We start from the raw sequence: 72,089 nt of genomic DNA, 5'->3' as shown, positions 1-72,089 counted from the left end.
TTGCAAAGTGCCATGAAAATTAAAAAAAAATAAGAAGAAACCATTTATGGAATGCATGTATTGCCTTTTGTATCGAGGGCTATAATTAACTTTTTTTTTTTTTTGTCTTACTTGATTTTTAACTGAGACTCTCCTAATCACAATGACTCAAGATAATATTAGTCTTATCAAGTTCTCCCTAGAAAGATTCTTCTCACCATGAAGGGTTAAACCTCTTCAAGTTCATACAGGTTAGAGCTTACAGAAACCCACAGAGTGTTATACTGGACTTTCCCTATAGAAAAGCTACAGGGGCCATGGCAGGAACCACACCCAGCCTTGCTCTTAGGTGTGCCAATGCAGAACCTAGGGGTGTTTGTTTGTTTGTTTGTTTATCATTCTATTTTCCTTCATTTTGGATCACTATTTCCTCCATCTGTGACTTGGTAAAAGTAATAATTCTCTGGTCTAATCTGTAGTGACTACTAAATGCAATTACTAAATGCAATAAATGATTGCATATTTTAATGCTTTAATTATTTGATTTTTGTCAGCTGCATTTTTATGTGACATAGGAGAATAACTGAGAATGTCTTTCCTGGTGCTACATCTTGCAAATTATCTCATTTTATTTCCCTTTGCAAATCTGCAAACGCAGATATCTCTTTTGATCAATATGAATGATGATACTAGTAGCTGGCATGGGGAAGGTAGAAAAATTAAAGTTTAGATTTACAAACTAAATATATTTAAAAATAAAAGTACCCATTAGGGTTTTCCTTTGATGTTCTTAAGTTTGGGACAGGGATAATAATAATGTTTTTAAAACATGGTTTAAACTTGGTTTTGGAAATAGAGCTATGTACAGTTTATAAGGATATCATATTCATAGGACATCATCAGAGTACAGAGTGACATTGGAGATTTTGCTCCAGTATCTAACTCAGTCCCCATATCTGTATTTCCCACCCCATAAATGCTAACCAAAGGGTTAACCTTCTCTTGAGTGATTTATCCCAGATGACCTACCTCATTTCAGTCTGCTTATAGTCAGAATAAGTTCTGAGGAATACACCCTTTGATAGTTTTGTCATTTTGTACATCACATAATATTTAGTAGCTGATGACTACCAGGTACATGATGAGCAAAACAACATGAGATTAAAGATTAAATCAAGCACAACAGAAAATGATGCAGCAAAGAGACTCAATAGACAGGACATCTGTGATGCTGCTAGAAGCCATGACATATTGTTGTATAGCAAACTCCTTCAAAAATAATTAGAATAAATTCTAAAGTAATAACAAACAGTCTAGTAAACTTATCAGCCAGTAATGTAGTTGCTTATTGACATTATCTAGTGTTACTTACTGTCCATCATTGTATGAGCCAGGCTTTTATAAGAACATAAGCTGAGTATGTCTGTTTATACCCACATCATCAGCAGTATCTGAGAATTTCATCATGACACACTGATTGGCTGCAACATCACTAGGCAGTAAGAATTCCTCAGGGTCATTACAGTCACTTGGGAGCACCATCTAATAGAGTCTTTCAGTAAATGGAATGCTACACAGTGTGCCTCTGTACCAATCAACTAATAACTAAACTCCTGCATCAAAGCAAACCCTTTTCTTAGCCCTTTAACTCAACAGGACTCACACCACTTATTACACCACAGACAGCACAATCAGTACTTCCTCACCAATCCAGGTCCTGTCTGGAGTCTGGTTTCCAGAGGCTGCCAGGTACTCATTTTATGCAGAGCCACACAGGTTCCTTCTTTGAATTCCTCTAATTTCCAAGGCATGATGCTGTTAGCTTTCTTACCAAAACACATTCAAACTGTTTGTTTACTACTCTCCCCAATGGAATGTGAGCTCTTCACAGATTGCAAATGTCTATTCATATGGATATAAAAGTAAAGTGTCCACTTAATACCTCTTGAACAAATAAATGCAGAGTGTTGTCCCCTTTGAGGTACCACGTTAGCATGTCACACAAAGTACAAGGCACTGGGAAGGCTTTTATTCTCTCATTCTTGAATTTAATTAGTTGCTAGTGTATATTTGTTTCCTGCTTCTGTGGTTTCCCAATATCATGTATAGTGCTTTTCTAAATTGCCATTTTTCTCATCAGTCTGCCCCTCTTTTCTTTCTTTCTCCACCCTCCCCTTTCAATTCTAACTTCAGACACAGCTGACGGGTGGCAAAAAGATAAATTTCTCAAGTATAAACACAAATGAAACTGAACAAACCTCTCTTTACACACAGACCAATGGTCCAAAAAACACTCCTATACAAAGAATGAAGAAACATCTACTTTGAACAAGAGTGCAGTTTTGATTAATGAAAATAGCTATTGTAATTACTGGACTGGGGAACAGCCCTTAGAATTATAAGGCTTTGAATTCCCAAAGATTTCCCAAGGACATCATGGAGCTTTCCTTGTATCTTATCTAAAGAGAAAGTACGTGACCCAGAGAATGGACTTGAAGAGACCAAGGGAGACAGATGTTGTGTGTGTCCTACAAACCATTCCTACTTACTGCAACTTGAATGAAACTAAGAGTTACTTTGTAGATAAACAGTCAATATACTTCCAAAAATGTCATGATTGGCAAGCATCTAATTAATATTAATTATTTATTATTATTATTATTATTATTATTATTATTATTACTTATTTTTATATGTGTTGTGCCAAGAGTTGAACCCAGGGCCTTACACATTTTACACATCCTGCCACACACTTTCCCTAACAATTCCTATTTGATTTCACAATTTTCTAAAGATGAAGCCAGTATTTCTTCTTCTCCTTGTTTCAAATTTAATGAATAAGCCTTTACAAAGTCCATAGGTGTAAAGTACTGTACCCTCAAAGTCCAAACAATGAGGTTTTACTAATACTAGCTGAAATCCATGTATACTTGAAGATGTAAATTGCACTATGTGATAACTCTGATATCTCTGCTCAAACTCCCTCCATCAGTCCTAATCATCTATAGCATAAAGTCTCAATTTATGAATGAGTGAGCAAGACATTGACATTCTGACCTCAATCCTGTATCCTGCCTCCACAACCACCGTGACCCAATAGAAACATGTGCAAACACAAACACAAGGGCACATTTATCTTCTACCTATTTATAAAAGTTATGAAACTGTCTGAAATGCATTTATCTATCTATCTAATTATTTATGATTAATCAAGGGAGGTTCTTACCCTGTATATAAGGCTATCCTGGAACTAATGTAGATCAAGCTGATCTCAAACTGACAGCAATCCTCCAGTCTTAGCCTCTGGAGTGCAGAGATTATAGAGGTGAGTCACCCAGCCCAGCCTCTCAAACCTTCTTGAATGCCTCTTCCCAATCCTTGCCCTGCTTTCCTCCGATTTCTTTAACAGCTTTTTATCACATGTTACTGTCAAAATATCTGTCTCAAGTCTGTTCTTAATGTCTAGATTGGGAGTTTCTAGCAGGTATAAGTTTAATACATCTTGTTCAAACTTGCTTCTTGAGCATTTAAAGTAAAACTTAATACAAATTATGCACTTAAAAAATCTTTTATGGAAAGAATAAATTAAAAATGCAACTACCTATGACAGTAATATAAACTTAAGTGATCTTTGGGCAGTAAAGCATATAGGTATTAAAGGAAAGAAACTAGGTCAAATTAGGAGACTTTAAGAGAGGAAGAAATCCAAATGTCTAATTGTAGAAACCACTTTCAACCTCAGAGAGTGTAAGGAAAACATAGAGCAAATATTATTCTAGGTTGATGAAGAATAAGGTTAATCCTGGAATCTATGTTTAGGTTCTTTTAGATTAATTTCTTTTGAGAAAAGTTCCAAAATATAATAATTGAATCAATAATATATAATTTAAAAGACCTACAGAGAAGACATCAGTTACCAGAATCCAACATTTTTTTTTTCAAAAAGAAAACACACAACTGTCAAAAATCACTTCTCATTTTTGTTTTCTTAAATGTAGTAGTGTTGATCCAATGAGATGGCCCAGTGAGGAAAGGAGTTTGTTGCCAAGCATGACTACCTCTTCCACTCCCCAGAAGAAGTGAACCAGTTCCCATAAGCTGGCATCTGACTCCGACGAGTGTACTATAGCATGCATGTGTGCACATAAACACATAAGACACAATTAAAAAATAAATAAAGATATAAATTATGACTTTCTTATCTTTTATTCAAGTCTATGATTTGTTTTGATACTTTGTGAGAAAAATACAAGTTTACTAAGCAATTCCATGGCATCAAACTGACTAAAAGGAAATACAGTGAAGAATCAGAAAATGCCCAAAGAAATGCCCACATGTTGATCTGGTGGAGGTCTATTCCTCACTAGAGGGTTTTCCAAGGAGTGACAAGTTGACAACCAAGAATAGCCAACACAACTCACAAATACACCAACATATCCAAATAATATCGAAAGAGACACAGAACTAAAGGCAACTGTGAATCCCTTTCTCGCCTGTGACTTGAATATTGGGATTGGCAGGCCATTTACTTGTAAATAGGCAAAAAGTATTTTATGTTCAAAGCTGAGCACTTAGAATGAGGGGGAAGAAACCATGTGTATGGTACAGGGTATGTTTCAGAAGAAACGTGTTAGAGTAAAAGCATCAGTAAGGCCAAGATATTAAACAATCTTCTCAAATAGAAATGGAATGAAATTTGTTTAGAATGACCTCAGAAGACAGAATTAAAACCTGAACAGAAATTCTAAGTCAAATTTATTGTATTAAAAAAAAAAGTTTTTTTGACAGCAGAGCTATTCAGAGAAATAGCTGTTTTATAAGGAACAGGCTGTTTTATAAGGAAGTAGGCTCTCCAAGCTACTGGCATTCAAAGAACTAGTGTAGGATTCATAAATATTCTCATCTAAATAGTCTGCAGTGCGGGTTCTGAAAGGAGGATGTTCTATGGAGAAGAAGAAACATATATAAATGATGATGGGATCAGTCACTGTAATAGGATTGAATTTAAGAAGAGATGTTCCACATTTCACTTTGCTGACCTTAAGTGCAAGAAGGATAGCCTAATAGAAGGGGCGAGGTAGCAATCTGTTACGTTATCTAATGACAGAAGGAAAGGTCTAACCTAGAGATGGGTTTGAGCATATCCATTGTACAAGGTCAGTACTGTTCAATCTGAACACAGTACATTGTTTTTAATTATTGACTTTATTTACCTCCAATGTAGTCAAAATATTATCATCTAACATGTGGCCAATACAAAAATTATTTAAATAATTTCTTTTCTCTTATTATTGTTCATATATGTGTTTAAAACCTGCTCTACATAGTCTACTTAAAGCATATCTCAATTCAGGTACCTGCCTTCCAATTCCAAGCACTTAATAGACACATCTGTGTAATAGATACAATGACAGACAACACAGACATGGAATATCATCAAATTCTTTAAAATATTAAATAGGTTTTAAAGTGATTTAAAATTAAATGCTAAAAGTATCCAACAAAATAAACTAAGATTAGCCAAGGAAATCTTTTAAAACCATATAAATGGGAGATCAAATATAATAGAGTAAAAATATGTGTGGTCAATTATGCTATACTCCAATGAAAGTTGAGGACTTTAAAATATACAATTAGGGCTAAAGAGATGGCTCATTGGTTTAGAGTACTCGTCACTCTTGCAGAGAGCCCAGAATTCAATTCTCAGCACTCACATAGTAGCTCACAATCATCCATAATTTCAGTTCCAAGGGATCTGATTCCCTCTTCAGACCTTTGTGTGTAGTGGGTATCCATGTAGAGCACATGTATACATATAAGCAAAACAGTCATACATACAAAATAAAATAAATCTAAAAAGAAATGCATTGGACTTATTGTTGTATTGGAAATACCCTGTATTGTTGTATTTGACAGGAAAGTGAATGTTCTAATCACACTTATCTTAGTCTGAGGAGTAATATGTTGAGATACTATCGTTCTTTGCCCATAGTCTGCCATAGACTTTGGATCACATTAATATAACTAATAGAAAAGGGGACGATAGACAAGCTAAGCAGTAGCATCTACCAGAGGACTCCTACACAAGGCATAGAGAAAAAGCACCTGCCCCTTTTGGTAAGCACATGCAGAGTGTCTTCTTTAAAAAGATTCAAGGTTTCTTCTCATTCAACACATAAAATAAGTCATTTCCTTCTTTTAACATGATTTCATAGACATATTTTGGCAGGGATAAAATTGGAACATTCTTCATACATGGAGCTGCCAATAATGATTCTCCAGAACCAATGGGTCAGAACAGGTAAATGAAGGCACTCATGGGAGGACAGCTATGTGTAGATCAGCCCTGGTCCATTCTAAAATATATTCTCTTAGCTAAAATGAATGGTATGGTCCATTTATCAGGCATAATTACTTAAATAATATAGGTGAATCTTATTAAAGAAAGAGCAAAGTGGCATTATGTAATTCCTCTTCTTAAGGGCCAGTCTCCAAGAAGCTTTCCATCTGCTGTTACAGATACGTTCAGTAGCTAGAGACCCCACACAACACCACTTCACCCTGAAGAAAAAGTTGGAAGGAGAGAATGAGATCTTTAGAGACAATGTGTCAATGTGTCTTCACCCTAGATGCAGATATGGTCCCCAAATCTTAGACCTTATATTCAGACTAATTGGTTCATATAAAAAATATATAATGATTCTTTCACAAGGTTTATTTGACTTAGAAGACCCATAGCAAGTGTGTGTTCATTTATTTCTGTGTTATGCTGTGCAAAGTCAGACATTTCTGGACCTCTACTATCACATCCTTTCTAGCTCTTTGTGGTCTGCTCCTAACTCCATCCTTTCAGTATTCCCAGTTTTCCTTGCTACCTCATGGCACCCTTGAATCTCTGTTCTCATGGAGGCTTTTTCCTCCTGCCAGCTCATTCGGAGGATTCATGATGACTGCAGTTGCCATAGGAATGATTCATCTATCATAAAGGTGGCTGCATGAGATCACAAATACTCCAAGGAGAGCCAGGAGGGAGGGAAGCAATATTCAAAACAAGAGATAGATCGGTGCTGAAGGTAGATGACAGCTTAATGAGAGGGAGAGATAAAGCTTGTACGTTTTCTGTAATTCTCATGCACGTGTGCATGTTGCTGAGAGACCCAAGCGCAGATCCACCGTCAAACGTGTCTCCCTTGCCCACTGGAGACTTTATCATAAAAATAGAATGTAATTTATAGGCTGTAAAGAAGCAAGCACATTCTCAACAGCCAGTTGGTGAAAATGAAAGCCAGGATAGCCTGGGGTGATCTTGGACACCACACCATGGGCATCCACTGATGGCTGCTTGTGGATGATAATTCACCTGTCATTTACAAGAAAGGGCTGGAGACAACTTTGAAAAGATTTAGCTCTCTGCCTGGATGGCTTAATGTTTTAACATCCATTTTTATTCCTAAAATGGACCATTTTTATTATAATGTAATCCAACTGTCAATACTCCAATAGTTATGATCTCTTTATTCTTGTATCTCCTTAACGACACTTAAAAAGAATGTAAGCCCACAGTCTAGCTGCAAATTCCAATTGAAGCACATCTGCCCACTGAATAGTCTGTGATGTGGCTTGTAAACTGAGTCCTATTCCAGGCAAAGACAACTGCTTCACCATGGACAGAAACATAATCCAGCTACTGCTAAAATTCTTCCCTAAGGGAACAAAGCAACATCTACACCTCTTAAGATTCCCAAGGACCAAGAGAGGCATGATTCTACTACAGTTCATTCTGGGAACTAGGGACTTCATTGGGCTTCCTTACAGAACATACATGAAGGGCTACTTACACAAGTGAGTATATTCCTCCCACAACAGGCCACACCTGAAAGACCCTTACCCAACAAGCATGAGAGCCTCCCCATAACTGTGTAGGTAGAATGTTCCTCTTCTACTCTTCCTTAAACAGTGTATACAACACCATTAAGATAGAGTTATATACAACAGGTGTAGAGAGAAACTAGATGCTCAGAAGGGTGTCTCATGACCCACTCACCCCTCAGTCAACAAGTGCTGATGGGATTCTTCTTTTACAAGGTGACACAGCAAAATTCCTCGACATGGCAGTGGATTGGCACAAAGGACAGTCTGTCACAATACCAGGCTACAGAAATGCTTGTGAACGTGGCTAGAGATTGACCACTGTGAACCAGATTCAAGCATCTCACAATACAGCCCTTGCAGTAAACACAGCACAGGAGAAGTGTATGGGCAATGTGGACCAGCCACAACAGAGCCACCAGGCAGCATGCACATCTTTGCAGAGAGATGGTTCAGAGACATTTTTGTCGTGAAATATGATCCATTGATTTCACAGTTTCCAAGCAACAGAATGCCAATCAGACATTTATAATTCAAGGACTTACTGCTTTTGTTCTGAAGAAACCAGATAAGCAGAGAAGGTAGGAGTATTTCTTAGCATGAATGTAATGGGCAAAGTATGGTCTGAGGGTATGGAGAGCAAGCCTGTAGAGGATAGAACCAAGAAGTGGTACCTTTTTACCTTCAGGCTCTTTGAAACAGATCAGTCTCTCTGTATCTATGGTAGCTAACTAGCCAATGCTATGGTTGACTTCTTGATCCTGTACCAACTTCTGGTGTGTGTGGGTACAATTGTAAAGCATAGAGCACACTTTGGGTAATAGAGTACAATTTTTGGTCTATGGCCAAAACTTTGGCAGTAAAACACAAAGCAGGATAGTTATAGTAAGCCTTCTAAAGCTACTTCCTTTACTATATTAGAAGGCTTTTTAAAAAATGCTGTCACAGCTAAGCCAGACAATGGTTGGGTCTCTAAGACATTATCCTGTGGTTCCTTCCCCTTCTTTTGTAGCACCTGCAAATTTATTACATAAGATATTATTTTGTACTCAATCTAATTAGTTAGAACTATTTGTAGTCATTTGAAACACACTCCATGTTGATTAAAATAATTAGTGTAGGGCTACTAAATATTTACCTAAGATATGAATCCAGGGGGAATTTGATAAATTTAATTAGCAAGAACTAATTATTGTTATGATAGGAGTTAGGGTTTAATAAATATAATTACAGAGCACAAATGATGGTTTCTTAATTAATAGATACTAGTTGCAAACATAAGAGCCATTATCATATTTTCATGCAGGACATGCTATTCAGCACACCTTCCAGATGTCAATGGTAGCAGTAATGGCGACTTACAATAAAAGGAGCTTGCATTTTATAGTGCTTATGCTGTGAAACACAGCTCTAAGAGGCTAGGAATTAACTCATTTAGTCCCTATACCACTCTACTGTAGTCTACATTTAACATACATAGAAACCAAGGCACAGGAAACCCTAGTAACTTGTTCAAAATTACTAGGAAAAGACAGAGTGGGAAAATGATCCCAATGCAGTTTAGCCCACATGTCCATGTCCTGTGCTATTCTCTATGGAGCCTAGAGCAAGCAATAACCACAACAGAAATATAAAAACAATGCATGTTCAAAATGTCTGTGACCAAAATTCCATTTCATACTTAAAATCCAGAGGTAGTAAGTTTTGGGTAACAGTGTATCCTTCCCTGATGTGCATAGTCCACATGGATTCCAGAATGATTGGATCACTCACATTACTCATATAAGACAAGGACATGCTACTGAACTAAAGCTCTCTGAAGCTTTGTTTTTTTTGTTTTGTTTTGTTTTGTTTTGTTTTGTTTTTAAGGAAGAAGAGCTTGCCTGGCTTTTGGTATGAGTGTCTTTCCCAGATCCTAGCTTATGTCCCTTCTACTGTCCTTCCCATAAAAGAATTTTTAAGTCTTTTGGTTATGCCTTTGGGACATGGATAGTGCAGGAATTTCATTTACAAAGAAAATGGGCAATTGTCATCAATAATAGGAAGAGACTGCACTAAGGGTAGGTTGCAAAAATACAGATTGTCTTATGCCCAGAGCTTTCTATTCAAATTGGATTCTGGGAGATCTGGGTTGGTGCCAAAGAGCAAAGCAAGCATAGAGACCACCTCCCTCAGGCCTGTCCTTGTTTAGAAGAAATTGTATTTCTCTCCCTGGTCAATTCTGAGACACAATTTAATCTTAGAAGAGCAACATAGAAAAAAGAAAGAGGGAGAGAGAGAAAGGAAGAAAATGAGAAAAACCAATAAATAGTAAAAACAGGAAGCAGGAAAAGATAGGCCTGGATGTACAAATTTTTGTGCCTGTTAAATGAACTCTGGTGGGGATGAGGAGAGAGAATTATCCTATTTATATATTGAAAGGAATTTTAAATATGCATAGGCAGGGAGAGAGGATCTGCAGAGATTGAAATGCAAAACACAGCATGGTCTGTGCATCTTCCTTCCCACCTCTCAGTCCCATTAGCAAGCTCCTGCACCAATTTCTGGAAAGCTTCCTCTAAAACTCAGAGCCATCCTTCTACTTACTCAGCATTTCTGATTTAGAAAAGCGATTCTATTTTTAAAAAGAAAAAGGGGCTTCACTTACAAAATACCTTGTAAATGTATTCACACAGGAACACGTAGTTTACACTTGTACAATGAGGTACGAAAGTCCAGCAGACCCGTCCACATACAATGCTTTACTCCCTTTAGTTTTGCATCACAACCTCTTCCCACTCAGTGTCCAGACAAACAGTTAAGATTCATAACATGCAGGGATGTCTCCTGCCCTTATGCAGGGAGACAAGCACAGAGATGAGGTAGCATGGACAGTCATCCTCATTAAACAGAGCACAATCACTTAGCAACATTTAAAAAATAAGAAAAAATTCCTTATGTCCCCATTAATATACTTTATCTCCATTTAAAAAGCAACACTCATTTCAACAAAATCATAATTTCCCTATCAAACTCTCAGCTGACTGTCCCTACTATGCACTCCTTACTACCTACAGGAGAGCAAGAGCCACTGTCTTAAATGGCTTCACTATGGGATAAATGCTAGTGTATCAATTGCCCAGTTCCCTGACCCATGACCAACAAATGCTATGTCTCTAGCTAAAGTCCTGGTATAATGACTGGGGAGTTGGCTCAGTTAATAAATATTTGTTTCCCAAGCATGTGGGCCTGAGATAATCTCCAGAACCCTCCTATAAATGCAGGTGCTATGGCTCACATTAATAATCTCAGTGCTGGGGAGACAGAAACAGGGGAATCCAAAGCTCAGTGGCCAGGGAACTTAGCCCAATGACTAAGTGCTAGGCTAAAAAGAGCCCTGTCTTGGAAGTGGGTGGCATTCCTTAGGATGACAGCCAGAGTTGTCCTCAGGCCTCCAAACATGAGTTTACACATACGCAAGCATGGAGAGCATGGATACACACACACACACACACACACACACACACACACACATACACACACTGGCACACATGCAAGCACGTACACATTGATTATATTTAAGAAAGAGCTGCAAACATCTAGGAATAAAAAGGAACTTCTAGACACTAAGACTTTTGTGAATTATTTCACACTTTTCTCTATCCTCAATCTCTCTGCTCTGCCATGCCTCTCACAAATACAAAAAGCCTTTGTACATCTAAAGGAGATCTGCTGGTCTATAAGGTTTGGGAAGCTGGCTATTGTCTGGTTATTTACAGAGGAGGCTACTTTTTAGATTACTGAGGTTTGTCATTGTTCAAGACCTCTAGATTTTTATAAGCTTCCATTTAAGTACTCAAATGTATGGAAGAAAGAAAAGGAAGGGGAGAAATGAGTAATGAGAGTGTGTACAGTACTTCAATTTTAGTGCACTGGACATTAACTCTTTGAAACAGGAAGAGATCTTGGAAAATCCAGCTACCTGTATCTTCCTTCTTTGTAGGTAGGACCCAGGAAGAAGAACTTTACCTAAACACACCCAACCATATTCTACTTGGCTTACACTTGTCCAACAGCTCCATCAACTTCCTAGACATCTAGGTCAGATGCTTCCCATCTGACGTTCCAATGTCTGCAATTTAGAGGGAAAGAAAGTGGGAGGATCTGCTAGGACACATGGTTAATTCTGCAATGGACATGTGGGCTTTGTAGTTTCTCTATGTAATCCAAATAGCCGTGATGATTTGTCTTACTCCAGCATCACAAATTTGGGGTCTGGTGAGAATTGTTCTCATGGAGACCTGGATTAATCTTTTTCTTCTAGATGTGACATTTTCCTTTAAGGTCAATAGGAACTTAAGACTAAGTTCAAAAGCTTCTAGAATCCCTAAGCATGGGTCCTGTACTAAAGATTCTAGCATGGAGTATATCCCAAGACAACCACTAGCCAGAAGGGAGAAATATAGATTAGGCCAAGGCTCCATGTGGAAAGTTTTCTGTAGAGCCAAATTTATGATATAAGGACAATATGAATTGTCCTGGATGCAATCTTGTATTAGAAACTCAAGATAGTGATTACATTTATATTAGCTTTCAGGCATTCAAAGACTAGTAATGAGGATGGGAGTGGAATAGGCTTTAAGGTGTCACAATTTCTCCCTCCTTAAATTTTCTTTTATTGAAAATAGATTTGTTTTTCATCCTAAAAACACAAAATATCTTCAGAAGCAGGAAGTAAATTCCACAAAGCTATCTATAATTCACATCTTGATTTTAAGCACCCAGTTGAAAGACAGCTGAAGAGATGACTCAGTGGTAAGCATGTAAATCCTTCCACCTTAAGCTACAAACTCAGCTTCTTTTCATGGAGTGATGCATGCCAGGATTGTAATCCTACAGGGTTGTTTCTCCAGTGGCTGCAGTATAGCCACACAGAAGTAAATAAATAAAGCTTTACTGAAAGAGGCCATGTGTATCTTCACTTCCAACCCTTTTCTACTTAGAAGGACATTGTAGAATCTCTTAGACACTTGCTTCTAATGGTCTTTAGAATACACCAAATTTTTCCACAATGGGTTGGCCTTCCTCTGGTTTACAATGCTTCTTTCCTTCTATGAGATAAAGTAGACTGCTTCTCTCGCAATGACTGACAGTAGATCGGCATGCACACATGTATTTCATACAACCCATCCTTCATCTTTCCTTGCTTTATGTGCAAGTACAATACTCTGGAAGACATTGTCTTTAATATAACACAGTACTGACAGCCCTAGCTCAGGACCCTACCTTTCTTTGGAAAATATTTAATTTATTTGCCTGTAATTCATTCTTCCTCCAGTCATCTATACATACAGAAAGCAGGATTCATGAAGCGCATCTTTCATTATAATTCCAGCACTAATAATGCTTCAGCTTCATCAAGGGCTTTGTATCCAACATGACCAATTCCATTCCATTAACTCAACCCTCCTTCCAACATCAGACATATATACCCTTACGTAAAACAAAATATGGACTGAATGCATGTAACTCCTTTAGTTTGTATTTGAACCCCTGAACTCACAGCTTTCTATGTGATCTGGAAGTAGACCTCTGGGAGGTAATGAAGTCATGTAGTGAAGTTGTCATAAATGATATCTGTGCCCTTCTAAAGGACAATTTAAACTTTCAAGACCTCATTATACCATATGAAGAAACAGTGAAGATGATGGTAGTGGACTGAGAAGAGAAATCTCACAAAGACCAGCCATGATTGCATACTTGATCTTGGGCTTCAAGATTACAGAATGGCAAACTGTACTTTTGTTGCTCATAATATGGTGCTCATGATAACTTACTAAAGCAGTCTGATCATTTCTTTTCCTATTGCTGTGATGTGCTGTGATAAAAATATTCTCACAAAGTAAGTTAAAGGAGAAGGGGTTTACTTTAGCAATTAGTTCAAAGTCCAGTCCATCAAGGTGAAGAAATCAAGGTGGCAGGAACTGAAAGCAGCAGGTCATATTGCAACCACACTAGAAAGCAGAGAGCAATAAATATACGCATACTATTGCTCCTCTTACTTCTTCTGCTCTTACACAATCCAGGGTCCTTTGACTAGAACGTGATAGTACCCACAGAAGGTGGTCTTACCACTCTGCTAACATAATCAAGATCATCCCATACTGGCAAACCTACAGGCTAACCTAATCTAGACAACCCTCCATTGAGGTGCCCTGCCCAGGTGATTCCATAGCCTGCTAAGTTGACAATTAATATTAACATTACTAGACAAGAGAAAACCATTCAGGAAATAAGAAGAATATTCAAAAATAAAGGATGTTTCAGAGGTAAATAAAGGACCCGAGCACAAATCTCATGAAAGTCACAGTAAGGAAGGATGAGTCTAGCTTGTAAAATGCATGATACCATGGGATACTTGTGGTTCCCTTTGCTTGGAGGGTTGTGATTTCTTAGCAGCTGATGTGTTTGGAAGAACAGGATACCTGTAAAGCCATTGTATTCCACAAGCATGATTCCAATTGTCCTCTGTACACAGATTCGCCTGTACATTGTACATGACAAGACAGAGCTCAACCTGCTTTTTGAGAATTAGAAGCCTTCTTCTGCCTGCTGTGCACAACCACCCTTTTGAGGTCCATCTCAAATTCTGGTTTCCTTCTCCATTAAGCCTTCAGATCTGCTTATCCCTGCCATTATACAGATCAGACGCAGACACACACAGACACAGACACAGACACAGACACACACACACACACACACACACACACACAGACTTATTCACCCTGTATACTCAGGTGTTCTTCATGGTAAGATTAGGCAAATGTTTCCTAGGTACCTGGTGAGGAATGTAAATGTATCAGGGTCTTTCCCAGCAGAGCCCTGCAGATGTTTCCTTCCAAACAAGACACAGAGAGCATCTATCTTCCCACAGGAGACACCAGGACTTGGTGGCTGCCATTTGTTTCTCTTCCTCATGCTGTATATTCACTCTTTTAACAAACACTCATTACTCCTCACTGAGGCCATGACAGAGAACAAGACAGTCCTGCTGCCAGCCCTTATGGAGATCATAGCCCAGCAGTGTATGCATGAGTAAATAAACAACTGCAAATCAGAGTGCAATCCACAACTCTAAGCTAGGAATGAATACTCTGGAAGCACTCAAGTAGACAGCTGACCCAGACCTGGGCAGGGCTGCTGGCAGAGCAGCTTCTGAGCTGAGATGAGGGGAGGACTATTCAAACAGTAATTTATAAAAGATCTAGAAGTTATTAGGGAGGGAGGAGTGGGGGAAATGTCTCACTTAGGGCAAAAGAAGGTTGTTTATCATCCTTTGCATTCCAAACTTAACACAAACACACACACACAGTCTGGTTACCTTCTACATTAAGCCTTCAGATTTGCTTACCCCTGCCATTATATAGATGAGACACACACACACACACTCATAGACTTATTCATACTGCACACTCAGGTGTTCTTCGTGCTTTGTCTTTGTTCAGCCTATAAGCATCTAGGTGTGAAGAATAAGCCTTTTATCCTACATTTTGGGTGAAGTATCTATGTCTGAATTTTCTTTTGTTTCAGTGTTGATAGAAATCTAAGTCATTAACCTTACAAGCACCTTTTGAATTTTTTTCCATAGAAGGTAAGTAGGAATAAGGCTTTTCTCAGAGAAAACCTAGGGAGAAAAGAAGGTCACATGATCAGCACTCCATAAACATTCCCTGCCTTCATTCCTGAGCTAAACCTTCTAGACAGAGAATGCACTAAATTCTGTGAAATGCCCATAGAAACACCTGCCATTGTCAGGACAAAACTAACCTTTTGATGCACATCTTCTAGGCACACAGGAGACAGACATACTCCTGGGACTCAACAGTGGTAGTGGTGGGGAAGAAGTGATTCTGATGAATGGGGGGCATGTGCAAAACCAAAGAACAGGTGAGGGTTGGTCCCGAAAGGTTCATGGGGCTGACATGAGGGAACTAGATTCTCTGACTTCCTGAATCCTCAAACACTTTCTGCACAGATTCCTAATGTATCTTAGATGTTGTGTGTCTGTTTTGTCAGTTAGTGCCAAAACTCATTAAATACCTGAGATGGCCTGGAGCTTGTATCTATTTCCAGGAGCCTCATCTCAGCTTCTACAGCACCCTTTCATTCATCAGCAGAGGTCCCCATGAATCCTTCCCTGAAAAGTACGCACAATCCCTCTCTGAAGACACTCCAGGGTATGCATTACCCATCCAAAAATCACTTGGCATGAAGCTCATGTCTGTACTCTGCACCATCCCCCCTGCAGAGAGAGAGCCTTGCAGGGAGGGTGCTCAGGGAATAGTTAAGGAGTTTTAAGTTCACATGCAAACACATTTACACACAAACACAGTATAATGACAGGAGAGGTCTTTGGGAAATAAGATCAGCTTTGTATTTTCTGGACCTATTAAGATGAAAAGTAGGATTCTGTTGAAAATTGCTAATTTACTTTTGGCAAGAAAAAAAACTGGCCAACAACAGAAAGCTTCATGTTCAGTGAGAGATCCAGTCTCAAGGCAATAAAGCAGGGATAAATAGGACACACCCAATATCCTCTTTTAGCCTTTAGGCATTTGTGCAAGGGCGAATGCAAATCCACACAAACAGGTACTCTCTTGTCTCTGTCTCTCTCATACACACACACACACATACACACGCACACACACCCCAAGAAACAAATGAGAATGCATAACAGTCAAGTGATCTCAATTTTACATATTGGTAATAGTTGTGATAATCAATGTGGCTATTTCAGGAAATATCCCCCTTATCTGTAACCTTTACTTATCAGTGGCCTCCTTTGCAAGCACTGTGTGTGGAAAGATAAGGTCTGTACAGATAGGCCAACTTTTCGGGGATGAAGACTGTAAGAAGCAGATTCTAATGGCAATTGGCTCCATCAAAGATTAGGCTGAGTGGTGTGAACTCAGGCATACTGGTCAGACTCTGGTCACTTTAACTTAAAAGAAAGGAAAGTTTGTTTCAGCTCATTCTTTCAGTTCATGATTGTTTAGTTCCATTGCTTTTGGCCTGGGGAAAGACAAGGGGCATCATGAGAAAGGGAAGGTCCCCCAGAGCCTGCTTACATCATGTTGTTTAAGAAGCAGAGAAAGAAGGTTCTTCTGTCAAAGAATAACTTTTGAGAACACATACCCACTGACCTCCTTTTTCCAACTAGGCTCTGGCCTCAATAATACTATATTATGATCCATCTGAGGATTAATCAAGAAATTAATTCGAGGTCCTAAGAATGCAGTCACCTGTTAAGATTGATGCAATGTTTAGGGACCAAATCTTCAACACTTGAATTTCTTGAGAGATTCAAACCACAGTACCAGGACCCCCTCAAATAAAGGTCATGCCAGGAGAATAACCAAAAGTGCTTACTAAACATTTAGGTTTCTAAGCAACCGACCTAAACACAACAGATTAGTATATCTCAGGGAAGTAGATAGGAGTTGGTGCTCAGAAGTACTCCTTAGCAAATGTGTTTCACACTGATGGGTAAGATCCACAGTCTTGGGTCAGCATGTCCTTTAGATGGCATTACCTGCACCCAGGTCTCTTTCTCTGTGGCTGCCCTTAGGCTAGTACAGCATGGAGGTAATACTGTGATGACAGGGCACCCAGCTGGCACCAATTAAAGCTCATTGGCTAGTTGTCATCTGGTTCACTAGATATGTTTCACATCTAACCAACAATAAAGGCTAGCTGCTATACCAGCTGGCCAGGCCAAACCATCTGGACTCTGTCCAGAAGGACTTCATGGAGTCCTGAGGAGAGGTTGCATGTGGATTTCAAACAGTGCCTTGCTCTCTTGCAGCTTCCAACTGTGGGACATCTCTTAACATACTGGTGTATTTTCAAGCTTCATGCTTACCTGCTGAAGTGTCTGAGCCATATAGAAAAGTACAAGGATATTCTAAGCCTCACTTCAAAAAGCTCTTTGACTACATAAATAAGTCTGTAAATTGCTTTTATTATGATAAATTGTCCTGGAAGTTCTTTATACCAGTCTGCCCTAGTAAATGGCCAATGCCCTTCATTAGCCTTAGTTTCCTACCTGGATCTGTATGTCTCTCCATCTGGGAAAGAGAAAAAAGCCAATGCTGGTTAACCTGATGATGGCTGAGCTTTATCACCCTGTATTAGAATCCCCAATGCTCAAAATCTCCCTGCCAAATCACTATTTAGTGTACACCTCTTTAGAACAGCATCAGAAATTAAGACTGGTTGTAATGACTTCCTAAGTAGAGTTTCCAGTGAATCCACCACACTCAGATGGAGTAGTCCTTATAGGAGGAGAGCAAACAGAGAGGAATTATCCTAGCATCCAATGCAGAGAAATGTCCTGAACTCTGAGGACATGAAGCTTGTGGCCCTGAGATGCTCTCTTGAGGTTCTAAAGGCCTAGCTCTCTGCTACAGGCCATCCTTGAGAGTTGATTCTAGGTCAGGAAATCTCTTTGAGAAAAGACACTAGACTGTTGCCATCTACATCTCCACAACACTGGGGTCTCCTATATCTCACTGATCAATGTCAACAACAGGCCATGGAGCTCATCAACATAGAGATATGTAGAAAAATGAGGGTAGAGTGAGGGAAGAAATTTTGTTAGCCCCCTCCAAAGTGTTTTTTCTCTTATTTTGTTATTTTCGTGGCACTTCTTACCAGGTCTTGATTTTGCTGTTTTGTTTTGTAACTTTGGAAACGTTATAACTAGAAGGACTATGATTTGTTTAGCTCACATTTCTAGAATCAAAACACATATCTGTGTTCAAAATGTGGTCACATACTGAAGGAATGGGCTTACTTTATCTAATCACGATGGTCCTTACCTGTTCCATGTATATCTTCGCAATACCTGAAATGTTGTGTTTCATGAAAATAGAAATTTATTACTTGTTCTAGTGGCTGAGAAGTTCGGAATACACATGTCAGCAAATTCAATACCCCTTTGGGACCTGTGAATCATATAGGTGGCATCCTCTATATTCTCACATCCTTGGAATGCAAAGAGCATCACACAGTAATATCTTTAGGACATAACATTGTCACCTGCTAAAGATTCTACCTCTTAATGCTATTAGGTTCTTAACATATGAATTGGAGGAAGATAGAGGATACAGTATTCAGAATTCATCAGTTAGCACCAAAAGAAGATCTCTTTTGGATACCTCCATGACAAGCTAGGCTGAATCCTCATGCTTTAATGAAGACGCCAGTTATGACATCATGAGAGTTTAACATGCAAGAAGTCCATGGGGACCTGAAGGACTTTATTCTATTTGTGAAGCCTTGGGATGTGGTACACAGTAGGTACTCATTAGATGTGTGCTGTGCAAATGTCTGAACAGATGCATAGGCAGCTATTCCAGGTGGGAGGGATCGAGTGAGAAAGGCTCACTGGAAGGTTTATGGGGCAAACAGACAAGAAGTGGATATTTGCTCATTGCTATTAACTGAGACTCCAGGTAATTCAAGGTCATAGCAACATACACATTGTAATTTAGTCTAGGCAAAAAGCTGTATTAAGATACCATGCCCTCCAGCCAGAAAGTGCCTTTGTTGCTGCACTCGGGGCATTAAGCTGGAAAGCCATTGTAGTTCTCTCAATAGCTTTATGAAAGAAGAGTCTTGATTTCTTCATCTCTATCACTGGGGCTTTCCCTGCAGGTCCTGCTAGAGGGAAGAAAACAGAATCCTGCTTCTGACAGTGAGATTCTGGGGCACGTGTATAAACCCTAAGCAAGGAAGAAATACTACCACAATATTAGGTCAGGGATCCTTGACTTGCTCTGTCCTTCTGTCTATTCTCTCCTCTGTATGGAATTTCCAGGCTAGACTCTCATGCTTTCTAACAATAATATAAACCAGAGGCATATGCTTTCATCGTGCTCAGCTGAAAGGCCTTTTAAGCTCCCCACTGTTTGTTTTGGTTTATTACCGAAAGGCTAAAACCGTTAAAAAAAAAATCATTGTTGTGGGTATTTTCCAGTTGAGATGAAATATTTAACAAGGGTAAGGTAGGGAGGAGGAAGTTTGCTGAAAATACCATTTTTTAAAGGTCAAAAAATGCATAAACCCATTACTTTAATATTGTTTGTTCTCACAAGACACAAAATGTTCCAAGCTTTTCCTACTCCAGATTGTAGCGCACAAATACACACAGGTATCAGATCCTTCTCCCCAGCCCAGCTATGATCCTTTTACAGCCTTGCTTAGAATCTTCCATAGTTCCACCTAGCCTGGAAAATAAGACACAGTATCCTCAGCCCAGCAGGAAAATCCTGCCATAAGCCAGCTCGACCTAGTTGCACAGCCTCACTGCCCAGAGGGACCTCACACCCGCCTCCAGATCAGCCTGCTACAAAGATGCGTTCTTGCAGAAAATTTCAATGTATAGTTTTACCTCTCTATGTCATAACATCACAGCAGTCTCTCAGTCTGAAATTACCTCCTACCTCTCCCTTCCCATCCATGATGACACATCAAAATCTTACCCACACTTTCCAAGTCAGGGCAACCGTGCGTCCTCCCAGATAACTCCCCACTCAGCCTAATCAAAACTCTCTTAGGGACAGGTGGTCTCACAGTACATCTGTTCGTGATTAGCCACATCCTCAAAAAAAAAAAAAAAAAAAAAAAAAGAGCTGTGAGTTTCTTAAGGGGAGAGACTATGGACCATAGATCTTCATGTCCCCCACAAAAACCCTATGCTTCCACATAGCATATAGTGAATATTTTTTAATGATGAAATTAATAAAGATACAAAGAGTCTTTTTTTTCCCTCTCTGCAGAATTGGCTCTACTATTTGTGAGAAAATTAAAACTTTAAAACATGCCAAAGCACTCTGCATAATGGATGCATCTTCTGATTGGATTGTAATTAAAATAAGATTTTTTTCCCCAGTAATAACATAGTTGCCTCCATTGGCAGAAGGGAGATGGCAGACATAATGGATAGTTGATGAACAGTTTCAATGTTGCCATAATGTATATCCCATTATGTTTCTCGTTTCAGTAAAAGAGGAAATTATAAGAACCCACTGCCCAACCACAACTATAGCTGGACTGTAAAGTACAAGAACACAAGGAAGGAGGGCTGACAGAGATGGGGAGCTCCAGAGCTTGAAGGCATGCAGTTGAAAAGGTGTAAGAACTTATCAGAAGCCCCACAGAGCTGGGGGGAGAGAAGTCCACAGAGGTATCTTCTCTTCTTAGATTCAGACTCAGCCTCTTTCATTGCAGCAAGCACTAGAAATAAGATGTGTTATAAATATAATAAAATACACACTGTAGATTAAAATGTAGTATGAAAATAATATAAACTGTTTTGTTAATGATTTACATATTGGTTTCATGGCAATAAATATTAGGTATATTGATGGCTGGGGAGACCACTCAGTCTAATTAGTAAACTAAGTCCTCAGCAAGCATGAGGACCTAGGGTGGGTTTCCAGAACTCCGGTTTAAAAAGCTAGGAATGATGATACCACTGGCTTGTAATCCCAGTACTAGGGAGGTGAACACTGAAAGATCCTTAGGACTTTCTGGTCAACCAGTCTAACAGAGTCAGCAAGTTCCATACCAGTGAGAGACAATGTCAAACATAAAACAATGTGAATAGCACCTTGATATTGATCTCTGATCTCCACATACCCATGCACTCAAGCACACAGATATACCTGCACACCCACACAAACTCATGCCAAAAAAATATACCAGGTATACCTAGTTAAATATTAATTTCAGGAGCTGGGATATAGCTTAGTTAATAATGTACTTGCTGTGCAAGCACAAAGAGCTGAGCTCAAATTCCCAGCACCCATGAAAAGAGGATGGAATGTGAAGGCCTGTAACCTCAGAGCTGGGGACTGGAGACAGGCAGATCTCAGATGATCATTAGCCTGCCAACCTAGTCTTATTTCTTGACTTGCAATTTCAATGAGATTTCCAGTCCAAAACTGAGAGCAGGATGGAGAGTGATAAGGGACAATGCTGGAAGTCAACTTCTGTTCTCCAAATAACACATGCACACGTGAGTATACCCAGTTATCTGTGTGCATACACCTCTACACCATTTACCTGCGTACAGATTATTTTCCTGTTTTACTTTTTTGTATGGCTCTTGAAACACTTAAAATTGAATTTGGCATTATCTTTTGCCTCTTGCATCGAGTTTCTGGGCTAGCGTAAGTTTTTTTTAGACTAAGTAGAATGCCAATTTTCTCACCTCCAAGAAGGACAAAAAGTCATCATTCAGAGCATGGGTCAGAGTCACCTAGCCTCATGGAAACAGGGGAGCAGCTTTCTGACCAGATGTATACAGTCATTTTCTGAGAGCTGAGAAGTCTACTGGTATCCTAAGTAAAGTAATGGACACTGAGACAATGCCTGTGGACTTGGGATCATGTATTCCCAAGTCTCATGCAAAAAGAGTCATAGGCACATGATTCTCATGTTGTTTAGTAGAAGGAACTCTCTTAAGCAGGAGCTGTAGTATTGTCACTTGCACATTTAGTGTTAGCACGGGACTCATTTAATCATTATCTCAATTTCTTTAAATATACGGATAAATAGAGTTTAACTGATTATTAATTCAGGGTATCTTTCGTTGTGGTTGGCAGGCCTAATTTCTTACCCAAGAAAAGTTTGATATGTATTTGTATTTGTATAATTTAAATAGTTTTTAACTAAAAACAATCTGTTTTCTTCAACTTCAGTAAGTTGAGATTTATCACAAAAATTGATCATTGACTGCAACCTTGTTACACAGAGATTGTGGTAGTAGGGTGAAAAAGAGGTCACACAGTAACGTAAATAAAGCTGACATCATCACAGAAATAGTATTATTAGAACTAACTTAATGTCTTAGCTTTAATGGTACCTATCAAAAATCTTTTACTTCTGCAAAAAAAAAAAAAAAAAGAAAAGAAAAATGGTTATCTATCGCCAAGTAACAAAGTTCCCCTTCATTTAAAAGCATTTTAAAACAATATGTAGTGCATTCGAGGTAGAGTATAGCATTTGGATTTTTCATCTCAATTTTTTTACAGTCAAGGTTGGTTCTTACATAAGCTCTCAGGTTGACTCCCAAAATACATTCATTCATATATGTGTGTGTGTTTATGTATATATAGGTATATATTCATACATATATGCATGCCTTCATGGATACTTGTATGTAATTATTTGTAGTACAAAGAAAAGTTATTGCAGAAAATTGTCACCTTTTCCATTAACTATATAGTGACTTATTTTATATTTGTATCTGGTCATAACTTCCCTACTTCCCCCCCTACATGCTTATATTCTTTAATCACAGAAGAAACTTATTTCACAAAAGGCTAAATCAGCACCTACACAGACCGGCCTCCTTGCATCGCATGTGAGTCCTACCAAAAAGTGGCCTGTAATGCAATTCTTTGTAAGTTTTCACTTGCAATTGTACTAACGGATTAAAGACCAAAGAGGAAGCAGGCTCTTGCACAGCAGAATGTGAATGGCTTCTGGAAACCAGGCTATCAATCTCTAGATAAACAGGTGTCCACCTTTTTGCCAACCAATTCATTCCACCCAAGAGACCTGGTGAAAAGCAACCGACTGAATGGGAAGTTGCAGCATTTGTAATAACAAGGAAAGACAAAGACTTGGAAACAAGCTATGTTTCATTTTCTCCCTGTGCCTTTCTGTTTGTTGGGGCTCATCAAATTCACACCCCACCCCACCCCCCATACTGCCAACAACAACCAAAGAACCATGGAAGAAGAGCTAGGGAATTCTGTGAGAGAAAAGCAAGCAATTGTGTAGTGGTATTGAGGAAGGACATCAGCAGATTAGCACATCACAGGCAGGTGCTGTAAGAGCCAGCCTTGTGTAGTCTGCATGCAGGAGAACCATGTGTCCAATTCTATTATCCCACTGGCCCCATGCTAGTTCCCAATCAAGACTGAATACTAGCTGACATTTCCCTCCCTGGGCAGTAAAAATAATACCACTAGTAATATGACAGCTTTATTACAAAATTATTTTATATTTTGACAATCTATAAAGCCTTTCAATTGTTCCCTCCCTAATATGCAATGAGATTCTCTTGATCAAAAGTGGTGACGATCTTTGGGCGCAAGGATCTAGCTTCTAATAACTTTTCCTTGCCTTCTCATAAAATACCCTTTTGTTTGTGTATCTGTGATGCTAAAGAGTGAATCTCATATGTGCTATATAAGTGCTCTACCTTTGAGGCACATCCATAGATGTACTATCTTTAGGCAACCTTTTCTACATGTGCTCAATTATCACCCTAGTTCTTTGTCCTATGTGCAAAATAAGCCATACTCCCTCCTCTGATGTCTGCCTCCATTCCCATGTGGGCTCCAGAAAAAGTGCCCGCCCAAGATGAAATCTGTTAATAATTAAGGAAAGAGACTACTCAACTGAAGATTTTGTGAGCCTGCACATGAATTAATGACATCATCTTCTCTTTATTTACTTTATTCAGACAATTCTTTACTTAACAGTTTTATAGCTATGTTCCTAATAGTGAAAATATTAGTGAGCCCTGTATAATTAAAGTTTAATTTATCCCTTAGTTTCTCCCATATCTCATAAAGACAGTGTGTGTGTGTGTGTGTGTGTGTGTGTGCGCTATTATTGTGTGTTCCATTCTACTTCCCCAGCACATCCTCTACTTCATCATCTGGGGTAGAAATATTATGTAGTAATTTATTCTCCTCTCTTCTTAGAGCTCACCATTTACCAGCTCCTCTGAATCCAATCAAAATATTTCTCTCCATCTCACCCTCTTTATGAATTCTATTAGGTATTTCTATGTCTGTTAGTTTGCTAGAGCTGCTGGGATGGTTCGTTTTGTGTGTCGACTTGATTGGGCCCCAGGGTGCCCATGTATTTGGCAAGACATTACTCTGTGTATGTCTGTGCGGATGTTTTTAGATGAGGTTAACATCTAAATTGGTAGATTGATCAAAGCAGATTGCTTTTCCCAACAGAAAGACTAGCCCTCCCAGGAGTCAGAGGAAATTCCTCTTCTGGCCTGCCTATTAAGCAAAGAGATCAGTCTTCTTCTGCTTTGGACTTAAAATTAAACACTGGGTGTTGCTCTTGGTTGTCAAGACTACCAGTGTCTGGATTGGGATATATCAATCGTTTAAAATAAAATGAAACATGCTGTCTAACAGAATAGCAACTTACGTTTTGAAATAGCATGTACAACCAAGTGGTCACAGCCAACTTCTGTAGCCCAAGAATAGCTGGTTAGGGGCAATACAATTATGGCAGTGCAAAGAACCAAAGCTTCTATCTGGACAGTGATTCCAAAAGTTTAGTGTAGTTTGATTATAGGAACACTATGGCCCTACTCCTATAATCTAAAATAAAGAAGCATAGGTCTTAGTGAAGCCAAAGAATTGATATGATTTTGTGCATATGGTTATGTGGGAGTAAGGTGATATGTTTGGGGGCTATCTATTAACTGAAATCTATGCATTGAAGCTTCCAGCAATACTTCAACACCTTAAGTTAAATTACACAGTTAAATGCCATCCGTCAATTTTTCCTTCCCTGTCAAAACCTTAAGCCATGATATCAGTGTTGTTAATTATCTGAACAAGCTGCTCACATAGAAAATAATACCATCACAAAAGAGACCAACAATGCCTGCCTGAAAGTCCCCATCTTCAATTTTTTATGATGTTATAGTAGGGGAATGGTGGTTCACCAAACAGAAATGGTCTTCACTATATCTTAGCAAATTAGCCAAGCTAAAGGGAACAAGTGTGGCAAAGGGTTCTATGAATAGAAAATATAGACAGAGATTTCAGTACGTGCTGCTTGTTGGCTAAACACTGTTCTTATGAAGTTCAGGGGAGAACTGATGAAGTCATGTTAGGAAGAAAAGATTCCTAATAACTCCCAAGCTGTCAGCAAAGGCCATAACTATCATTGTCAGAGAAAGTATGCAGACCTGATATATTAATTTCTGGATGGATGGCCAGACCACATCATTCCACATGTTCTAACAGGTGAAGCAATTGTTGTCCTAACAATTACTCATGAAATGTCCACTCCAGGTGACATCAATGGGGACTGAAACAGGAAAACATCTTCAGAAAGTTCCCCAGGGCCCAAATGACAGCAGAGCCTGTGAATTTTCTGGCCAATAGCTGAGCTATGGGGCCATTGTATTGAACATTCTGTTCTGAATGCATCCAACCTTGAATTTGAAATGATGGATCTCCTTGGATTTGAAGCCCCCGACACTATTCCATTAATAAATATTCATTTTCCTTTTCTCCCTCCAGTAGCATTTTCTCATCAATCATGGCTGAAGTCACAGCTGCAAAAGCCCTTTATCCATTAATGTTCATCGCCATATGAGGCTGTGGATCCCTACCAAATTATAAAATTACTGAATACTGGGTGTAAATCTTTTGTTCAGTATGTGTGTGTTTTTAATTCTCTGTTGAGTTTGTGTTTTTTTCCCAGAATGAAATCCCCCCCCTCCTCGATACACACACAGTCTTCTTCATCTTCTGGTACATGGATAAATCATTCCATTGGATTCTACTGTCTTGTAAAAATAAAAACGATCCCCAAATGTTCCAGAATTACTCAGGGACTATTCAGTGTTCAATATGTCAAAGCAGCCAAGACAGTCAGTCAGGAAGAAGATTAGAATCAATGAAGAAAAATCCATCCAGGCACAAGTTGTCCTGTTGCCAGCACAGCCAAGAAAGGCCCACTCATGTGACACTCTCATTATTGCGAGAAAAAAGTCTTCAAGCCTGAGAACAGTGCTGAAGCCACAGTCTCTGAAGCCTGAGTTCTTAGGACAAATCCACAGTTTGCTTTGTCAAAATAGATACTCCTATGGAGTAGCTGAAGGCTGAGCATGGTTTTAGATTCCCCTTTACCTCTCGCTTGTGTCCAGACAGGAAAGCATCCTGCAGCCACCTGAGCCATAGCAGGGTGTTCTGCAATAACTCCCATAGATGGATGATGAAGTTTCTAGTCATCCCCTGCTGATCCACCGACACCAGGGGCTCTCACTCTGACACAGCTTTCAGCTACATACACACACACATACACACACACACTTTCTCCTTTCATCCTTTTAATCATTACTGTCATCATCATTTCACATCCTACCCAACTTCTACCCAGCTCAGAGACTGAGGTACTTTAAAAGGTAAAGATCTGCCTGTATCTCAAACATAAAAGCAAGCATTGGTACTGTGGATATGAGTATGGTTACAGAAAGAAACACAACCAGCACATTACTGACCAGTGTTCTGTGAGCATCTTGTGTGGGCAATGGCTCAGTGCCATTGCATACAGTTGTCAAAAGCATCCACTGAATGGAGCTATGGTGGCTACAGAAAGAGATGGCAGAAAGGAATGGGAGGTGAAGAAGTTAGGGTTGGTTCACTCTGGAAAAAGCAATGGAGAAAATGAATGTCATCATCCCAACAGCCAGTCTTAACCCTGGCACTGACCTCTGTTGTCCTTGATGGTGAAACATTTCCAAATGGAAGGGAATTTGCTATTCTGCTTTCCTGGATGTAAAAACAGAAACTAGAGATTTCTTGAAGCTTCAGTTCAATCACAAATTCCAAAGGTTTTACAGCCACATGAGCAAAAGAGAGCTGTGCCAAGTCAAAGCCCTCATCCACAGAATGGAAGCCTGAGACCCAAGATAAAAGCACACTGGCCCATGGCTACAGTGGTCACGTGACCAGGGCTAGACACCAAGACTTTGTGAATCCATTCTTTGATTTCCCCTCTGCACACATACATTTAAAGCAGGAGGTGTTGGTAGTAACACAGACTCCTTGCTTCAGGAGACTGAATTCGATATACAGCTGCCAACAACTTCTGAGACCAGACCAGGAGACTCTATCTCAAGTTATTAAATGTTTACAAATATCTGCAAATGGAAGTGCTACCAGTTACAATATTTGAGTGTCTTGTGACTTTACAGTGATTCCTTCATCTGTAACATGAAATAGACACAACTTATTTTGCAAGAATACTAGAAGATCCAATTAATGATTAATTACAAACACAGAGACCTTCAGAGAGACAGTTATTGTATTTAACACTATCATTTTTCAATAAACCCATTGTTATAATCATGGGTAAAACAAGACTGAATGTTTGAGATATTTGTAAACTAAGAGAGAGTTATTGTATTTAACACTATCATTTTCAATAAACCCATTGTTATAATCATGGGTAAAACAAGACTAAATGTTTGAGATATTTGTAAACTTAAATGAGGACAACTGGCATTTGTATAAAACAATGTAATACAGTAAAAGAGCTGAAAGCAGTCCACAGTTATAGCTTGATGAGCACAAATCCCCAGCACCAGATGCCCAATGTGACAGGCTTTTGACCGACTTCCAGCTCTTCATTTCATGGCCAAGAAGAACAGGCTTGCAGCACCTCCTCAGCCAACAATGAAGTCCAGAAATAGAGAAAAACATAGGCTTAAACCAGGACCCCCAAATGAAGCAAAATGTGTGTGCATTTCATAAGGAAATGAAGTTAGGTTGTGACCTGGTGTATCAGAGCTCTATAAGGAGCCAACTGGTATGTCATTCTGACTCCTCATAAGATCCTGGAATTTTCTTTTCTGGATTTTTCCATTGCACTGCAGACATGACATTGACATCCTACACACGACAGTACCACAGGGTGTGATCTATTGGAGTAGAAAAAAAAATAAGGAAACCCTCTGAGAAAGAGCATAGAACTGATCGAGCATAGTATCAACAGCTGAACTCTGCACCACCTAAAGTCACAAAAAGTAATAATTTGTGACCTAAGGTTTGTCCTTAATGCATATGACCAATACTAGACAAGGACGGGGATGACCCTTTGTTTTTAAAGACAGCTTCATAGAGAAAGTGAGATAGTTGAAGAGAATATTTACTCTTCTGTATGAAGGCATTTTGCTGTTATTGAGGGAACACTAGGCCTAACACATACTAGGCAGGTATGTACTACCTAGCTTTACCCCCAAACAACTTGTTTACTCTGCATTTATTAAGGAAAATAAAAATAAAATAAACATAATTACCAACAACAGCAGAGATGTAAAAGATATATTGAAAAATAATACTCAAAGGCAAAGGCAATTATTTTGAGATGGAGTGAGAGAGAACATGAGAAGGGTAGAGGGAGAGGGTGTGGGAGGGGTTGGAAGGTAGAAATGGAAGGAGGGAAATAACTATATTTTAATTTAAAATAAAAAAATAAAAGAACAGTAATATGTTAATATGTTTGTAGTTAGTTTTTCTATAATTTATGTATATCTGAACTAAATCTTCCCCAGAAGTTACTAGTTTGCCTATATCTCCTTCTATATGGAATAAATTTCCCTCTGAATTGAAACACACTCTTCTAGAAGGAAGGAATTATTAACGAACCTCCTTAGTCACATAACTTAACAGGCTTAGGAAAAACTCAAAAGATCTCTCTCAGAGTTTATATATAAGCAGCAATGGGAGAATGGGAGAGTGCTCAGTGATAGAACTTCCAGGAGGTGTCACCCATGTCAGGTAGGTGTGACAGTAATGCTGCAAGTAACCAAGAGTCACCCACTTTCTCTATGTAACCCTGATAAGCTCTTAGGTAGAGTTGGATAGAACCATTTGTTTGGTGACTTATATGAGATGGAAAGGCTTGTGCTAACATCTTCCCCAGGAAGGATTATACCATATTCCACTGATTTGTGCTGCAGTTTCTGTCATAGAATCCAACTTTTGGATAAATATGTGAACTTTAAAACCATATTGTAGAAGCCAATACAACTAAATTTACAAAAGATGTTGAGCAGAATACATATTTACCTCAGACTAGTTATACATATACCTTATAGTGAAAACAGTTAAATCAAAATAACATATAAATATAAAACTAAAAATATAAAACTGCAAGGAAAACATATTAAAAAGAGAAAAATAAGATTGCTGTCCCTCAAATATCACTGGGTACAAAGGTAACAGTGGAAGCATCTGTAATGAAGACATTAACGAAGGTTTGTTATCTAATATAGGAAAATTTTCTGTAAATCAGCCAGAAAGAGATAATACAACTAATTTAATATAGGTAACAGATAAGAACAGGCAACTCAGAGAGATATAAAGAGCAAAATATAGTTACACTTAGTCCTTGGTGACAATGAGATAAGCAAAGTTTAGAATGTAGAAATGAGAAATATTTGAAATTGAAATATTCTGGTAGAGGCTATAGTTATTAAACATATATGTCACCTATTGTCTTGCTATTATCTTGTCCCTGAGTGTATATTCCAAAGAAGCCCTCTTTCTAGTCCATGAAAAGTTTTTATGAAGATGTCTATGTTCCTCTGATAATCAATTTCTATTGCCAGCTTGATGAACTCTAGAGTCATCTGGGAGATAGATCTCTGGGTAGGCTTATGAGGGAGTATCCTTTTAGGTTAATTGAAGTGGGAAGACATACCCACCCAGGCATTTTTCCCTGGGCTGAGATTTTGCATTGAATAAAAGTGAGCAATATGAGCTGATATGGAGGTAATGTGACCACACATCTCAGGCTTTACCCACTGTGATTTCCCTGCCATGATGGAACATAACTTCACACTGTAAACCAAAATAAACTCTTCCTTCCCAAAACTGTTTCCACTGGGGTAACTTAACACATTAATACAAAGGTAACTAGGAGAGTTCCCATTATTTGTGACTAATGGAAGGTGGTAACAGCATATACCTAGAGTCATAGGAAATAGAAGTCCACTAAGAAACACTCTGAAATGCCCATACATCACCACTGGGTTCAGCATAAACAATGTGAGACCAAGAAATAAAAACAGAAAAAGATTCAGTAAACTGCTATATTCTCATTAACTAAAACATACATAATACCTTTTAATCAAATACAGATAACTAATACATTTGGAAATTACTCAAGGCAAGCAGTCTTTTGCAAGAAAGAAATGAGATTTTTGAAAGAGAAGTAATAAATTTAGAAGGAAATGAAACAAAAGGGACACCTTATATATCATAATGATAGTATTATACTATTCATTCTTGCATAAACTTACTCTGCTGGAATATATGTGCTCAATATCTACTAGTACTTTCTATGTGCACTGGGATTGCATAGGTGAATGGCTGAATAAGATTCTTCTCTTGTCAGTTCATTTTGATGGGCTGAGGAATCAAAATGGACTCTGTGAATGAATTGGCAGAATCTGATAATTCTAAGTGAAATTTTGATGATGACAATGTCAGCAACATTACATCTGAGATTTTTATATTTATTAAATCCAAAAATTAGCATACAGATGTGTCTATACACACACACACACACACACACACACACACACACACACACACTTAAATGAATTTAGGTGAAGTGGGTTATAGAGCTTGTTGACTTTTTTCAGGAAGACATTTTGAATGATCAAACCATAAAGAATTCCTATGAGAAGACTTTCTATTGTATGTGACTCAGCACGACTTTTTTTGTGTGCACTGTTCTGTTCACCAGATATACGCAGTGGTCACATAGGGTGTAGAAAGGAAATATAATACTCTCTGATTAGCTAATTTTCCCTAGTGTTACTGCTCATTGAGTTTCTGCCCTGGAGCCCAAACACAACCCTGGCTTGCACTGCTGTGCTTGATTCTGTTTTCTGTGAATGATCTACCTGCCTCTGATCCTAGCGGTCAAAGGAAAGAACAGATTCTTTCTAAATAAGAGAGAGTACCAGTCAATCCAACCATTCCTGGGATTCTAAAGCTATTATAAAGGGGGACACTTTCTGAGATCTGTCTAGGAAATAATGTATTTGAAACCTGCAATGACACCTAACATCAGAAAATGGTATGTTGTATGAATGTGTGTATATGTGTGTGTGTTAAAGCTATTTTTAAAAATATTTTTGTGATATTTTTCTAAGCAATATGCATTTGCAATCTTTAATGGATCTGCAGCATCAGAAAAGATGTGTATGTCAATTGTATTTGTGTGTTTTTGTGTGTATGTGCCTTGTTTGTGTGAGTGCATGTGTGTGCATGTGCCCAAACAATGGTGTCAGCTTCAGATGAGAGACTTAGGGAATAAGAGATATTACAAGCTCCCCTAGAGACCACTGAACCTCAAGGATTCTTCTCAGATATTTAATTTCTGAGGAAAGATGCTGAGCCTTGAGGATTCCTCATTGTTTCAAGGTTCTTCCCTTCCTCCTCCTCACACATTTTTCTTATTTTTAAACCAGAAACAATCAAAGCCATGCAGGCTAGGTACACTGACTGAAGCTAAAGGTGGGCAGAGATTTCCAGGAGAAAAATATACTCTCTCAATACCAACATGCAGCATTTAAAACCCTGAGACCCAGGGTCTCTAAGACATCCATCAGCACTCTTTCCCCAGTGCTTAGCAAAGGTGCAGGGAAGGAAACAATGTCACAAATTTAGCAATGCATTTCAATAGTTTGATACATGTCCACAACCCCTGACCAGTAATTGCTCTTATGGGAATTCATACACAGGAAATTACCAGAAATGCAGGCAAAGATTGACATTTAGAAATATTTAATGCAGCATTTTGCATGTGGCCCACATGTCATCTCAGGATGTCTGTCCTTTGCAAATTAAATCAAGTCATTCTAAGGGTCTATCTCAAGTCTTGGAAAGTCCCACTGTCTCCTTCTAGACTCTCAATGGTTCTCAGGGCTTCACTGTTAAATTCTCAACTCTGTCTAGCACTAACCTCAACAGTGACAACAGAGATTAGGAAATTTCACCCTCCCCCCAAAACAAAAACTTAGAACTTGTGAGTGTTTTGGTCCATATCAAGGCATCAAAATAATTAAGATACTATATGTAACACAGATGCAAATAAACTTAAAATACAAATGCCCTTGCTAATCAGCCAACCAGACTTGCAGTTAAGCCTGTTTCTTGAGACCCCAGTTCCCCTCCTCCTTTTTAATCTTTCTCCCCCACTCCCTAAACTTGTCCTAATCCTAAATTTAATCCAACACATTAAAAAAAAGCATTTAACTCTCCATTGTGCTATGTACAGGTAGATCATGAGCTCATAGCATGCCAAAGCCTTATTGGGTTATGATCCTATTCAGTTATGGTCCTATTCAATTAGGTCCTATTCATAACGTATTCAGTTATGAAGGAGTTCTTTCCTATTGAGTATGCACTGAGGGTAAACTTCTCTTTCTGTGGTGGGCCCATGTGATGTCTGGAACTGTAGCAGTAGCCACTCAGCTGCTGCACTGTGGTCTCCCTTGATGCTGTGCAGTTGCTATTCCTTTCACTCTATTCCTTCATGCCCATCCTCAGGACCTGGCTAACCCTCCTTTTTTGACTTGCCCAAACGCACAATATATTGGTCTATGTTTCTCTCTGTGATCATGAAATATGGAGCATATGCCCCCCCATCTCCATGTGTAAGGAAATGTGATAGAAATTTTATGGTAGTAAGACAAATCCAAAATGAATCATTGAATCCCACTAATCAATGTCCCAGAACCATTCTGATGGGGAAACACACAAAGAATTGTACCCTAATGAAAAACAAGGTTTTACTATTAGCTCAGAGCAACAACCCTGTCTTAGTCAGGGTTTCTATTCCTGCACAAACGTCATGACCAAGAAGCAAGTTGGGGAGGAAAGGGTTTATTTAGCTTACTTCCACATTGCTATTGATCACCTGAGGAAGTCAGGACTGGAACTCAAGCAGGTCAGGAAGCAGGAGCTGACGCAGAGGCCATGGAGAGATGTTTCTTACTGGCTTGCTTCCCCTGGCTTGTTCAGCCTGCTCTCTTATAGAACCCAAGACTTCCAGCCCAGGGATGGCACCACCCACAAGGGGCCCTACCCCCTTGCTTGATCACTAATTGAGAAAATGCCCCACAGCTGGGTCTCATGGAGGCACTTCTCCAACTGCAGCTCTCTTCTCTGTGATAACTCCAGCCTGTGTCAAGTTAACACACAAAACCAGCCAGTACAAACCCCCACCCCATAATGGTGAACCTCCTTAAAAATTGACTTTAGCAACCAGTTGGTATGTTTTTGTTGGGGTTGGACTCTACAACTCTGCATTTTAATTGCTTTCGGTTTTCTGTAATGGTCTCCACCTATTGCAAAGAGTAGTTTCCTTGGTGAGGGATGAATATTGGACTTAGCTGTGGGTATCTTACAAATGGTGAGGGTATATGGAAGTGTTTAGAGGGAGAAATGTTGTAATTATAATATCAAAAATAAAATAAGTTTGGGAAGTAGGTTTGGCTTAAAGCCAAATTAGAACCTTCTATTTCTTCCTTTCTTCTACTGAAAAGTCTAAACTTTCTTCTTGCTGACATTATATGGGCCACATCAAGGGAGACTAAAGCAAAAAGAAAAGCATGTAGGTGTAAACAAAAGAATGTGTTGTTTTAGTTTGGCAATTCTATGAAATGCTGTAGGATGCAGAGAGACATGGACAAGCACCTTCCTTCGGAGCTCTCCTGGCTCACTCCAGATCTACTAACCCAGATTAACAGGAAGTGTCAGAATGACAGTCAATGCCTTAAACTCTTTTTTTTTCTTCCTTCCTTTCTGCTGATGAAGGGATAAAAAACTAAGATCTTTTTCCCTTCAAAATAAATCTTTGGCCTTTCATGATCACATGCATAGGCATTTGCTACAATATTATTAAAAATGTTTATTACTCTTCCCAGCACATTCCTGCTTGCAGACATAAAAACTTTCTTTGGCCAATGAAACATGAGCTTCTAATGGGATGATAGCAGTTCTCTTTAGAAGATTATAGGAACCAGCACTTGTATCACCAAGCCCTAGCTTCATACCTTCAAAATTGTTGTTCTACCTTCCTTAGTCTTTTGGAGTAAGAATGTGGACATAACAGAGTCTCCTAGGCAATCATACCGTGTGTGTAAGAGTGTGAGTGTGTGTGTTATATGTGGTATGTGTATATGTGTTATATGTGATGTGTGTTTGTGAGTGTGTGTGTAATGTATGACTGTGTGTGGAATGCCTGCATGCATGTGTGTAGAATAAAAGTTACATAATGAAGTGACTGAGCTTCTCAAGATGTTTGTTACTGAAGCATAGCCTAACCAATCCTCACAGCCCCAGGGCTTCTTTTAGGAATGTATTCATCATTATACCATTGAAGCTTGAAACAAAAAAAGTCTGGTCCAATGGATGTGCTGAATAAACTAATGAATGTTTTAAATCAAAAATGTCATTTTCTTCACTGGGAGGCAACACAGTGAAGAAAAGATTAGACTTTGGAGTTACGGAGACTCACTTTAAATCCCATTTTGCCACTTAGAAGCTGTGACACCTTAGGCAGTTCAACTTTCTAAGTCTTCGTTTTCTCATTTAAAGAAACATTTTGTCTCAAACGCCTTACTTTAAAGGGTTTTTGAGCATGTTAAATGAGACGACACATAAAAAGAACCTGGTTTGTTGCCAGGCATCATATATTAAATTGACTATTAATGATATCTATTTCATACTTTATTTGAGAAAATGTCAAACAATGCATGGTACAAGTAAAAAAGACAATGACTATACTATTGACAATCCAGCAATGGGATCAATAGCAGCGAGTAACTGATTATGAATATAGGATTGAGGAAAAAAGACAAATAAATAAAAGAAAATGAAAGAAAATGACCAGATTTAAAAGGAATATGTGGGTACTTACTTTGATTTTGATAGAGATGACAGAACAGATTGTATGTGACTTCTGGGCAAGGGGCTTGGAATTTTAAGTTTTATTATAGGAATCTTAGGCTCTTATAGATTCCAGGCCACCCAGGTAGAATTGCTGAATTGGTGAATAGATATATTGGTCTAGAATTCAAGAAAGATCTAGGGCTGGGAATATAAGTATTTGTTGTTCAAATGAATGATTAAGTGAATGGCTGAGTGTAAGCCAAGAGACACAAGTTAACATTTAATGAGTTCTTTGGCAAGTCTAGCTCACATTTAATGTGGACATTTTCACATTACAGTGGTCATCTACAAGGGGCATCAGCTGGGATGCCCTATTGAGAGGGGACAATGCTATTTTGGAACTTTGACTGCAAAATTAGAGAAGGCCATACTTATTTAACCAAGTGCAGTCCCTGTACTTTCAGAAGGGTAAAGAATGACTCTCATTAAGCCACAACTTTAGGATGCTAATTATCTAGCACTATGTTTGGGTTTCATATGTTTTAGTCAAAAGTGTCACCATTAGTACTAGTTATTAACCACAGATGGAGATGGTAGTTAGAGGAAGATGGAGTAACTTCTCAAAATGATCGGTTGAGCAACTTTTATTGTTTTACAGCATCAGTTCTCAGAAAGGCATTTCTCTGGTCCTACTGCAAGATGCTAAACTAGCATCAGACATGAGTCTCACCTAGTAAGGAGGTCACAGTCTCATGTGGGCAATGATACATAGGATGATAAGTGAGAGAGCCAGGTTAGTTGGAACAGGAGCAATGGTTTTCTAACCCGGGAGGTTGGTAGTTTGCATGATAGCTGTGACTTTTTAGCTGCTGCTTTACACTGATGCCTCAAGCATACATATAGTGACATGAGGAAGGATGCACAGGAGCAGAGGTATGGAGAATGCAAATGGACAGGAACTTCTGCAAAAAAAGCAAAAAGCACCTCCTTATCCTGTTTAATTATAACTGAGTATTTAGAAAGGGCTGAGCAACAGAACAGAGAATGTATATTCAGGCTTTTTGACTACTGGGCTAAGGACTGTGATCTGTACTCTGTAATAGATAACAGGACTCCACTGAAAGAACTTGCACAGAGGAGACATCAAGTCTTACAGGGAATTTCAAAGGAATGGTATTTAGAGGCTTTTCTGGGGATAGGTTTTTTTTTCTCATCTTAAAGTCAGGGAAATAGTATTTACTGCACAAAGATGGTTTTAAATGAGATAACCTATATAATGCTGTGGTTGCTAACAGCTTCCCTTCCCATCTTATTTCCTGAAAGTGAGCTGATAATATCCACCTGCTCCTCATTAAGACCCCACGGGCAGTAACTGCAACAACTCGAAGATATTAACAAGGGCGGGTGCTATAAAGGCAGCTGGAGCCCCACAAGCAGGGATTTAGCAGATAAAGCAAAGGCAAGCAATAAAAAGAGAAAGGTGGAGGAAGAGCTGTTCGCCAAGGGCTGTTGAAAAGAAATAAATTGGAAACCTGTTATGCATGTATCTGGGACACTGCTGTTAACCTAAGAAGGGAGCGACCACCACAGAGAGAGAGCTCCAGTGGGGGTAAAGCACCCAGGAAATAGAACCCCCAGACTATGCGAGGGGATATGAACACAGTCCACCTATATTGGCTGGCAGAAGGGATCTAGTATTTATTAGGAAAATGGCTCTTATCTTGCAATTGTTACAATATCCCAGTGTCTATCAGTAAATTTACACAAGCAAAGTTCTAATAGGAAAAATCTGCAGGGATGGGAGCAAGGACCCACAAGAGACCACTAAAGACAAATATACAGAACAGGAGCAGATGGAAAAAAATGGGCCTCAACTATTACACATATTAAGTCTTTACCTACACAGAAAGTTCAATAAGATAACCCTAAAACTGGGTACCTCTGCCAATCTGGTATTTGGCCTGGCTAGTGAAGTCATGGTGTCATCATAAGCCATAACAATTTGCTCACTGTTCATGGAAAGGGCAGGAGGGACAATATCTGATACTTGCTCACCAAGCTAGTCAGGGTCTAGAGAGGAAATTGTGAAGCCCACATGTCTCCATAAAATAGACAAATGGGTAGTGATGCACGTAGATGCTCGGAGGGCTGCGTCTAATTTAGCTGTTGTACTCAGGCTGTTGCATGGAAGAGGGAGCACAAGAGCTGAAGCCTAAAGAATAATCAACAGGGAAATCAGAGAGAAATAAAGGTTGATGATATTGTATAGTCATACAGTAACGGTAAAGTTAACTCAAAGACACCATAACTCTGCTCTTTCCAGGGACTGCTTGCATGAGCATATAGCTGTGACCTTGATGACATGAAAGAGTGGGTTAGAACACCACAGGTCACTGACTTTTTATAAAAATTCTTCAGAATAACTACTATCATTTACACTTCAGGAGGATGTATGAGGCCATGATGTCTCCTAAGCAGTTAGGAGACAAATTAGCACAGTTTCACACTAGATAATCTTGGCAAAGAGCTGGTATTCTTTTTTCCTAAAGGAAGAATGCACAGTCCACAGGGTAAAAATATTATTAAAAGAAATAATCAATCAATAATTACTGAATGGAATAAAGAAACCTTCCAAATATAAAAAAGGGAGGGGCTCATGCAAACCCTAGATAATGAGTTTGGCAATTGTTTATCACTATAAATATCTATTGAATGACTCAGCAAAACATTGGAAACTTCAAAGATAAAATGAACACATAAATGGTAAAATATGCATGATACTTTAACAGATATCCAAATTTTAATTCCTCAGACAAAAGGCTTTCTGAAAACATTCACAATGATAGTTTAGGGACATAGACATGGTTGTACTCATCTCAGTAGCCGAGCTTGAGTTTCCACTTGCCCTCCCAGAGTCCCACAGCACAGATAATCCCACCTACCCCAACACCCAACCATGTATACACAGAGCCCACCTTGTACAATGTCATAGATAGGCATGCATGGCTGTAAAACTAAATGAGTTACTGCCCAAGTTTGTTTTCCACTCTGTGATAAACATTTTAACTCCCAGCAATCTGGCAGGAAGTAGGGGTTTACTTGGCTTACCGTTCTGTATCACAGTCCGTCATTGAAGCAAGTCAGGGTAGAAACTCAAGCAGGAACCTGGAGTCAGGAACCGTAGAGCAATGTGGTTCTTAACCTATGAGCCATACCTCTTTGGGGATTGCAAAGCATATATTTACACTACCATTCATAACAGGAGCAAAGTTACAGTCATGAAATAACAACTCAATAATTTTATGGCTGGGGGTCCCCACAACATGAGGAAGTGTACTAAAGGGTCACAGCATTAGGAAGGCTGAGAGCCACTGCCTTAGAGGAACGCTGCTGCTAGTTTCCTCTGGCTTACTCCACTACTTTCTTATACAGCTCAGGCCCAGACTCCCAGTGATGGCCTTCCTACATCAATTAGCAGTTAAGAAAATATGCTACAAACCCCTCAGCTCCATTGGTCCTTTCTCTAATTCCTTCACTGGGGACCCTGTATTCAGATCGATGAATGGCTGTGAGCCTCTACATCTGTGTCCTTAGGAGGAACAACAATATGAACTAACTAGTACCCTCGGAGCTCCCAGGGTCTCAACCACCAACCAAGGACTGCACATGGAGGGGTCTGATTGTTCAGGCAGCATGTGTATGGTACAGGATTGCAAAGTCGATCATCAATAGGAGGAGAGGGCCTCGGCCCTTTTAAAGATCTGAGCCCCAGTGTAGGGGAATGCCAGGGCCAGAAAGTGGGAGAGGGCAGGGTGGCAGGCATGGGGAAGGGGGAGGCAACAGGGGTTTGATTTTGTTGTTTTTGTTTGTTTCTTTGTTTTTTGGAGGGGAAACTGGGAATGGAGAAATTCGCATGTAAATAAAGAAAATATCTAAAATAAAAAAAAAAAAAAGAAAAGAAAATATGCTACAAATACACCCACAGGCCAGTCCAAAGGAGGCAATTTCTCTATTGAGTGAGGTTTCCTCTTTCCAGAACTTTGCTTTATGTCAAGTTAACTGAAACTTAATTATTACAGTTACCTGCTAAGCCTTAGGGAGATCAAAATTGGCCGATTTCATACAAGAGGGAAAACGATACTGACCAGAGTCATTGAATCTGATCATTGTTAAGCTGCAATTGGAATAACTGAAGAACTCTATGATGTAGATTATGTGTTTTCCATGAGTAAGGTCACAGATACCAAAGCAAAGAACAAGAGTACTGTTATCCTTATTATCCCTTGGCTTACCTTAAGTATAGTCTCATATCTAGAAAAACCTATCTTTTCATACCAGTACCTCACCAGGTCTTAGCAATATTTATGAGCAAACTGTCACCAACCTAGCCATGTTTACTCAAAGTGCACTATATGTTAAAAACAAAACAAAACTAGAGTAATGTATGCTCTTAACAAAACATGAGTGTCTTTTGATTTGCAAACATCAGTGGATGTGTGTGTGTGTGTGTGTGTGTGTGTGTGTATGTGTGTGTGTGTGTGTGTGTGTGTGTGTGTGTGCTTTCTGTATGTAGCTGTTTCTTTCAGGTTGGTCATGACAACTGTTGTCTTGACCCAGAGAAGCTGTGCTCACTCCCACAGGACCCTCATGAGATGATACATATTAAAATTATTACATGGAGGAGGAGGGAGGGTCACAGTCTCATGGGAAAGTCAGAAGGTCACCGAGATCTTTTTGGTGGGGATGCTTTCCTTAGCATTATATAAGGTATAAACAAGTGACTGGAGTGAAACTCTTTGGCACTGACACTGACAAGGGACCCCAGTGATAAAGCTTTTCACAAATTATGAAGGCTACAGGTGAGACCCTTCAGTAGTATAGCTGCCTTGGAGTTGCCTAGGGGAGGGACTTCCCAAATACCTTTGTGTCACCCCTGTTCCTGTAAGTATTTCTGATAAACTAACTAAACTTGTTCAAGATTCTTTCTCGGTCTGTAAGGCTGCTTTCTATATGGGGGGAGATCAAACATCTCCAGGTGAAAAGAAACTCAACATTTCCAAGTTCTAGGAACATCTGGGTGACTTCCCCAAACTGAAATACATACATGAAGATAGCTATTAGAGCTTTGACTCGGAAACCCAGGGTAGACGTTTCATTTCACCACCAAAATGTTGCTAACTCCTTCCCAATGGCACAGCCCAGTAGTGCCAAGAGAAGCCTTCAACTCAAGCATCAGAAGCATCAGAGCCCCTGCATGCTGGGACCAGCAGAAGTCCACGCAGCATTTCAATGTGTTAAGTTACCGAAAGGACTAGCTTGCCAGAATACATCCATACTCCTGAACATCTAAAATGCAGGGTACTCACACTGCCTTCTTCTGCCCTTAAGTTTGGTTTGTGTGAGAGTTTCACTTCATTTGCAAATCTCAACACTCAGTCCTAGGGTTTCCAAATGGAAGCAGATCCTTTATTTGTGGGAACTTGCATCCTGTCCAAAAAAAAAAAAATCAGCATAACTCCATGCTAGGAATCAGCAAAAAGAAGTGATCTCATCCCAGCAGAGAAAAATATTAGATATTAGGGCCCATTAGCTATTCATCTCAGTCTCGGCCCCAGGCAGAGCAGGAAGGGAGCAGAATGCCAAGTGCTACTGAGGTTGATGATGAGGCATAGTGGCCATGACCAGGGGATGACTGGTAGGCAGAGGGTGGCAGGAAGGCTGGGAGGTGGGCTAGCTGCCTGGAGTGCTCAGGCGTGATTTCCTCTACCACCACAGTGTCACTCACAGCTATTTATATAGCAGCAATGTCATGCCACATCAGCTGCACCTGTGGCCCGTGTGATGACTCTCAGTCTCAGATAAATACCATCGATGGACTTCAGGATGATGGGCACAATGGAACACCCTGGTGATTGATCTGTTTGTTTCTATCCTGGGGCTGAGGGTCTATTAAATAAACACTGGTATTTTGAAGGAAAGACAGGAGAAATGAGTACAGGATGGGCCCTTTTTTATTTCTTGTTATGCTTCGGAAGTAGTGCTTGTTGTTTACTTTTGGGATCTTTTTCTTTTTCTTAAGTGAGAATGATTTTTTTCCTCAGACAAATAGATCTGAACAAGAACAGGATGGCCTTATTTGCCAGCTCCAGTCCTTTGCAGAGTTTACTCCAGGGCTGGCAGGATGCCAAGGATTAGCTGACTTCCCCTGCTCTATTGCAATATTCTGCTCTGAAATCAGATCAGAAATAAAAAGCATAGAGTCACATGACCTTCCCAAAGCCCACACCTCCCTAAATGCACTGCTCCAATCAGTCTGGAAACTAGGGGCTATGTATGACACATCACATTCTTTCGCTCACTTTGCACCAACCCTAGCTAGGGTCTGAGGACAACCTTAGGTCTCACATTGTACTCTAAGTACTTAATTTTAGAGGGTAGTTATTCATAAAAATTTGTAATTCAAATTATTAAGAACACAAGTTATTATTATTTATTACTAGTTACTATTAACTAGTGGTCATAAAGAGCCACTATTTTCCCAATGTAGAAATTGAATTGTTGTTCCAGATTTAAAATTCTAGGAAAAGCTTATTCCAAATTTCAGTGTTCCTTTTATATTTCCTCTACTGGTCAGAAAATACTTTATAAAAATATAGTAGCTTTTTCTTTTTCTTTTTTTCCACAAAATTTAGATAGTGTTATTGAGTTCCAGGGGAGACAGTAAAAAGTTCACAGTGAAGTGTTTCATGCCCACCTGGAGAATCATATTCTTCTTCTTACCTTCCAGAAAGCAATGTACACTAGAAATTCATACTGACAAGGACCTTGGACAGCACAAATGTACCCTTCACCTTCACTAGGCCTACCCCAAAAGATACTTGAAACAATGTGAAATGATTCTTCAGAACCTTGGGCCCCTTGTGGAACCTAATAAATGATATCATGACTCTTGACTTCTGCTGTGAAGTCTTCTAAGATCAGCTTCAAGTGAAAGACTAATAATTGAAAGCTAAAATCTGTGTATTAGTGCATTGTGAAGAATATCACATTTTCCTAGGGGTGGGGATGTGTGAAGAAAGGGAAATGAGCATGTGGCACATACTGTGCCACTCAGTGTGGTCTGTGCTTCCAGATAATGTGTAATGAGACAAAAACAGATTGTAAACACGCACATGCTTTCTGGCAACTTGATATTTCCACACAATTCAAGGAAGTAATATATAGATTTATGTTTTTGAACAGGATTTAAATAAGTGTCCATATTTTCAAACTTAAGTGATATTTTCAGAAAGTATCTCTTTTACTTTTAAGATTATAACAACACCATTTTCCCCTTTCCCTCTACTTCTCCAAATTCTCTCATATACTCCTGGCTATCTTTCAAATTCATGGCATTTTTGTCATTAATTATTGTTACATGCATATATGTGTATTTATATACATATATTCCTAAATATAACCTACTCAGACTATATAATGTTACTTGTTTATATGTTTTCAAGACTGACCATTTGGTTATCAGATAGCCAGTTGGTATGATCGTCCCTGAAAAACTATTTCTCCCTCTCTCAGCATTCATTAATTGCCTATAATTTTTGTGCAGGGTTGAGGCCTTGTGGTGTGTCTCTATTAACTTTGTCATATCTAGTGTTGTTTATAGTTTTTGTTCAGTCCATTTTTTGGTTTTCTGTCATTGTCTCTGTTTCAAAGAGGCATTTGTTTGAAACATGGTGAGACCTATGTTTTTATCTGCATGTATAAGGATAAATATTTAGAATATAGTTAAGTTTATGCTATCCTTAGTAAGGTGGAAGTTGTAGGTTCTTCTCTAACATGTATGACCTCACTAGCCCTGGGTAATTAGCTAAGTTTCCAATATCAGGTGTGGTTTCCTTCTTGAGTATGTCTTAAGTTCAATTAGAGAGAGCTCTTTGCTCCGGCTAAAGTATGTGTGGCACTACTTCATCCTTAGGAGGTAGGTTTAGGTTGCTTTGACTCAAACTGTATTCAAAACATGTTCAATGATATGTATACACCCTTCACCAATGAGAAAGAAAGAATAATAATTAAGTACATGGTTGATTTACTGATATATTGGTAGAATAGGTGATTTGTCACAGATAGTTTGAGAAGCAATCTTACGTAGTTATCTATTTTTTAAAGTACCACCTTCTTGTGCTTCTTACTACATTCAATGGAAGCTCCAGGAGGGGAGGGACTGTTTTGGCTTCCTTCAATGCTCTGTCACCAAAATCCAATATATAAATGAATCTATCTATGAGTGAATGAATGAACAGTGCTTAACTTTTTGCCTCCATTGTTCATTAGGAGAATGTTGATGGCACTCAAGTGAAGATGAAGCTTACTCATCGGCTCTTGCTCATTCTCCAATGTCAAACCAAGGAAGCAGCAGACTTGGGAATATAGCTCCACATGGACAATACATAGCCCTGGAGAAATATAATTCATCTATAAAATGCATTTTATTAGGAGCTTTTCAGAATCATGGACATTCCAATGGCAAGATATAACTAATGTTTGTTATTACACTTATTGTTTAGAAATTATCAGAATCCTATAAACACACCACAGATATTTATAAATCCAGAGCTTAAATAAGGCTAATTTCTCAGGATTTATAACATTATCCAATTACAACAGTCATATACTGTTATCTTAGAGTACATGGAAGAAGCAAACCTCATTCACTGTACCATAATATTTTGATTTATAATATATAGACAGGAAATAGAAAGAAAAAAATATATTAGGACAGAGTCTGCCCTGACTCTATTGAGGGTGTACATTTTATAAGACCAATGTGGAAATGAACAGATGCCCCAATGCTTCAGAATCCATTGCTGAACAGCAAACCCTTCTGTGCTAGGAGATAGCAACTATTCCATTATGCTCATGGATTGTGTGTGTGTGTGTGTGTGTGTGTGTGAAAATTTCCCAGAGAGGCTTGTCTCTGTTTCATAAAAACTGTCATCTCAACAAGGGCATTCAAGTGACTGGGATCACCTATATAATTTCATGTTTTATACCTGGGCCAAGACGATTAGGAGTAGGTTGAGCTAATAATATTGACTCTCTATAGGACATCCTTGGAGCATGACTGTTTCAGAGTAGCTGACTTTTTGCATGGTGTTTAAGATTTTGAAGATTAAAGCACCCTGTAAACAAGGAGGAATCTACACAGCTTTCATGACTAAATCTCAGAAGTTGTTTCAGGTCTATTAGCAAAAGCAAGCACAAGCACGTGCCTCCTCAAGGGAGGTAAAGCTGTTTCTGGATGGGGTTGTGAGAGGCTGATGAATAAGCAACTGTGCTGCAAAAGTTCTCCATTGAAGATAACTTCTGGAACTCTAGAGAAGAGCTGCCGGGGATAATAAATATTCTACAATGCAATTCACAAGTTCACAGCTCAAAGAACAGTCTTTTGGAAGTCAGTCATACCCCTGTATATAATAAATGTTGGTACCTCACAAGAGAGAGCTAGAAGGAATACCACAAGGATCTCCCCAAGATCATTCCACAACCCCTTCCTCTATCCAAATTTTAAAAGAGAAAACCAAGCTTAAAAGTATTTTTTGCCTTTCTGAGACAAAACTAGACTTTCTTCTAAGTTTAATAGTCCTAATTTTTCAAGTAGACAAAATACCTACACCAAATAAATGCCTTTAAACACTCCCAAGTACATAAAGTGATGATGGATGCAAAAACTTGTAGTGAAACTGCAATGGGTAATGGTATATTCACATGATCTCAAAGTACCCACTATCAAATAAAGAGAAGTAAAGATATTTTTCACGGGTTCAATCCAGAACACTTGAAACCAGGGTTCAAGGTGACAAATATCCAGTTTGTCCCACACAAGGCATAGAGAAGGTGTAATATTTTTAGAACATTCCTGCTTAAAATGAATCATTTTTAAACAAGTAAATTGTGATCATGTTTATTATTCTGATCAATGTCTAGTTTTCCATTATGACTTCTTTTAATTATTTAGTTAATTGATTTTCTTTACATCCCAACCCCAGTTTCTCCTACCTCCTCTCGTCCAAAGGCTCCCACCATACACCTCCCTTCTCCATAACTCACTCTCCCTTCCCCTGCTCGGGGCCCATAGTGAATGAACCACCAACCAGGGAGGTTCATAGGACATGCCTAGGCCCTTGGCACATATGTAACAGTTGTACAGCTTGGTTTCCATGTGGGACTCCTAACAACTTGAGCAGGGGCTGTCTCTGACTCTGTTGCCTGTCTTTGGAACCCTTCCCCCCTACTTGGCTGCCTCTTCTACCTCAATAGGAGAAGATGCACCTACTCTTACAGCAATTGATATGCCAAGGCTACTTGATATCCATGAGCCTTAACATGATTTAATATCAAAATGAATCTTATATGTTAGCAACATGAATCTTGTGTTATCAACATGAATCTTATCACGATTGAGGAATGTGCTACAAAATTAGTCTATGCACTTGAAAAATGGAAGGTCATGAAACAACATGTTCATTCTCAAGAAATTCAGAAAATACTAGATTTCCACCACTTTGACCACCCCTCACACACATACACACACACACACACACACACACACACACACACACACACACACACACATGAGCATTCACACACACAAAAAAAACACACAAATATTATAGAAAACAAAAGGGAATAACAACAGAACAAATGGGACACAAAGAGAGTTGGCAAATCTGGAAAAGGGTCTCACCATAGTTGCCACACTATTCTTACAAGTTTTCTAGAAGTTTTCCATATTACTGAAATTGTATTAAAAGAAGTTCATAACCAGAAACAATAAAGTAATCTATTTGTGAGTTTCTGGTGGTTGTACTTATAGCCACTGCAATTCTCATTCTCTCTCTCTCTTTCTCCCTCCCTTCCTCCCTCCCTCTTCCTTCTCTTCTCCTGTCCTCCCTTCCCTCCCTCCTATTCTCTTTACTTCAGATGAGAGCTTTATTAAGATAATTATAGCTATTGAGTATAGACAGCCATGATGAATCCATCAATGGAAAAGGCCTTCAGATCTAAAACACAAAAGATTTGTACTCTTAATAGATTTCCAGGAGAGAAGGTTAAACTCTATCTCCTAACTTACAGAATGGTGTCCTCATCCATACTTCCCTGGGATTCTTTCTGAAGAAAGGAGGAAGGAGGAAGATCTTAATGGTCTGAAATGGTGTCAACCATGACATAATATGATATGACATGACATGGCATGGCATGATATGATATGGTATGATAGTGTAAATGATTCTACTTATAGATCTTTTAGAGTGCATCTTAGGTTACAGTTTATTTTGGCATAGCAAAGAAATCCAAAGCCTAGAAACTTAAATAAGATAGGATATGATCACTCATTGCTCAGGTTGTTCAGCTCTGATATCATTGGCAAGTAGATTCCACCTCTAAATCTGAACGAGCAGCTTCAAGAGGATCTTCTAGCTTGAGGAAAGAAGCAAGGAGTCCAAGTCATAGAAACTCATGATACAAAATAAATTTGGAAGTGAGAATGCATCATTTTCATGATAATGTTATTGCCCAAAATGTAATCACTTTCTACAGCTACACAGTAGAGACACTGATCAATATGCCTCTATCTAGGAAGATACAGGCTCTGAAAATCAGGGTAAAGACAGTGTTCTCTTTTCAGAATAGAATGGAAAAGAAAACAGTAAACAATTAGAGCCACTACTCCTGGATTAGAGATTTGGTGGTTTCAGTATGACAAAAAGGCCTCGTATTCATTTTCCCAAAACAGGTATGATATTTAAAGGGTGAAAACTATTGGGTGTGGAAAGTGAAGGAGGCCCTGAGTGTAATAAACAGATAAAGGTTTTGAGTGTATGTATATTGCTGACATTGGTATGTCCATGTTAAAGACTACAATGCTTCAGGTCCATAGGAATTGGCAAAACCTTCCTCTGATTCATGTGTGTATGATGGAATATGTGAAAAAACTGAAATAGTGACAAAGCCATAGCCTCCTTCTTTCTGGTGATTGCAACTTGGACGGTCCCTTGCAGAGACCTCCCACAGATATTGGCTAACTTGCCTCCTTGTGCTACACATAACACATGTACTGAGTTTCTGATCATTGCATGGTTGCATCCTTCATCACAGTGAGCACAGCCCACCGGATCCCTGGTTTTCTGTGTGGGTTATGTTTGGGTGTCCTTTTTTTCAGTGTCTGTCGGTCTCTTCCTTTCTGTATCAGCTACAGTCAGGTCTCCAGGATCAAAATAAGCAGGACACTGTTATGGGGAAGTGGAGTATCTGAGACAAGCATTTTCCTACTTTGTCACTATTTCAGAAACCTTCTGAAACTCAAAGATTTTCAGAAAAATCAAGTTTCTTAATTCTGGAATTATAATAAAGTCAATAAAAATGTTCCATGCAGTCAAAAGTCAATTCCCTCAGTCAGATTGTTTACATTTTTGTTAGCAAAATGAAATTGTTTTATATAAACATAATGGTTCTTGCCCACACACTTATTCACAAAGACACATACATACAAATTTACAAATTGGAACATAGTAGCAGTTATATCAAGTGGTACCTGAGACTGCCTCATGATGCATCCCTAAATCTTCTCTCAACTTTTTTCTTTACTAATTAGAAGTGATGGGACTACTTAGGTCATCAAGTTTCATTTCCTCTACATGATTACTGAGTGATTTCCACAAAGTAACAGGCAAATTAACTACTCAACATTTCTAGTGACTATATCCTGACTCATCAAATTTATGAGTCATAAAATCACTTAATGCATAGCAAATATAATTAGTTATTCCAGAATAGCCAATCTAACATTATACATACATACACACACACAGAGCATATACCATATACATATATATACTTTTTGCTCAGCTTCATTGTTTCAGTAGGGAAGCTAAGAAAAAGCTAAGGAGCAGTTTATCACTTTACACCACATTGTGATAATGTTTAGAAATTAAAATGTGGCAAGCATCTTTCATCATCACAGACATCAACAAAAAAGTAAACACTTGGGCATCACAAAATTACATAGGCTAAAAGCTGCAAAGAACCACAAAGCATCTTTCAAAGCCTCAGTCCACATATACCTTGAACAAGGTGAAGTTTACAATTGTAAGTGCATGCATTAAAACATCAGAGAGAAATGCCAAACAAATAACCTAATGATGCAAATCAAGGCCTTGGAGTACAAGGAGTCAAGCTCTAAACCAACAAAAGGAACAAAATTTTTTAAAAATGGAGTTGAAATTAATGAATATATCTAAAATAACAATATAAGATGTGACCAATTAAGAGAAGAGTTGGTTCTTTAAAAAGACTAAAAGTAGATAAATGAACAACCACCTTAAACAAGATATTTAATCTAAATTAGTAAGAGTCAAAAAGGATATATTATAATAGACACCACTGAAATCCTCATAATAATTAAGATATTGCTTTGTAACTTATATTGACCCCATAAATTAAATGAAATAGGATAAATGAATAAATTCTAAATATATTTGACTTACCACAAAGTGAAGCATGAGTTTGTGTAATTCCTAATAACAAGCAATATTGAAGTCAGAATAAAAATTCTGCTATGTCAGATATTGTGGCACATGCCTATAAATCCAGCATGTAGAATTAAAGGCAAGAGAACCAGATTATTCAAGACCACTTTGCTACATGTATATCCCAAGATCAACATTGGCTATATTAAACTCTCTTTCAAAACAAATCAAGATAAAATGAACTGATAAAAAAAAAAGTTCTCCCGATAAAAAATAAGTACAAGACCAGAAGGATTCATTGCTAAATTTTTGTAGCAATGTTCTTTTAAAGAACAACAAAACCGGTGCTCAACAAACTACCCTATAAACTATGATGAAAGTAATGCTTTGAAACTCCTTCTATGAAGTCAACATTGCCCTAATACCAAAACTGAATGGCACAACTAGAAAACATTGAACAATTTCTATAATAAACAAAGACATAAAAATTCTCATAAAAATTGCACTGTTGAATGCTCAGCCTTAAACGGGACACCTGCATTGCTCACTACAAGGCTCAGAGAACATGGTGAAAAAAAAAGTGCAGAAAGAATATAAAAGCTGCATGCATGGTATGTACTCACTAATAAGTGAATATTAGCCCAAAAGCTCAGAAAACACACGATACAATTCACAGACCATATGAAGCTTAATAAGATGGAAAACCAAAGTGTGGGGGCTTCTATGCTACTTAGAAGAAGGAACAAAATAATAACAGGAGGTAGAGGGAGGAAGGGATCTGGGAGGGAGAGAGGATGGGGGAAGAAAAGGGGGAGCAGGATCAGGTATGAGAAGAGACAGGAGAGAAGTCCAGAGGATCAAGAAAATGAATAGAAATATGTAGCAGTGGGAGGTGGGAAATTGGGGGAACCAATAGAAAGTCCCAGATGCCAGGGAAGCAAGAGGCTCTCAGGACCCAACAGTAAGTGCAAGGATCAGCAAAATACACTATCTCAAAAAATAGGATGGAGAATGATAGAAGAAGATATCGAACATCAACTTCTAGCCACTACAAGTGAGTACACTAGCACACTCATATGTGCATACATGCTCACACATATATCACACACTGGCACAATCAAGTTAACCTAACTCCATAGATACAAGAACAGTTAAACATAATAATAGCTAGACTACAGCACATAAATAAAACCTAGAACAGAAATCTCAAATTATTTCAATAGTTAAAAAGAAAAAAATGATGAAATTCAACCTTACTTCATAATAAAAACCCTGGAAAAATTGGGTACAGAAGGATCATATTTCAACATAATAATAGTCAGATGTATATGAGAAACCTATAGCCAATGTCAGAGTAGATGAGAAGGCTTTGAAGGCAGAAAATATCAATATTCACCACTCTTATTCAATATAGTACTTACAATTTTAGCCAAAGTGATGCGGCAAGAAACAGAAATAAAGGAAATACAAATGAAAAATGAAGAAGTCAAATTATCCTTATTTGCCAACACGATTCTATACATAATAGACCCCTTAAGATTCCACACACAGATTTAAGACTTGACAACCAAATTCAGCAAACTAGCAAGATAGGAAATCAACATTATAATCCAGTAGTTCTTTAATAAACTAAGAAAGAAACCAATAAAACAATATTGCTTACAATAGCTGAAAAATATAAAATACTTAATAGTAAACCTAACCAATGATGTAAAAAAAATTCTTCATTGAAACTTAAAGACACTAGAAGATGGATATAACTACTGTCTTCACAGATGAGCAACATTAATATGGTTAAATTGTTGTATTCCTAAAGACAAAACATAAATTGAATGAAATCCTGCTCAAAACCCCAATAACATTATTCATAAGATCAGAAAACACAATCCTAGAGATCATATGGATATGAACAACAATAGCAAGAACTGATATAGATGCTATCACAAGACCTGATTTCAAATCATAAAATAAGGATACTGTGAAAAAAGCAGGAAGTTGTTAGTATAAAAAAAATGGAAAAGTAAATGACTCAGAAATAAATTCACACTATAACATCCATAGGACTTTGTCAAAAAATTCTAATAGGGCTTCCTACAAAGTTACTAATAACTTATAAATAGTGCTAAAAGACTTGAAGAGCTACATGTAGAGTAATCAATCTAGATATTTACTTATCCTTCTATATAAAAATATCTTAAGATAGGTCTATGTTCTGAAACATTGGAGCTAGGATGGGTAAAGTATTTGTCAAACAAGCATGAGATATAATTTTCATGTCTAGTATCTGTGTAAATTCTGGGCAGGAATGGTAGTAACCCACCTATAGTCACAACTCAGGAGGGAAACAAGAGAATCCCGAGAACAAGCAGGACATATCAAGCTGTGTGTTCAAGTTGCTTCAGTAAATAAATAGAAAGTGATACACACATGCGTGCACACACACACACATACTTCAATACATATGGAACAAATATATATACATCTCCACAAAAATATATGTGTAACAATGAAAATTAGACCTGAAACTTTGAAATTACTGGTAGAAATAGCAGGTATAGTCCTTCGAGATGCAGATAAGGTAAGGATTTTCTAAATAAATTTGGTGGCCCAAGAAAAAGAATCAAGATTCAATAAATAGGATTGAATAAAATTTAAACATTTCTGTATATTAAGAGAAATAAAGTCTAGAGAGGGAAGACACAGAGACACATGAAGAATGTGAGACAATCTATGTCATCCAATATAATATTAATATATAAAGAACTCAAATATTAGTTATACAAATTGCAGTATAGATGTATCAATTTATTCTCTGCTTTAATCAGTTGTAGATTTCTGTAGTATCTTCCATTTTTTGCAGAAAGAAGCTTCTCTGGTAAAGGGTGAAAACTACACTTGTCTATGGGTATAAGGATGAAAACACAGGAATTATTACTGATGTAGGGAAATGGCAGTAGTAGATTTTACTCTAGGGCCTATGACTTCTTCAACCTCCAGTAGTTTGGCTAGATTTATAGTACTAGAAATAAATTCCTCCCAATTAAATGGTTCTGAAGTCCAGTTAGATAGCTGTTGGTAACCCAATGATAAAAGTGCCACTATTTCACCATTGAGGATACCAGAAAGGCTGGTCATTGTCATGGAACATCATGGAAGTGGGGGCAAAATATTATAAGAGTCAGAGGGCCAGGATACTTGCTGTGAGATAGTATCTTCTAGACATGCACTCATTATATGCATTCATGGAAATATAACAATAAAACCCATTATTTTATGCATTTAAAATATGTTAATAATATAAAATAGAAAGTCTCAGTCTACTATGGCTCACTAGGGACCAACTAGGCTCTTGAGTTTTTCTGAGGTTCAGATCAAAAGGAATTGGGCCTCTAATGTCATATGCATTTCTTCCTATATTACATTTTCGTTGACCTCTTTCCTAGATAGAGGACTGAGAGGAGGAAGCATGTAATGATCATAAAAGCCAAGACAGAAGTGCACTACACATTCAAAGACGTAAGTTATGGGATGGTGATAAACCCCATGAATTGACCCTCATATCAATGTCATATTTATGCTTTCCTGTGTTACACCTTCTTTTGAAATCCAGTTACACTTATCACTCACAGCTTTTGGCCTTTCAGAAAATAAAAATCTATGAGTCCTTAGATCCCTCCATGTTAAAAGCTCGGGCATCTTTCTTCTTCCTCCTCCTTGTCATGTCTGTCATCTACATTGCCTTACCACAAGCATATACAAGGCTTTTTGTGACTTTTCTATGACCAGAGATTGCCTGTGGAAGACAAAAGTCTATCCCTAGCATAAGGCAACATTGTGAGAAGATAGGAAAGCACACTGGCCAGCTAAAATTGAGATTAACAGCAGAGTGTGGGGTGTTCACTCTTGCTCCACCACTTGCTGTCACTAAGGACAAGGGACATGTTTTCTGAGCTCATTTCCTTATTGCTAATTTGGTGATAATAGTACCTTATTCATAGACATAAATTAATTAATAAATGTAAATCACTAAGAACCTTGCCCAATATAATTAAACCTCAAGAAACATTAGCTGGTGTCACCATTAATGTTATTACTGTTAATGTTATTAAAAAGCTGACACTAGAAGATCATTGATGACCTTGTCCAGAATTATTTGAATAAAACAATGAGGGTATATATGCCACCATGACACAGATCAATGAATGTATGGAAGAAAGTGGAGACATAAAATTTGGGCAAAACTGAGAGAACAGATATGAATTAATTAAATAAGGTTAAAGATCAAAGGACTCAATTCCTTTTATCCCCATGAGATCGAATTCGAAGGTTGTTCCAAAGCTTTGCTAATTTCTAGTGAATTGTTGTAAATTTGAGTCAGCTTTACTAGTTGGGAAAATATTAATTATGATTGATTTTTAAATAACACGGAAGTTTATAAAGTGGACATCTTATTTTATTCTTAAAATTGAGGATATACAGCTGGCCATTGTCTCTTTGTACAAGAAAATTAAATTTCAAGTTGGACTCTTGTTTCAAACCACACCCTCATCTCAGGTAGATTTATCTCCCATCTGAAAGTCTTAATATTTAAAAAAAATATATATTCTACTGTACTCAAGAGCCTGAGAATTTCCACAGTTGGTAACCTTACATCTACGTTTTTCTATTTCTATTTACTGCTATAATTTGAAGAGAATTTTTTTACCTAGGTTGCAGAATCAGAATATATTCCATGAAGGAATCTGTACTATCTATCCACCTGATTAGCATGGGACACCTAGAACAAGTCTATTTTCTCATCACCACCACCGCACAGCACTGATCATTTCTTGTTTCTCATTATCTTGTTCCTGTTCCACTAAATCACCTTGACACCTGAGCCTAGAGCAAAAACCTTCCTCTGCAATCCAGATTGGACAGGTTGGGATCCCCTTTGGAATTCAGCTATCATCACCACCTGTGCCACAGTAAGATATTTCTCTGAATGTGTATCTAATCTCTACACTGTAAGATGAGCAAAAACATTGGCTCCTCCTAGTAACCGAGTTTCCTGTAACCGCAGATCTTAAACCTGTTTCTTAGATTTATATTCTCTCCTCTGGTCCCACAGGTGGTCTGCATGACTCCTTATAATTCAATAATGGAAGTGTCCTCAGCATTTCTTCTCATGCACCCTTCATTGTACAACAGGAAGAGGAAAAGATGGGCAGAAAGATAAAAGGTGACCATTCTCATCCAAAAGGCCACACACTTGGTGTTGAATTAGCCAAGCAAGAGATGGAGAGGAGGAACGTGGAGCCCTTTACAGAACCCTAAACTCCAAAGTCGGGTCTTACTATTTGCTCACCCAGGTCTTTGGCTGATCAAGCAGAGTAGATTTCTGAATCCATTCTATTTCTTGGTTTTATTCATCCAGGTTAGAATTACTGTTTCAACCCCACCCCCTTGGGTAGTTACAGCATTTGTACATGCAGTTGTGAGGAGGTCTCTTCTGTTACATCACTCCCAGCAGCCCTGGAGCTGTCTTTAAATACTGTGGGGGTTGGAGTTGCAAAAGTTGGAGATTAGGTTAAATAAATCCTCTGAATGTAATTTTCTTCTTTAGGAGAGAGGATTTTAGGGGCAGAAGAAAGGCGATGCTAGTTTCCTTTTGCAACTATAAAAGTAAACACAAATTTAGGGTTTTAAGGACCACAAACTTATTTTATTAGCTCAGGGATGCAGGGGTCAGAAGTTTGGAATATATCTCTTTAGGCTAAAATTAAAGCCTATCTATTTTCTGGAAGCTTTGGCTAAAATCCATTTTCCTCCTTGCCTTTGCAAGTTTATAAAGGGTGGTCGCCTTCCCCCATCATCAGGGTTATCAAAGAAGGGTTGAGTCCTTGTCATATAGAGCTATCTCACACTGGTCACAAATCCTTGACTCACTGTCTTCTGCTGCTTCCTGAAGGGTTCTTTCTATTTACACTAGAATAATCTCCCAATTTTTAGGACAGTCACTCAGGAACATTAACCCCATCTGCCACTTCAATTCCCCTTTGCCATGTAATTTCATGTTTCCACAGATTACAGGGATTAGGGTACAGAAATCTAATTCTCCTAGGGTACTGTTTTAAGGTACTTTTCTGTTGCTGTGATAAAATGTCCTGGCAAAGCAATTGAGGAATGAAGGGTTTACTTGGCTCAAAGTTTAAATGTTATAGCCATCATTGCAGGAAAGTCAGCATAGCACAACAGAGGTTTGGGATAGCTAATCACATTGCATCTGCAGTCAAGAAGAATAGCATAATAAATGTTTGCACTCATCTCATTTTTACCTTTTGATACAGCCTAAGTAGGACATTACCCACAATGGATGGGCCTTCCATCCCAACTAACCTAACAAAGATAATCATCCATAGAACTGTCCAGAGGCCCATCTTCCAGTTGATCCTAGATGGACACCTAGGATCTGTAACTACAAATGTAAATATGCTCAGGCCAGAATTTAGTGGTCCTTCTATGAATTCTGAATCTTGAAAAACAGTTGCAAAGTAGCTGTGGCCTTCCAGCTGCATACACTTCCATTTACATAACAAGTCCACAAAGCTCCTTGCCTTGTAGGTTAAGCAAGACTGGGCTCCCAGAGATAATGGGAGAAGCTGTGAGGACTATGAGGGGCAACTCTCTGTGGCATGCATTGAAGCTTAACTCTCTGTTCTCTTCTCCCCTTAGTAAACTACTTTTTTAAAATGAATGTTCTCTATGACTTTGGTAAATCATGTTGACTCGAGACACAGCAGGTTGAAAGCTGTCTGCCAGTTGGCTAATTTCTGATATATACTAACACTGCAGCTTCCACCAGTTGAGCTGGATGCTCAACTATGTCAGGTGTGGTTATACCCAAACCTCTTTATGCCAGTTGGATATGCTGTTGCAATTATGTAATTAAATTAAGTGTCCCATAAACCAATGAAAGATGAACATGAAAAGAGAGCCGTTTTTATGTACACTGAGTGGAATGTTTTGGAAAGGCTTGAAAAAGATGAGTCACTTAAAATGAAAGAGGCAGAGAAATGAGATAGTAAAACAGCAGCAACTGATAAGAGATAAAATCATAAAAATCCTGGAATTTACCAGAAGAGCAGACATAGTTCCAGCAGTGGGAACCTAACAATGGTGAAGGAAGTTAAATATGGTGAAAATAGCGGAGGAAGTTCTTGATGTTTCAGAACCTGAGCACCTGTGACCTTGAGTTGTTTTACAAGCTGAAGAACAGCTGGATTGAGCTTAACTGATGGGAAGACCATTAATGATGCACTCTTAAAGTAGTTTGAAAAGTGTGGGATCCAAGTCTACAAATCGATGGGTAGCCAATATAGATCTTTCTGGATCTCCCTCGAATCCTTCCTGTCACTCGGCCTGTAACTTGCTGAAAACTCCATTGTTTCTGAAAAGTCTTCTGTTTTGTCTGACCTCAAGTTGACAGGCAGGGCCACTGAGATAATGCTTCTGAAAAGCTACTTTCAGAAAACCCAAGGCTTGGCTTGCTAACCTTTCCCCATCTGGAGACTGTACTTAATTCATAGAATAGATAAAAGCCCCTGATGTCAGATCTTCTGAACTGATCTTCCTTTAGTCTCATGAACTTGTCTATGCAAGAGGATGAATACTTTGTTTAGTCATAGCCTTAATGGCATCACAGGCCTTGTGCCCACACACTAAAAGAAGTCACTCTTGCATCTTAAATGCATGAAAACATTGCAAGAATATATGTAAAAAATACATTTTAAAAAAGGTCTTCCTGTGCATTTCCTCCCACATCCATGTCTTTTTGTGAGATTTGCAATGTGTAGATAGCAATTCCTCCAAATGAAACATCTCCACGTGGAGGGAGAGGAAAGCTTAGGGGATTTTGGTGATTTGAATGGGGAATGCCCTACTCCCCACCCCCTTCAACCGCCCCCTCGCCTGCTCTACTTGAGAGGGGTTAGGTGTGTTAAAGTGGGTGTGGCCTTGTTGGAGGAAGTGTATCACTGGGGATGGGCTTTGGGGTTTCAAAAGCTCCAGCCAGACCATGTCCCTCTTATCCTGCTGCCTGTGGATCTGGATGTAGAACTCAGAGCTACATTTCTAGCACTATGTCTGCCTGCTGCCACAATGTTCCCCATGATGATGAAAATGGACTAAACCTCTGAAACTAAATCAACCCCAACTAAGGACTCTTAAAAACTCTTCTTTTATAAGAATTGCTATAGTCATAGTTCTCTTTAAAGCAACAGAACACTAAGACAGAAACATAGGAAGTAAACAAAACTTAAAAGTCTATAGAAACTGAAATGTACAGGATTCACAAGGCCCCTTCCCGAGGCTATAAAACAAATGCCAAGAAAAGGAGATTTTTCCAACCAGGCAAAATGGTTCAGCAATACATTTTTGAAAGTCTTCACCCAGTCTAGAGTGAGTAGTAATTCACAGAGCAAAGGAATAAAACATATAACAGAAAATCACATGAAAATGAGTCAAGAAGCACATGAATTCTAACATAATTTCAAAACCAGAAAAGTAACTGTACTCACTATTAGTCATCAAATAGACAGGATCTAGAATGACCTAAGAGAAGAACTTCTAGCTATGTCTTTGTAGCAGTTTCGAGATTAGGTTACTTGAGGTAAGAAGACATACCCTAAATGTTTATAGCACCATTCCAGGATTTGAAGTCCTAGACTGGATGGAAAGGAGAATGCAAGCTGAGTCTCAGCATCCAACTCCTTCCACATCCTGACTGAAGAGTCAACATGACCATATGCATCAAGACTCTGCCTGCTATCATGACTTTCCAGTAGTGATGGACCAGTACCCTTAAATTGTAAGCCATATAAATCATTTCTTCATTGATTTGTCTGACATTTTGTCACAGCAATAGGGAATGCAACTAATACAGAAACCACCAGTGAAAAACCTAAAACATGAACCAAAATTGAAGTAAGGAAGTGGTAACATAAATTTCTCAAATAGCAAGCAAAACACCAATGATGTTTTAGATTTCTAACTTATACTCTAACTATTCCTAAAATGCATGAACTTAGAAATTTTGCTACATATAGGAAACACACCTTAGTGGCAAAGACAGACACTACCTTGGAGTCCCCTAGTTGAGGAATGGGGCCCCGGCTCATCTCCAAATTTTTAACCTAGAATGGCTCCTATCTAAAGGAAATGCAGGGACAAAGTGTGGAGAAAAGACTGGAAGGAAAGGCCATCCATAGATTGCCCATCTGGAGATCCATCCCGTATACAGACACCAAATTGTGGATGCTAAGAAGTACCTGCTGACACGAGCCTGATATAGCTGTCTCCTGAGAAGCTCTGCCAGAACCTGACAAATACAGATGCAGATACTCACCTCCAACCATTGGACTGAGCACAGGGACCCCAAATGAAGAGATAGAGAAAGGACTGAAGGAGCTGAAGGGATTCGCAACCCCATAGGAAGAACAACAATATCAACCAACCAGATCCCCAAAGCTCCCAGGGACTAAACCACCAACCACAGAGTAGAGGAACCCATGGCTCTAGCCAAATATGTAGCAGAGGATGGCATTGTCTAGCATCAATGGGATGAGAAGCCCTTGATACTATGAAGGCTCAATTCTCCAGTGTAAGGAATGCTAGCGCAGGGAGGTGGGAGTGGGAAGGTGGGTGGATTAGCACCCTCATAGAATCAGGGGGAGGGGGATGGGATGGGGGTTCCAGAGAGGAAACCAGGAAAGGGGATAACATTTGAAATGTAAATACATAAAATATCTAATAAAAAAAGAAATAGTTAAAGGAAATATAGGATGAGGAAAAACAATGTAAACTTAACTTTTATTGTTTGCCACCCTTGTACCTTTTGCATTAGCATATAAGTGGTAAAAGGTATAGAAATATTTTTCATTGAACTTTTTGTGGTGTGCTCATCCATCTATGTGAGTGATAGAAATCAAGAAAATGTTTCCACTTTCCCTAAGAACATGTATCTCTGTTGAAATTAAAATTTGAAAAATTAAAAATTCTGAGGCAGGATTTTATAAGTATTTAGGAATTACTGCTATAGTATTGAAACTGTTGTTAATGTGACAATGATGCCTAGTAGAATTCTCATTCACCTTCATATATAAGGTCACTTAATCTGATCACATTCCCAGGCTTTTAAATTGCTTATTTTATCTATCTATCTACCTATCTCTCTATCTATCTATCTATATATATATATATATATATATGTATATATATATGTGTGTGTGTGTGTATAATATATATATAGTATATATACAATATACACATATATAATATATATTAGTTATGATGAAATTAAAATAGAAATTTTAAAATTATAGAAAATCTCCCATGCTTTTATTCTCTTAAGAGATAATATTCTAATGCACAGACTTTCAACTTGTCCATGATTATGCAAATTTTCACTTATGTACATCTACATACATTCAAATGCACATATGATTTGCTTAACCTAAAGTAGCATAACATAATTCACACAATTCTGCAAAAATAATAGGAATATTTCAAAAATATATACATCATTTGTACAGTTGGGATTTGATAATTATTTCTATATTCTTCCACATTTGTGATATGAACTACTTTAGTAAGGATTGTATAAAATATTATCAAAATTATAAAGGCTTTTAAATTTAAAATGAGTTCAAAGACAATTAGCTTAAAAAGCCCAAAAGGCTTTATTGAGTTAACAGTAAGTTTAAAATATGAAATTAATTTTAAACCATTGATTTTTTTCTCAGCAAGTGAGACATTTAAATAGTTTTTTATTCAGAGTTTCAACTAAAAAAAGCCCTAAAAATTAATTCAATTTAGCTTTTCTATAATGTTTGCAAATAGGTCTTAATATGTACATAATCTAGACAGTATAGCATGCCAACCCTTTGGAACGTTTGTTGTTTCTCAGAAATTACATGTCTATTGTCTATAGGCCAACCTTGGGCTTACTTGGGATATAGGTAGGAAGCAGAGACCCCTCAGGTTCTGGAGACTACTAATGTACCATTGAATGTGATGGATCTTTGCCATTCACCCCTTACACATACATAAGCAAGTGACGGCTTTGAAATTTCACACTTGACCAAGAGCAGTAGCTCTCAACTGTCCTAACTTTGTGACCCTAACTTTGTGAATCACAAAATTATTTTGCATTTCTATTTCACAACTGCTATTTTCTACTGATATGAATTATTTAAAAATATCTGTGTTTTCTCTTGATCTTAGGTGATCCCTACGGAAGGGTGGTTCAACCCCCAAAGTGATTGTGACTCACAGGTTGAAAGTCAGTGATCTAGAGGAATCTAGTCCTGTAAAATTGCATGTACCTCCTATGATTGCCTCTGAGATTTGGAAATCAGAACCCTGGCTCTTGTTTTTCACCATGCTTTCTCTTGAGAGATTCTCCCTTTAATGAGAACTGAAGGATGTCTTCTAGGTCCAATTATCTTTCTAGGACACTGTCACCCTATCCACATGCAAAAGAAGCAAAAAGACCATTCCCCTAAATGAAGATACAAATGGGGAGGCCTGCTATACCTTGAAATTGGTGGGAACAATTTTTAACAGGAAGTAAAAAATCATTGTTTATTAATATCTCTCAAAATTAATATCTCTCAGTGATGTACTGAATTCCCCAATAAAAAGGCATAGGCTAATAGAATGGGTGCAATATCAGGATTTATCATTCTGTTACATATAAGAAACATACCCAGAAATGAAAATTGACCCTACTATAAAGGGCAAGAAAAATGTTTTGAAGCCTTATGTAGAAAGCATTATACTGGAAAGTATATTCATCAATAATTCATGTTTTTTATTCCTAACAATAGAAAATGGAGATAAAAAGTAATATGTGGATGATGACAGTTTTTCTTAAATGCTGTTTTGTTTTAGTTTTGAGGGCTTATAAAGGGAGACATGGCCAATTAAAACCCATACTTCAACAGGCATCCTTATTGGACTATCACATATCAGTCACAATATATACATCCCACTCACACTAGGGACACCTATTGGAAAACAAAGATCAACTTTAAGCCTCAAAGCCTGGCAATATTAAACTAACCAATCCCATACCTAGCTGACTTACATTGTTTTTCCCTTCCTGTCAAAGCCAGAACAGATGTACTTACCTTCAACTCCTCTCCCTGTCTCTGTCTCATGGCTGACCCCATGTTTGTCTCAGTGACCCTGACTGGCATAGTGTCTCCAGAGAATTATACATACAATAAAGCTAAATCTTTTTCCAGTGTCTCTCTTGATCTGTGTCTAGCTTCTCTGTATTTGACCGGAGGCAATGTGGTTAAAACAGTCTATCTAGAATAGCTCAAAGATCAATGCAGAGATATTAAGATAACATTTAAGAAAGTCTCTTAAATAAGTGTTAGGGATTATATGCATGCAATTTGATCTTAGGTACCCTCTTTAGTGATGGAGAAAGGCTAGTCTCTGGTGGCCAAGGGACACTGTGATGAATATTACTAGTGTTAGTATGAAGTTTCCATCTTTTTGAGAGCACAACAACTCTATTACCTTACACTTGAACAGAGTCAGGTAGTTGCAACCAAATAATGTGACTAGAAATAGCATGCTCTGCTTCCAGGTTAAGTCATTAAAATTTGTAGAAGATATTCTAGTTCTTTTATTTTGTGGGGAGCATAAACATCAAGTACAGAAAATGGAAGCAAGGATTCAAGCAGCCTGAATAATCCACTCCATTCTGTGCATGCAGAGAATCCAGTCCCTTGGGTTGAACTAATATCTAGCAAAAATTTTTTGGAACAGGAAAAAGACCTTTAATCATAATTCCAAGATGCTAGAATTTGGGTATTTTCCCCATAGCCCATGCCTAGCCTAATCCATATAAAATATCACCAAGTAAATATAATACTAAAATGTCATGTTTCTGACTTAAATATATAAACAGGAACATTATCCCATAACTTTCCATCATAGTAATACTAATACCCAATGTCTGAACACCCTAGTAAGATTTTTGAAGTCATAGTTTTCATGTGGACAGAATGAAGAGAGATAACTTGAAAAATCCTAGTAAAGGATTTTCCCACATCAAACCTATTAATGCAATATTATTCAAGTCTAAACAAATGTTCAAGGTAAATCATTGAGAGACTTTCACCACAGGCCAAAAACATGTTACTGATACCAAACTTAGTCTCTCCTACAACTAGAAACTATGCAAAATAGAAAATAGTACTGCCTTAGTTACTTTAATGCTGTAACAAAGCATCATAATAAAGGAAATTTATAAAAGAAGATAATTTGGCACATAAGTTTCCAGAGAGTTAGAATCCATGGCACACAGCAGGAAGCATGGCAACAGGCAGGCATGACATAGAAGTGGTAGCTAAGAGTATAACATCTGGTCTACAGAAATAAGTCAAAGAAAGAGAGCTAATTTGGAGTGATGTGGGTTTTTGAAACTTGAACACCTACTTCTCATGGCATGCCTACTCCAACAAGGGCACACCTCTTAATCCTTCCCAAACAGTTCCGTCAACTGCAGACCAAGCATTCAGATATATGAGCCTATGGGAGACATTCTCATTCAAACCACAATAAAGCATGAAACTTAGCAAGGGTCTTGGTTGTTAACCATGCAGAGAAGAGAAACAACAAACTGAGTGTTATAACATCCCTCTTTCCTCCTAAATACATTTGGAAACAAGAACATGAGTTTATTAGCTTGAGACAATCATAATTCTCAGGAGCCTGAGATATGAAAATTTGCAAGTACCAAAGAGGAGAGAGATAGGCAAAAAAGTAAGAAAAGTTTCAGGAGTCATCATCACAGATCCTTCTTGAGTATGACTCCGAACATGAAGCCATGTGTTCATAGAACTGTATCACATGGGGACAAGCAAAGCACAACTTCACTCTGACAAGCAAATAAATTGTGAGCTTACACAGGACAGAGAAATATTTGAATTCAAAAAATCTATGCTGACAGACTTCCCTGAATATTCAGCACACTCGGCAGAGACTCATAAAAGACAGAAAATAAGAAACAAACTAAATTAGCCCCAGAGCAAAGGTTATTCTGTGCATGCTTCGAAACAAACAAATCACAACAGAGAAAACCTTTAACAGAAACATCAAAAGGATCAAGCTAATACATAAATAATTTCATGGCTGGTCCAAACAAAATTTTTACACTCTTTAAAGGAAGAAATAAAGCCTAAACTTTCAAAAGCATAATAAACAATATTAGGCATTCAAGCAAGAACGCTGAGTTTTCAGGCATGTAGCTCAGTGGTAAAGCCATTGTCTAACGTGTTTAAAGCTCTGGGTATAGTTCTTAGTACTTAAAGTAAACAAATAGTGTGTTGGATAGATGGAGAAGGAAAGATGCCTAACCTTCACAATAAAAATCAAGTGATAGAAATACGCAAAGAAAATAGGGCTTCTTGAAAAATCATTTAATTCTTTTAAAAATATTACAAGTATATATTTAATCCTTTAAATAAAATAAATACGCATACCTATCTATATATGAAGGATTCAAAAGAAAACCAAAAGCAAGCCTAGCTAGCAAATCGGATGTCTGAGCAGCCTGTCTAGCACATTGGACACCAAGTAATAGAAGGTGAGTAAACATGAAAATGTAAGGATTTCTAAGCAGATAAACAGAGCCATAGAGAAAAAAGATCCCTACAAAATAAATACATTAATAAACAGAGCCTTGGCAACTTAACTATAATGGAAATCAGAAACAAATGAGAGGAATGAGAAAATATTTGAGAGCATAATGGCCCCGGATTTGTCCAAATTTGATGAAAACTGTCAGCCTACAGAGTCAAGAAGCTTACTGAAAGCCAAACAGTATAAATACAAATGAAACGACAGCAAAGCACACCATCATTTAATTGCTATGAGCCAATGATACAGAGAAAACATTTAAAAGCAAACTAAAAAGATAAATAACACATAAAAGAGCAAAGGTAAAAATAAACAGAGATTTCATGTCAAAATCAATGTAAACAAGACAAAAAATGGAATAACATCTTTATGGTGCTCCAAAAAGTCAGCCGAGAAATATCTACTCTGTGAAAATATCAATAAATACAAAAATGAAATAAAGGTGCATTGAGACAAGCAGATGCTAAGAAAAGCTGTGACTATGAACACATTACTAACAGAGATAGTTAAAGGAACTTGAAACTCATTTAGACACAAAGAGGACCAACAGAAATGCTAGATATAAATAAATATGGAAGATTTTATTTCATTTCTCCAACTACCTTTTAAAAGCCAGGATAAGCTATATTGTACAGCATAAAATAAATGGAGACAAATGGCAGACTTGTACCAATAAAAGTGTTCTGGCTTGCTTTCTGATAAACACCAAGATCAAAAATAACTTGGGGAGGACAGGATTTATTTGACTATACTTGCTTGTCATGGTCTATCATGGAGGGAAGTCAGGGCAGAAACTCAAACAGAAGCAGAGGCAGGTATAACAGAGGAATGTTGCTTACTGGCTTGCTCTCCAAAGCTTGCTCAGCTTGCTTCCTTATATAGAGAGCTCAGCCCTGCCTATTGGGGTGTGGCATTCACACTGGCATGGGCCCCTCACATCAATCATTAATCAAGAAAATGCACCACAGACTTGCCTATAGGCCAATGGAGTCCTCAGTGTGAGTTTTTCCCTTCTAAGTTTATACCAATTTGATAAATGCTAACCAACACAAGCAGGAAGTAACAACTGAACCTGTTTTACTGCTTGTATAAACCAAGTTGCAGCAGAAAGTAATTTGAAAGTAGATTGTGGAGTGTTATATTTGAGTACTTTTAAATGTTACAAGGGCAATTATCAAATGTCGGAATATGTTAGATTCACACTGAGGGCTTCATTAGACAGGCTGCTTGATCATGACATCAGAGTTTTTGATTCAGTAAGTATAAGAGTTAGCCTGTGAAGAGGCTGGCTAAGTTAGCCAAATAATGAATGTGGCAGCTAATGCCGAAGGTCCAGACAGTTTGAGGTGCCATTGCTCTAGAGGTACCCACAAGAGCAAAACTAAAATTCATTATCTTGTGCTGCAGAGATGGTCCAGTAGGTAAGAGTGCTTGCCTCACAAGCATGAAAATCCAACTTTGAAATTCTAGAACCCATGTGATGTCTGGGAGCGTAACATGAGCATCTTGGAGCTATTATAGGGATGAGAGAGATTTGACAACCTTCAGAAGCTCAGGGGCAGCTAATCTGATATGTGCAAGCAGAATAGCACCAGAATGTCTGTCACAGACAAGGTGAGACACCTTGTGTTCTTCTGTGGCCTCCACATGTATGGCATGCCCACACACATGTATAGATTAAGATCAATATTTAAAAATACTAGATTATTCCAAATTAAGTCAGAGGAGGATAGGGGAAAACAATAACTAAACAGAAAAATTAGAGAAGGGGGAAATTGTCAAACTTAATAAAACATGACAGACTCCTCCCTTCCAAATACAAATAAATACTTAGATTAAGAGAGAGACTTCCAGGTCAGATAACAGAGTCAGACTCACTGGTGAGATGGCTCAGTGGTTTAGACTACTCTTGCTGAGGTCCTGAGTTCAATTCCTAGCAACCACATGGTAGCTCACAACCATCTATAGGGGGATCTGTTGCTTCCTTCTGGCATGCTGATGTGCATGCACCAGAGCACTTATAGATGAAAGAAAGAAAGAAGGAAAGGGAGAGATGGAGGAAGAAAGAAAGAAAGAAAGAAAGAAAGAAAGAAAGAAAGAAAGAAAGAAAGAAAGAAAGAAAGAAAGAAAGAAAGGAAGAAATCATGGACAAGTATTCACCACACTCAAATCAATCATCAGAAGCCCTTGATTATTTCTTACTGTCAATATGCTTATGGCTCTCTGCATTATTCTCTTGATGTGGGATGGGATCAGCCTGTCTCTATCCCAATGACAAAGTTACAGGCCCGCATAGCCATGCTCAGCTTTTCTACAAGCGTGAGGTCCTCATGCCTTATACAAGCAAGTGCTTTTACCCACTAAGTCATCTCCCCACCCCACCCCAACTTCTCTGAGTCTTAATTAAGTATAATGTCCAACAAACCTCAGTGTTTAAGTCTTGCCTATCATTTGGGTTTATTCAACAATTTATTTACAGCGTCAGTTTATTGAAATCTGTTCCACTGTTGACAGGCAACAAGCAGATGGAGTTTAGGACTGGCATATTCAAACCATTGAGCTCACAAATCGAGAGAATGGACTCACTCTAAGAACAGACTGCACTGTTGAAGATAAAATGAATGGCTAACCTTTACACACCAGCATTTTACTGCTGTGAAGTTCTAAACACTGATGAAAACAGTTGGCTGTCCATCTGGCAAAGGTATTTAAAGTGAACTTAAATGCTGACTGCTTTTTTGGAGTACTAATTTCTTTCTATAGATGTCCATTCCATTTTCTACATAGAGACATAAATAACAACAACAGAATTTCAGACATCTTGCCATTGAAATCTCTGTAACCTAAAAGTTACCACTGAATCACTTTAACACTGAAACAGGGTGTAGGTTGTAAGTAATGTCAGCAATTTATGATGACTTCAGACTATGAAAATGCCAGCTGTTAGGGTGTAAGATATATATGACTGCATTTAACAAGTTTTTCTTTATGCACAATGATCTTAGACTTTTAACGAAGTATTCTAATCAATAGTAAAATGCCTGACCAAAGCTATTAGCTTTAGCATTAGAAGGCTAAAATGTAATACTATCCCAATTATATCATAGCTGCTAAGATGGCATGGAAGCAATTAGCCTGGAAATATGGTTAAATTACTTAATTGTTACCTTGAATAAGCCAGGAAGCTGGCATATAAATTTCCAGTATTAAAATCACAGTGGACTGGCTTAGCACATAGATAGCTGGTTGGTAAGTCCATTTTGGCTATTTCATTTTACCCTCCAAATACACAAGGTTATGGCCATCTGCAGGCTTACAGGCCAAAAGGGTAAGATCAAAGTGGTGCAGTTTCTTCTGCAGCTACAAGGTTTCCCTGTATAGTCCCTGCTCAGAGGCTAAATATAAGGACAACAAGGCAGATAAGGCATCCATCAAATCCTCCATGTGCTGTCTCAGACTCACTTGAGATTGGGTCAGATCCTTAAAACAGGGTTCTTGACAAAGGAATGGAAGTAGGAGAGATAAATCTCTTGGTATGATTTAAAAACATTTCATCAAGAGAGTGTTCTTGCCTTTCCTTCTCAGTCTGTGCTAATACCAGAAGCCATGGTGTGACTACCAGCTAGAAACAGCTTGGGGGTCAGAGGCCCTGATTCTAAAAGAAACACAAGAGAATTGCCCCCATTCCCTGGGCATTGTTTCACAGTAACAGTATGCTCCTTCTTATTGTTGTTACGAAGCCACTAGGATTTCAAGGTTCATTTGTTATTGCAGCATAGCCTGCTGGATCTTGACTAATGCAAAGCTAACAAAAAAAAGAGGTCTTTGTGTTTGGACTGTATTGTAGCAGACAGGGCTTTTATGACTGCTATATCCATGAGAGATTTGGGTTATAAAGGAGAACATTGCTTGATATTCAACCAACAAGAGAGCTCAAATGTGTAAGAGTAATTTCAGCCACTTTCAAAATTTTAGAATAATATAACCTTGCATTTGTGTGGCACTTTTAGCTTTTTTTTTTTAATGTCATAATGCTTTCAGGTACACAGCTTTACAACGGTCCTAGAATATTTTTAAGTGCATAAAATCCCAACTTTACCATTGAACAAAGCCTGTAGCAGCAGGATTTTAAGTGCAGTGTCCAGTAACCCAGCCAGTCAGCAACAGAGATGAAACAGGCTACTGCCTTTGGTCCCCCTCTAATGAAGAAATGCTCGGAGCTTCCAGGCTTGTTGCAGATTTTTACAAGCTTCGCTTTTAATAACCTTTCTCCATTGCACTCCTGACTTATTACCTTCCTGGCTTCCAGCACTCTTATTTATATGCAGTCTCACTCCAGCCTCACATCTCCATGTTTATGCTGCGTTTACTGCGTTGTCTCCTAACTAGAGTCCATTATCTACTGAAACAAGAAGGATGTTCAGGAATAAAACACATCTTGCCTGTGGCTGCCAGGGGAGTGGAACCCATCACAGGGGGCAAAGATGGATCTCTGCTGCCAGGAGTAACCTGCTGCTTTCATGTGTACATCACCTTTGATGAAGAACGGGCTCCAAGCTGAGTAGATTCTAGAAAGCTGAAAGAAGAGCATACAACTTTGTATGCTCTTCCCACCTCCCAACTGTACCACACCCCCAGGATCCATATCTGCAATGCCTCCCTTTACAGGCAACTTTCTGACCAGGAACCAGGACATCTGCATTTAGAGTCCCCAAACAGGCTGTCTGTTGGAGAGCTTGCATTTGTAGCCAATATGGCTTAGTCAGAAGAAAGACCTTATAAAAGAGGCTAGAAATTCCCTGACCTAAATTGGCTACTAAGAATAGTGAACTATTGCTAAATGTCAGGTTCAAAGCCTGCCATCACTCCTGCCTAGATTCATCATCTGGCACCTTTCCAATAAAAAGATGAAGGGTACAGGTAGCCTGGGAAGAGAGCCTGGCTACTGGGGAGTCATGCTTTCCAAGAGTCACAAGACACATGGAGATTCTCCCTCTTCCCTCTGTTGGCTACTGTGCCTGTTTCAAAGAGAGCAAAAAGGAAGTACAATATCGAATCTATGGGCTTTGAAGTCAGAGTCAGACACTCATGTTTTCAAAATCCAAATTAACATTTAATAGGTGGGTGACCTGGTCCAAGACATGCGACCTCTCCATGAGTTTTTTTTCTCAGACATATAATAAAGAGGAATAACCACCTTTAATGACTGGCTAAGGATTATGCTTTGAACACAAAATGCGTGCACACACATATAACACATGGTGTGGCAGAAGGCCTGGCTAAAAGCTGGCCCTTGACAATAAAGTGACTGTATGCTCACTCTGATCTATCTCTCATCCTTTCTGTAAAAGAAGCTGTGTTGTACCAGTCTATAAAATCAAACAAGACTCTTATATAAAGAAAAATCCAACCCATCATAGTCCCCCAATATATATTCATTGAATTAAATTGCACAAAATCATTTCCAGAACTTTACATCCATAGGCAACTTCCTTGGTTTGCTTCACTGGTTACTATATTCCTTTAAAAATTAAGCTTGGTTCACTCCTGCCTCAAGCTTCTGTGTATTTTAGCTACAGTTATGAAGTGTTTATAACATTTTTGTATATGAAGAATTTTGTATTCAGTCATGTATTTTCACATGGATATATAAATATCAATACCATAATACAATATTTAAAAAAAATCAAGATCAAAACTGATTTTTATCTATAGGCTATACTCATTAAACTGGTTTTTCTAGAAAAAGTAGAAGACAGTCACAAGAAAGGTTAGAGTTATAGCTCTATATGGAGGAGGGTGATCCTTTAATACAGAGGAAAATCAGTGTCATGTCATCATCTAAATCTGTTACAGGATTTTAAGATTGGAAGGGAACTTAGAGGTCATCGAGTTCCCCCTCCCCAACAAAATCTGCCAGCTTCTACCAGGGAACCTCGGAACAGCTCTGGCTTCACAGGGGCTGGCATCAGCCCCAGCCCACATTGCCAGGTCCTAGGGCAGCAGATGCCCACAGTTAAGGAGGCAGAGGGGAGGGACTAAGAGGCCTATGCAGATAGCAGTGACCACCGCACACCATGGATCCTGTGCAGTCCACTTCAAACCATACAAAATAAACAGCAGTTTGTAGGGCTCATGGAGGCAGATATGTTTTTGAGAAACATAGAACCTTAAAGTGTAAGCATCCTTAGGTAAGCATGTGTACACACCTGAAGCCTTAGATGCAGCTGTGCTCACAAAGACAGGCAGGTGGCAAAAAGCAAGATGCAATTCATAGACGACCTTTAATTCATGGAGGTCGTAGGGTACTTTCTTTTTTTTTTTTTTTAAAGAAAAGACCATCTGCTTTCAGTTATTAACTCGACTGCATGCACTGCACAGTTCCTTTGTGAAAATACATCTGAAGGCATGCATTTGTGGTGCCTCCTTGACATCCTTGGGAAATGTAGGGTACGGGTGGATGTAGCATTAAATCCTGCAGATTGAAGTGGTCAAAGCCTTGATCCAGGCAATGACCCAGTGAGTATGCAACCCTCTCCCTTCTACAGCTCCAGCTCAGTCCCACTCCCCACAAGGCTCAGCTCAGGCAGCAGCTGGTCCCTGATCTGCATGCCTAAAAACTGTATTTACATTTTAAATCACTGTTGTGTCAGAAGGGCAAGCTTTGATAACTGCAAAGTACTCAACTTCAGATTTTCCCCCTCCGCACTGAACAGTAAGTAGTTTACTTTTCAGTCAGCATGATTTTTTGAAGCTTTTATTCCACACCATCACTGTGTTAAGAAAGCTGTCAAGTTTTGGAATTTCATGGAGAAATGTGAAGTGGCCTTTGTGAGCTCCAGAGGAAACCTCAGAGGCCTGACATTCTGAATGTGATGGCTCTATTTACATATATATTGTCCTTCCAGGGAGAGGCTGTGGGTTTGGATTTGGGATTACTGTATATAGCAAGCTTTAGTTGGCAGGCAGGGCTTGCCCTCCTTGTATATCACCATGCATTCCCTTCCTCCCAATCTCATTCATTCATTCTTTCCTTTCTTCTCTCCCTCCCTCCCAATCTCATTCATTCTTTCCTTTTTCTCCCTCCCTCCCTCTCATTCATTCACTCTTTCCTTTATCTAAGCCTTTATCTCTTAATCATTCATTCATTCATTCCAAAAGAATGTATGACTTTCCCTTCAAGGTTGGGTTCCAGTCCTATCATTACAGAAGATATCAGGACTGAAATACAGAGCACTCAGATAGATAGAGCCCAAATGCATAGATAAGAAATATGGATTCTTAACAAATTGGATCCCCCCCCCAGAAAAAAACCCAACTTGGAATCAAATAAAGAAACTGTATGTATTCTTTTTCTGTGGTTATTTAAGCCTAAACTATGAGAAATCAGCAGCCTTTTAGAGTGCTCTCAAGAAAACCCACCTGCCTTTATTTGAATGCTGACTGTGGCCTGTGTTCTCTGCCTCCCCTCTCTTTGGCTTCAGTAACCTGAACTTGGCTTCATCTTAAAATATTCTACCATATTTGTATGGGGCAGTTGTGCTAATCTTTACATTTATGTATGATGTCAGTCATTTGGAGTGACAAGAAAAAAAGGGAAGTCTTGTTCTCTCTCTGAACAAAAAAAATACATGAATCATGACTATTGAAAACTAAGCAGGGAAAAGGTATAAGGGAGAGAAAGAAGGTGTTCCAGGTGCAGGAAGTAGTATCTATGCAGAATTTGGGTGACAGGTACTTTGTCCTCCTGATGCTCTGGGATTCCTCCTCCCTAAGATAAACCTTTCCCTAGGAGTTAAGGCTTCAGGCTACATCCCCAGTGGTAATGTTAACAATAAATATATGTTGCTTTACTTTTGTCAAAGATAAAACTGTGGCAACTTTAGGAGTCCAAACTGAAATTTAGATAATTTGTTTGTAAAATAGGTATGAAATAGATATAAAAAACCCCGACCCTCTGTGGGTGAGCATTGATATGGGAAAGAGACTCTTAGATAAGAGTGACCGAGCCAATGGTGTACTCGATGGGGCACTGGAAGGAGTCACAAGTGTGGTGTAAATCATGCAGCAATGAGAATTATAAAGTAAAAATTAGGGACTAGTGGGAAAGGATTAGAGCCAGATGTTAGAGGGCCAGACTATGCTTAGCTTCTAGTAGACAATAGGGAGCCATTGAGGTTTTTTTGAGGAAGTCCGTGACATAAGACAAATCTATCAGATGAGTACAGGCTCCACCGGTATGTAAGGAACAGAGACCAAGATACCCTTGTAAGCCACCATTCTC

This window comes from Mastomys coucha, unplaced genomic scaffold (assembly GCF_008632895.1).
Source record: "Mastomys coucha isolate ucsf_1 unplaced genomic scaffold, UCSF_Mcou_1 pScaffold6, whole genome shotgun sequence".
Taxonomy (NCBI): domain Eukaryota; kingdom Metazoa; phylum Chordata; class Mammalia; order Rodentia; family Muridae; genus Mastomys; species Mastomys coucha.
The sequence above is the reverse complement of the archived record's forward strand: the minus strand, read 5'-3'. Positions refer to the sequence as shown.